This window comes from Bos grunniens, chromosome 14 (assembly GCF_055505025.1).
Source record: "Bos grunniens cultivar Pamir isolate PY7600 chromosome 14, Bosgru_T2T1.0, whole genome shotgun sequence".
In the NCBI taxonomy this organism is placed as follows: domain Eukaryota; kingdom Metazoa; phylum Chordata; class Mammalia; order Artiodactyla; family Bovidae; genus Bos; species Bos grunniens.
The window spans coordinates 71860819-71932907 of record NC_141178.1 but is presented as its reverse complement, the minus strand read 5'-3'; the positions used below and the strand labels follow the sequence as shown (position 1 = coordinate 71932907).

The window sequence follows — 72089 nt, the reverse complement described above, 5'->3', positions numbered from 1 at the left end:
TACTCAAAAAAAAAAAAAGCCCATGAGTAAAATTTGCAGTAGCAGATGGCATTTTGACCAACTCACAGAGCCAGTTTTTTACTGAGGTAAGGATCCACCCTCTGTTGAGTAATGGCAGGAAATGCCCATCATTCCCAGAATATTTCATTCCTTCGAATGACCTTCATTAATCGCTCAAGCATCCCCAATAACTCCAGGAAACCATCCAAATTCATCTATGTCTGGCTGCTCCTTGTGTTGCCAGCTCCATCTCACACTGTTGCTCTGCCCTACAAACCTGAAACCCCAGTCATCTACAGTTTTCATGTTCGCAGCTCCTACAGGTGACAAGTAATCCCAAGCAGCTGATGACATGTAATAATAGGTAAATTTATCAGTGCACTAATTTTTGTGGCACATGCTTCAAGTGGGTGACCAGAAGGGAGTCATTGGCTGCTGAGTGAAACTAGCTGGTTGCCCAACATATGCCTTTCAACAGCACTTTGCCATTTTTTTCTGTTTATTCCTCTGTATACTCTGTATGGGGTATATCACTTACATAGTACCACAAAAGTGCTGTTCTACAAACAACCACAAACCTCAGTGGCCTACGACAATAAACATTTGTTTTGCTCCTGTGTCTGTGGGGTTCAGAGGGTGGGGTATGAGCATTGGTTGATTTCACCTGGGCTTGCGCATAAGCTTGTGTTCAAACATGGGTTTCCTGTTAGCACAGTCGCTGTTGTCAAGGCTCACATATAAATCTGGGATCAAAACGGGCTCTTGGTTGGTCTAGTTTGGCCTCAGCCAGATCAACCAAAGCAACTTGGTTATGCTCTACTTGCCCATCCTCCTCCTGCGGGCTAATCCACATATGTTCTCATAACAATGCAGAATTACAACAGTTATGCAAGAACAACCACACTAACAATTTCAAGCCTGTACTTGCATCATGAATGCTAGCACTCCATTGGCCAAAACAAGTCACATGGCCATGCCCAACATGAGAGGCACCAGTAAGTGCCTTGACAGTCAAGTGGTAAGGATATAGGAAAAGTGAAGCACAGAAGGCATTTTTGCAATCAATCTACCCCATGGGAGCAATGGGTTCCAGAGTGGTGTTTGAGAGGACCACCCTTCTTTTCCACTTGAATTCCTGGATAAAGTTATACAGTTTTTCACTTCCATGCTTATGCACTGATAGCCCTTTCCCCAAATCTTCACATTACTACTCAGCATCATGCCTGTCTGTAGGTACAGAGACAGGACAAATAAAACAGCCTCTGATTTTAGGAAGAATATAGCTTATTAGGGCAACTGACACTTACATACTACTAAGTTGAGTAATAATAATATAAATACAGCAACATAATGCTTAGTCCACAGTGAGAAGGTGTAGATTATGCATCCTATCCCTCTAACGTACCTTTGAGTTTACCTGCAGCTAGAGTGGACAGTTCTTGGGGTCTCACAAGTTCTGTCTCAGGTACCTATAGCTCTCTGCTTCTCTATCTGAGGGCTTTCTTCCACATCAGTGGAAGTCTGCACCAATGCACGTGGATTAAAACCCAGAAGCACTGCAAATTTAATGTTCCAAGATAAAATCTTCACCAATGAGGAGAGATCAATGGACAAACACCCCAGCTTCCCACCCCTCACTGGGATAATTCTGAGTCATGTTCTTCAGAGTTCCTCAGTGAAAGCCTGGCAGTGGACCCCAGAAATAGTCACTCATAAATGCACTCTTTGTTTTTCTACCCTTCCCATCTTGCTTTCTCCAGTCACTTATTGGGCATCTTGTGATCATCTCCCATATAAACTACTTGCCCCAAAGTCCTCATCACAGGCTCTACTTTTCAGTAGAACCCTAACTAAGACAGGAGGCAATAATGTTAGTTAGCTATAACTACTATGCAAAAGTAGAGAAATTCTCAAGGAGCACAGAAGAATGGAGGGTGCTGAACCCTTGCCATTTCTTTGTTTAGATTCTACATACTGTGCTACTCACCTGTGAGCTTCACATGCCCAAACAGGTAAAGCTATTTCCTGAGTGGTTCCTATGTGTGCTCAGTCATGTCTAATTCTTTTGTGACCCCATGGACTGTAGCCTTCGGGGTTCCTCTGTCCATGGGATTTCCCAGGCAAGAAACCTGGAGTGGGTTGCCATTTCCTTCTCCACTGTATCTTCCTGACCCAGGGATTGAACCTGTGTCTCCTGCATTGACAGGTGGTTTCTTTACCAGCAGTGCCACCTGGTAAGGCTGAGTGGTCCCTATAGTTATATCATTTGACAGGATTGGGCAAAGGAAGGAGGTACCAAAAAAAAAAACAAAAAAAAAACACAACCCCTTTGTGTAAGTAATAGTTTGAGTAATAGTGTTTGCAGTAAAATATGAGGTAGCTATAGATCAATGTCCAAAATTCTTTCAACAGGGATTAATTTCTTTAGATAAGCATTGCCCCATCTCCATGAGAGCTTTTTGCAAAATTCAGCTAGGGACAAAACAAGCAGTGGTACAGGAGGTGAAACCTGTAGCTCTGAAGACAGAAGGCCCTGCTCTTCATTAGCTCTGTGGCTTTTAACAAGCCAGTGTCTCAATCTCTTTATCTCCAAAATGGGATTAGTAACCTCTAGTCTACATGTTTATTATCAGTATTAAATAAAATGGCAACCATAAACCTCCAGGCACTATCCCTGACATATAATAGATACTCAGTGAGTTTTGTCCCTTATTAATTTGGAGTCAGACAAACATGAGCTTGAATTTCAATCCTACAACTAAATGGTTAGATGACTATAGGGCAATATAGCATAGTGATTAACAGCTCAAGCACAATATTGAAGCCAAGTGGATTTAGGTTTAACACTACCATGTGCAAATTCTGTGACCTCAAGCAAGTTCCTAAACCTTTCTGGACCTAGCTGTCCCATTTTTAAATGAGAATAATGACCTGCTGCAATTCAGCTATTCTAAAATATACTTTTAAAATAATACCTCTGATATCAAAACACATCTTACAATTAATGGCATATCATAGTATATTGGCAGCGTTTTACTGTATTAGTGATACATGAATACATGAAGAATGCCAACAGTGTGCAATTAATATTGTCTTAGATACACTGAATTATAGCTTTACCTAACATGAAAGGTTATGTACTTTAAATGAGATGGTAATTTAAAGGGTTAGTTTCTAATACATACTCAGTAAAATAAACTATTACATAGCTTAACTTAATACTCTTCATCAGTTTTAAGCTTCTCATTTATATGAATTCAAACAGTAACACCAATATTGTAAGGTCCAGGGGGAAGCTAATCTAGGAGGAATTAAATCATCTAACACAGGACCTGCAAGGACCTCACCTCATTTGGGTGAGGCCACCACCTCTACCATCAATATCACCCCCATCTTCATGGCCCAGTGCCCATGTTACTGTTACTACCGCTGGACTGACACTACTGGCAATGCTTCTATAATGATCTGATCTTGACGGACTCATGCCTTTGACAGCAAGACTCTCATTGGCTGACTTGGGTCATAGCTTGCTTCCTGATTGTGCTGAAGGATTGCTCATGTGAGCCAGCTGAGGGAAACAGATCATGAGAACCACTTCTGTGCCAGACCATATACATGATGATATAGGATCAATCTCCACCAGGGATATTTTTTGGAAAGGAGTTGGATAATGAACAATTAAAACACTAAAAGCAGCAACAGTCATATAAATTTCCACTAGATCCCTTCTTCTAAAATATGCCCTAAAATTAGGCCATTGATTTCATTTTCTCCTGAATGCTGGAAAGCTTTTTAAAAAGTAAGGAAAGATGTGTAAAGCATAGTGAAGCACCAATATGTCTTCTACAAACACAAAAGCCTGTCTCTGAAAAATGTACAGAAGGCCTGTATTTTAGGAGTTTAGGGTGCTGGGAGCTACAAAGTTGAGATTAGGAGGAAAATAGGAGGTATCAATTTTTATTTCCCAAACTTCCATAAGTCTTTCAATAGAAGACAGTACTTGGGAAAGGACTTGTTTGAGACTTTAAAATCATGGTTTTCTGTCTACTGAAGCCTTTCCATGCATAGAGAAGAGGAAATAGCATTCTGTAGTGATAAGAATATCGACTAGAAAACAAACACTTGACTTTAAATCCTAACTCAGCTTTATGGAGTATTACTCAGCCATTAAAAAGAATACATTTGAATCAGTTCTAATGAGATGGATGAAACTGGAACCTGTTATACAGAGTGAAGTAAGCCAGAAAGAAAAACACCAATACAGTATACTAACGCATATGTATGGAATTTAGAAAGATGGTAACAATAACCCTGTGTACAAGACAGCAAAAGAGACACTGATGTATAGATCAGTTTTATGGACTCTGTGGGAGGGGGAGAGGGTGGGGAGATTTGGGAGAATGGCATTGAAACATGTATAATATCATGTATGAAATGAGTCGCCAGTCCAGGTTCGATGCACGATACTGGATGCTTGGGGCTGGTGCACTGGGACGACCCAAAGGGAGGGTATGGGGAGGGAGGAGGGAGGGGGGTTCAGGATGGGGAACACAGGTATACCTGTGGTGGATTCATTTCGATATTTGGCAAAACTAATACAATATTGTAAAGTTTAAAAATAAAATAAAATTAAAAAAAAAAAGGCAGAGGAACCAGAGATCAAATTGCCAACAGCTGTTGGATCATAGAAAAAGCAAGAGAATTACAGAAAAACACCCACTTCTTCTTCATTAACTATGCTAAACCTTTGACTGTATGGATCACAACAAACTACGGAAATTTCTTCAAGGGATGGAAATACCAGACCACCTTACTTGTCTCCTGAGAAACTTGTGTGGAGGTCAAAAGAACTGAACATGGAACAATGGACTGGTTCCAAATTGGGAAAAGAGTACGTCAAGGCTGCATATAATAACCCTGCTTATTTAAGTTCTATTCAGAGTACATCATGAGAAATGCCTGGCTGGATGGACCACAAGCTAGAATTAAGATTTCCAGGAGAAATAAGAAATATTAACAACCTCAGATATACAAATGATACCATTTGGCATCTAATGACAGAAAGTGAAAAGAAGCTAAAGAGCTTCTTGATGAAAGTGAAAGAAGAGAGTGAAAAAGTTGGCTTAAAACTCATTCAAAAACCCAAGATTATGGCATCTGGTCCCATCACTGCATGGTAATAGATAGGGAAAAAGTAAAAATAGTGACAGACTTTACTTTCTTGGGCTCCAAAATCACTGCAGATGGTGACTGTAGCCATGAAATTAAAAGATGCTTGCTCCTTGGAAGAAAAGCTATGACCAACCTAGACAGCATATTAAAAAGCAGAGACATTATTTTGCCAACAAAGGTCCATCTAGTCAAAGCTATGATTTTTCCAATAGTCAGGTATGGATGTGAGAGTTGGACCATAAAGAAAGCTGAGCACCAAACAATTGATTCTTTTGAATTGTGGTGCTAGAGAATACTCTTGAGAGTCCCTTGGACAGCAAAGAAATCAAATAAGTCAGTCTTAAAAGAAATCAACCCTGACTATTCATTGGAAGGGCTGATGCTGAAGCTCCAATACTTTGGCCACCTGATGCGAAGAACGGACTCATTGAAAAAGGCCCTAATGCTGGGAAAGATTGAGGGCAAGAAGAGAAATGGGCAACAGAGGGTGAGATGGGTTAGATAGCATCACCACTCAATGGACATGAATTTGAGCAAACTCTGGGAGATGGTGAAGAACTGGGAAGCCTGGTGTGCTATAGTCCGTGAGGTTGCAAACAGTTGGATATGACTCAGTGACTGAAAAACAACAGCTATAGGAACATGGGCTAGACTTCTGTTCCTCTGATTCCTGATATGGTTAAGAGATGATACTAGTCACTTTGCAAGGATTTGACAGGATTGGTAAGAAAGCATTTTAAGTACCTAATGCATATAGTATGCCAACATTTCTTCCATGGACTGTAAATTGTGTAATTATATTTTCATTTTACACGTTTTGTATTTTTTAGTGACTGCTGGGATGCTAGAAAATTAGGCACTTTCCTAACAAATCTGAAGGACATTTTGAATCTCTTTCCCCCCTTTTTTTTGACTTTAACTCTTCTTTCTTACTTTTTCACTTACTTCTTACTTTTGATAAACTTGTGGTACCTTACTATATTTTAAGGATGATGTCTTAAAACATCTCTACAATAGTCAATGCCTTATCATCACTATGACAGATCCAGAAATTTTCATATACATAATTAACCACTTAGAAAGGGGAAGTTGGATTGAGTGCTCTTGGTAGAACTATCTTTCTGTTGGGCACTGATTTAATCCACTGTTTTGAAGTTTTTGGAAACTGTACTGATATGATAATGTGGATTACCACACAATTACACTCAGAGACTGCAGCCAGTAATCTTGGTTGGGGATCCTTACTCTTTCTTCATGAATATCTAAGAGGACAAACTTTAGGAAACCCAAGAGAGATGTTCTTTCCTCCATCAGTGGAGCTTCACAGAGCGTTCCTCTCTTCTCTGATAAACTCCCATTCTGGGGTCTAATCTCCCGTCCTCAGAGGGCTTTGCAGGCTAGGCAACTGACTAGAGACTCTCAGCTTCCCTAGCAAGGGACTCTGTTTCAAATCTATCTTACTTCTGTTCTCTCTGTGCTCCTGTTTATTCATCCCACTGAATATGTAATTTTATTGTAAGCCAAATGTAAAATGTTTATAAATGAAATGTAAATAACCAGAATCTAAAAGACTTCATAGTTATTATTCCTGGTGTCATAAACTGTCCAGTCACTTCACAGGGTGCTGTTTTTCCCTGAGGAAAAAGGAACAATCACAGATATGAATATAAAGTTGAGGAAAAAAATAACTTTAAATAACTTTTAGGTAAAGTTACAAATCAACTTTAAATATTAAATATATTTAATATGTGGGAATAATCATATATTCTCTGGCCCTTGATTAATCTTACATCTGAGAAAACAACAAGTTTTCTAAATAATTCTCACTCATTTAAAAAAAAAAAAGGCAAAAAGAGTAGTAAAATAGAAAGGGAGTCAGTGCCCTAGTTTCCAGGCACTTCACACATGTTGTCTCATTTAAACTCTAAAGCAAGGTCCCCAAAGATGACATTTTTACAGATTGAGTAAATAGAGGCTCAGAGAGGTTAAGTGACATGTCCATGGTCACACAGTTGGTGAGTGGAAAGCTGAGCATTAAGCTCAGTTTGGAGAAGGCAATGGCAATCCACTCTAGTACTCTTGCCTGCAAAATCCCATGGACGGAGGAGCCTGGTGGGCTACAGTCCATGGGGTCGCGAGGAGTCGGACGCGACTGAATGACTTCACTTTCACTTTTCACTTTCATGCACTGGAGAGGGAAATGGCAACCCACTCCAGTACTCTTGCCTGGAGAATCCCAGGGATGGAGCCTGGTGGGCCACTATCTATGGGGTCGTGCAGAGTCAGATATGACTGAAGCGACTTGGCAGCAGCAGTAGCAGCAGCAAGCTCAGTTTAGTCTCGCCTCAAAGTCCAAACTCCTCCCCTAGGACAGATTACTAAATAGTTTAATAAGCACCACATGAAATGCTGAGAGAGGCTCTAGATTTTCCCAAATCCCACGGCAAAGAAGAAAATAAATGAAAAGAAAAAAATGCAGACTTCCAGGCATCCCCTGCAAGCAGGAAATCATACTTTCCCATGAGCTGGGCTTGCCAAACAGCATTTGCAGGGGGCCTGCCTGCCAGGGCCTATTTGGGTTGTGTGTCCTCCAGGGCCCTCCCATCCCTCGTAAAGGCGTGATTCACTAAGGGTCCAGTCTTCAGCCCCTTTATGTACCATAGTTGGAATTCAGAATCACGGGAGGCATTTCTCAAACAAGAGGCTGCCAGAAGCTTCCAGCCCATGCATCTCTGATTTTGTCTCTGTGACTTTTTGCTGAGGTATTTCAATGGAACATAACCCTGGCCAGGCACATTGGTGAGTTATGTGCAGAACATCCTGCCCAGCACCACGGGTGAGTGCTTATGTGTATGCACAGCATTCACATTTCCAGCAACGCTCAGGAGCAGTTCAGTACCCATAAGGGTTCCTTGTAATGCTGAGGCTGTTGCAGGGGAGAGGCAAGAGGTGTGTCTCTCTCCAGCCCAGGCACTTTATATATGTTCCTTTGAAGCCTTGGAAACTGGAAAATGAATCACCTTTATGACTTGGGTTACTTGTGCCAGAGTGAGAGCCTTCCTGAAAGAGGCTTTTCTCACCCAGAGACGGCACCTATGCCCCCACCCCTCCACACATATATCCGCAGTCCCCCTGCAGATGGAGAAGCAAGGAAACAGGTCCCTAGCTTTGGAAACCTACCTTCTGAGTCAACTCCTCTTGATTCAGTTTATCTTTAGCAGCTTCTGAAGAGGGTGTTTTGACTAAGGGTCTCCAACAGCTCTGCTGGATTTTGAACCCCTGATAATGTAACAACCTCCACCAATGATCCCTCTTACAGTGGGAAAGGACCACTTGAATCAAGCATCCACCATACATACACCAGGCACTTGATTTAATTCCCACGACCCTTTGAGATAATAGCATAAGTATCTTTAGGCATAAGAAATCACAGTGGCTGAGGGGGTCAAAACTGAAGTTAAGAATGGTCCCAAGGCATTTTCATTCACAATCCAGTATTCTTCCTGCTACAGCACACTAAGTTGACTCATTCACTTCCACACACTCAATCACTGTTTTATAAACTCATTCAATAAACATCATTTGAGTGTCCATTATACGCTACATATGGTGTGAAGCACCAAGATGCGGCAGTGAGCAAGACAGAGCAAGTTCTCACTGAGGATATGAAGTACTTGGGAGAGAAATATGGGGAACAAAGAAATAGAATTGTGTTGTGCAGAAACAGTGCAATTAAATGTGTGTAAACATACAGCAAGGACACACACTAGTCTTGGGGAGATGAGTGGAGTCAAAGAACAATTCTCTGAATAAATGATGCCTGAAAGATACCAAGCAAAGATGAGCAGTGTGGGCAAAGAATGAAAGAGAAAAAAGCTTCTACAGAGTTCCCCAGGCCTAAAGGGGTTTGTACTGTTCAAGAAATTAGAAGAAATTAACTTGGTGGGAGTGTCTCCTGATTGCTACAAGTCACAACTTTCCTGATAAATGTTAGCCAATAGTCTCCTCATCTAATGAGAAAAATGAAGATAGGGGTTCAGCCCAGAAGTCACTTCCCTCAAGAAGAATGTCCCTTTGTCAAGAGAGGCTTCTGTATAAATAGCACCCAAGACCAGGGAAAAGAGTAACTTCAGGCTCAATAAGCATATGACAATTCTCATTAAGTTACTAGGAAGGAAATGAGTATAAAGGTAAGCTCCTGACCCCCCACACCCATCCCATTTATCAGTGGTGCCCAACCTTGCTGGCACCAGGGACCTGTGTCATGGCATGAATGGGATGGGGTGGCCTGGTTGCCTACAGGGCACGGACAGGTACTGATCTGAAGCTCAGGGGTTGGGGACCCCTGGAATCTGTCACCAGCGTCTTCAGCCACTACATAGTTTTTGTCCTTAACTCCAGAATGGATGGCATTTAAAAGTCATTCTTCTATGTGCTGAGTATCAGGCATCCTAATGGATATGCCCTCCTTACCCCAAAACCTGAAGTTAACTGTTTTCAGTGAATCCTTCTCTAGTCCTCTACTATGAAGTTATCTTCATCCTGTCTTTCCTGGATCCCAGGAAAAGATAATGCATCTGCCTTCACTTCTATTAATCCAAAACTCTATGCTAGAGGAGAACTGGTAGGAAGAAAATGAACATTTATTGGGCACCTACTATGTGACAACCACCTTTTAATTTCACCCCATATGGCAGGTGTAATAATCCCATTTTCAGATGAGAAAAATAAGGGCTTGAAAAGTACATGATTTGCTTATAATTACACAATAAAAGCAAGAGCAAAGACTTGAACCCATTTTGTTCTGAAGCTCACATGTGGCTTTAGGGCTCAGGATGTTTAAAGGCAATGACTATGAGTAACTGCCCAGCCTTGAAGTCTAGCTGCACGCGGAACTCACTATCCTTCCTAGAAATCTATCTTTAGGTAAATTATTAGCACCAGATCTGAAACCCAAGTATGTAAACGGGATCCAGTAATATTTTAGTGAACGATCCAGATAGAATGAACATATATAATGAAAATGTGGTTGGAAAATTTGACTTTCAAGGCAATGAGAAATCTTAGGAGAAAGCATTTTATTTTCAACTATACAATACTCCAATAGATAACTCCATTTATAATTACTTTTAAAAGAGACCCACATGAGCATCACATGACAAAATTCCCTGGGGAGAGATTAATATATCTCCTTTGTATGCATACACTGTCATGGTGAATTAAAAGACAGTAGGTCTCAGATTTGATCAAGCTTGGCTTCTAATTCTGCCTATGCTATTTCCCAGATGAGTCATATGAACACATTGCTGAACTTTCCTGAGCTTCTGTTTGCTCTTTTATACATTGGTGATAAAAATAGCAAAATGAGGAGTTACTTTTTAAAAAAGTAGCACATAGTAGGCTAGTAGGTATTCAACAAATGCTCATCTTGTCTTTCCCCTTCCAATAAACTCATCATGTATTTAATAGTCTATATTGACTTATGGTTTTACTGTGATAATACCCATAATTATAATAATACCTCCCATACCATGGTAGCATTTGTAAAGTGTTTTCAAGTTTGCTATCTTATTCAATCATGACCTAGATATTGATAGCATTGCTTTAACCAAATTTTACAAATGAGGGAATCAAGTCTGGAATGGCAACATGACTTGAGTAGGGTCAAGAACAAGAGCTCTGGGACCCCACTGCTCATGGGAATACTAGGCCTTGCTCTATAACCTCAGGCAAATTACGTAATCACTCTGTGACTCAGTTTACTCATCTTTAAAACTGAGAATAATAATGGTACTTATTTAACAATGTTGGGAGAATAAGTTAATATAGTTATGTACATGCTTAGAACAATAAGTATTCAATTAATGTTATATATTATTTTTTGTTGCAAAAGAAGTTACCCCTTGAGTGTTTGAGAGAATGAAATAAGGCAATAAATAAATCCATACATATAAAGTATTTGCACTCATTTCTGACATACAGTAAGGGTTCAGCAAGTATTACCTGCTATTATCGTCCCATGTGACTCAAAAGGTAAGTGGAAAAAAATGGTTTTTGAATGAGTGTCCTTGGAAGTCAAAGCTACGATGGGTCAGGAGGGAAAGGCTTGAGGAAACAGCAGTGGGAGCCCTGTTATGTGCCAAGCAAAGTACAAACATCTTTTTAGCCTTGCTTACCCACTCCAGTGTTCTTGCCTGGAGAATCCCGGGGACGGAGGAGCCTGGTGGGTTTCCATCTATGGGGTCGCACAGAGTCGGACACGACTGAAGTGACTTAGCAGCAGCAGCGCTCTATTGTCCCAACAATCTTATAAGACATAGAGTCATAACAGAGATTTTGGAAGTTCTGATACATTTTCCCTACAGTTTCTAATCCTCACACAGGAAAAAGATAGGTTGTTTTATTAACTTCCTGTAATAAAGATGTGTCCAGGGAGGCTGATGAATTACTGCCCCACCTGCCTCTCTTACTCAATGCTCTGCATTAACAGTCTGGTTCCCACCATCTGCCAGGTCTCCATCCCCACTCGCTACAACCACGACAGAAAAACGCAAGCTTCTTTTCTATGTAAATCAAGCTTTGACTCCCTGACTCCAGTGCATCTGGGAGACAAACCTCCTGCTCTTTCTAGGAGCCCTCACTCAGGGTGAACTCCAATCAGAAGCTGGAAACTGGGCCAGGTGGGAGCCTTGGAGTAAAAGGTGTTTTTGTCAGAGGGAATCCATTGAAGCCAGGATTTTGTTGCTTTTGACAGGGAGACTAATTAGCCTTTAACTCTTTAACCACAACGTCCTCTTGAAGTATGGAGAGGAAATTAACCACCGGCGCTCAGAGCCACATGGAAGAAATTAAAGCAATGTCCGCCTTCACTAATCTTCTTTCAAGGCAAAATAGTAAATATGCATTATATTTAACAATTGTGTTTCCCTGGAGCTAAGCATGGGTTTCAGTGAAAATAAATGCTCTGTAATGTGTCTCGGAATGCTACCCTGGAATTGCAAATAGAGTCTTTTGCCCTCAACCCCAGCAGAATGAACTGTATAATGACAAGGACCAGGATCAATAAATAGGGCCTGATTTGTTATCCAGGATTTATAATTCATCATTGCTTGCAAAACGGAAGCTTGATTAGGTGTGAAGATCACTTTCCTAGTTTGGCTCTTTTCCAGTCTTCAGTGCTGGCTTAGACAGAGGCCAGGGTTGTATAAGGCTCAGAAGAAATGGCATTGTCCTGGTGGTATCAGGGACCTATTGCACATTCCATGTTTGTATCATGGCAACCTTCATTTAGTTCATCATGTGTGTTTGTAATATATGTTCATCATAGTTTATTCATATACATCCACGGTACATAATTTATTCTTTTATATATAGTTTATTCATATTGGTAAATATATATTTGTCTAGGTAAACATGTATGTTTATATGAACATATGTTTATATCTGGTGTGTGTATGTGTATATATGTATATATATTCCTGGATGTGGGAAAGAGTTGTAGAAGTTAGTTTATTTATAGCCTCATGAAGTCACTGGTGAAGTCATTGTTTGCTAGAGCAAAAATGGGGACTCAGAGATACTCAGAGCTGAGGGGTTTTTCAAATGCAGTCCCCAAAGGCCTGGAGTTCTGTAAAGGAGCTACAGAAAGATATGCATTTAGATGCATTTGTATCTAAATTTGAAGCCTAGTCGTGGCACTCACTAACTTCATAACCCAGAGCAAGCTTTCTGCCTCTGTATAATGGGCATGATAACAATTTTGTTATAGGGATGTCATGAGTCTTCCATGAGTTGATGCATGTAAAGTATGTACCACAGAGTTGGAATATGATAAGTGATCAATGAATATTAGTTCTTACTATGTACCTACAACTCTGTTTCTCTATGACCATGATTAAATATCAGTATTCCTGGAAGATTATGCTTGAAATAAACTTCTCATTTTCTAAGAGATTTTTAAAAACTTACTAATCCTGTTTAATATACTGTAGTATATATGTAAGGAAGATTAAGCTCAGAAAGTGGAGGTGACACTGTCAAGGTCATTGAAAGACTGTGGTCTGTTGTTAAGAGGAAGATTCCAGGAAAGATTTGGGCTTGTTGGTTTAACCAAAGCTCACTGGGACTGGTTAAGAGGTTATCGAATAAAGGAGACTCGAATTTAGTCTGTATACTGACACTAGCCTCCCCAGTCTCCACTCAGGTATGAAAGCGTGCAAGCACACACACACACACACACACACTCCCCAAAAAATAACATGCATACACATGAACAAACATGTACACATATACTCACTGATTCACATGCAGACACACATGTGATCTGGGTGCAGACCCTTGTGTTGGTTGGTCAGTTGTGTCCGACTCTTTGCAACCCCATGGACTATATAGCTGCCAGGCTCCTCTGTCCTTGGAATTTTCCAGGCAAGAATACTGGAGTGCGTTAAAATTTTCTTCTCCAGGGAAATTTCCCAACTGGGGATGGAACACGGGTGTCCTGCTTCATAGGCAGAGTCTTTACCATCGGAGCCATCAGGGAAGCCCTTGGTAAGCTGTTTATTTTCCCCTTCTGCCTTGTATTCTGTAAACTTTCAGGCATATCACTCATCAGATTGATCTTGTCATGCATGGTGGGACAACTCTACCAAACCAATCAGTGTGCCTAGCATGCCCACCTCCCTGATTCTCCCTACTACAATAAGCTGTTTACAAGTATTATTTCCTTTAATTCTGGTCAGGTAGAGAGTGGCCACATATGATTTTTCTATAGGCACGGAATCTCAAATTCATAAAAGTTAAACAAACTGCCCAAATCCATGGGGTCGCAGAGTCGGATATGACTGAGTGACTAAGCACAACACAGCACATGCTAAGATTTAAAAACAGTTTTGTGTCACTTCAAAGACCATGCTTTATTCCAGAATTTTGTAAGTTGAGATCCCAATTCATTAATTGATCAAGGTTGCTCAGTTAAATGGGTTTCAACCAGCATCTACAATAATAAAAACAGAATGAAAGGAAAAAAAACAAAACACAAGGGTGCCTCACAGAGTATTATTTTGTAACACTTAAGTACATGTGCATGGGTTTGTGTGTTTAGAATAGGCATATAAAATAATTTTGAACTGTAAGTCTCAATTAGAAAAGGTTGAAAGTTAGCGCCTTATTAATCCATATTGCCAGGGACAGTCCGGTCATTCGGCGCCAAGCTTCCCAGGCACCCTCCAGGCAGAATAAAATGCTTCTGTATGTGTTCCCACAGCACACTGTACGTTCCTATCTTATAGCCCTAACCAACGTGCACTTGGGTTTTCTCCCCAAAGCATGGCCACATGTATATGGAGGCTTTCCTACTGTGTTTTTTCCTCTCCGCCTCTCCATGCCTCCTGGAGCACCTTGGGGAGATGGACACCGGATGAGTGTTTATTGCTTTGAATTTGATACAATTGAAAAGCTGAGCCATGTGTCAATAAAAGCTAAATGCTCCAGGTTCTCCATCTCCTAGATTTCTCTCTTTTATGACCTAGCTTGAGATCATTTCGTTCTTCTTTAGTACCTACAGCAATAACAGGCTGAGGAAAAAAATAAAGACAAAAGAGAAAAAGAGGAAGGTTTAGAATTAATCATTTGGGTAAGATGACAAAAAACAGAGAAACAAAACTATTTACTAAGTATATGTTTTGATATAAAGGGGATACAAATGACTTTTATCCAAATGATCACAGGCCCACCAACTGTCTAAAGTTAATAATTAATAACTGAGTGTAATTGGTTATATTCAGAGGTTATATCCAAGGGATACACTTGAGATAATGTTAACAAGGAGAAAAAGAAAAAAAAACGAGAACTTTCCACTCCCATTTCCTGTGCTATCCTTTGGCCAAACACAGAAAGCCAGCCTAAACGCTGCCTCCTGAGGCGAGAGAGAGTTTGACTGCAACTTTCTGGTTGTTTATTGTTGTTTTATTAGTCTCCATTTTCACACGCTTCGGCAGAAGGGAAACGGAAATGCTGAGTACCCTGTGCACATTCTCATGAGAAGAAGCCACAACAAACGCTGATACAGCAGAAGTCCCTGGGGCCATATCTTCCCTCGCTCCATGTAGGAGGAACATGCTTGATGACATCTTCTCAGATGAACAAGGAGTTTTTAATTTGGAATCAGCGTTGACCAACCAGGCTTTGGAAAATAAAGCATTTTATCACTTGGTTGAGGACATAATCCACAGGGCTGACATGGATTCATTGTACAGACTTTTCAGAGAGCATCACTTTATACAGTCTATTGTCTATTATTATTAATCACTGTATTGTCTCATTATCTACTGTTATTATTTACATGGCTCTGATTCTGTGAAAGGGTGTGAAAATGGTGAATAATAAACAGTAACAAGGTTAGGTCTTCGAGCCTTGTCAGAACTTAGAGGGTAACCCCTCAGGGCAGATGGATGGGGCTGGGGTAGACCTGTGACTCTGTAGAATATTTCACACTTTGTGAAATACAGCACTGCAAGTTTACAGAATTTAATCAAATAAAATTTGTGATTATACAGAAAGTATTTTCATTCAAATCTCAAATCCTTCATTATTTTAATCTATGGACTTGGCTTCTTTTTATAAGAGAAAAGTACTAGTTTGAATTAAATTTGTGATGACCTTGGGAATATAATGATGTCAGAGCACATCCTTCCTTCCATCTCCCCATGCAATGAGTCACTACCTCCCAACCCAGGTTGACTCTTCCCCTTCTATCCTGATCACTAGGTTCTTAGTCCAGCCTCTATACTCTTTCAGATACTTTTCTCAGTTTCTCCAGACAAAGGATCATGAGGAGGAAATGGAAAAGTGTGTTTCTGGCCATTGAAAGCGGGATGGTTAACACTTAAATAAAATGCTAATTAATTTTATGCAGTATATGAGGCTATTAAAAATATTAGAACCAGGAAAGTGGCCCATGATAAATCCAGACAGAAAAGATTCAGAATAGTTGTTTAGTATGGTCCTATTACTATAAAAATAAATAGCCACCCACATACTTTATGTGTGTGTATATATGTGCTATTATGGAAGCTATGTATCTTTGTGTGTATGTAAGATTAAAGGGGGTATAAAGTTAGACCCCTAATTTCAACTAAACATACATATGTTTAGGAAAAAGTTTAGAAGTAATCCATATACATAATAATATCTATGTTAGAGTGGCAGAGTCTGGACATTATTCTCTTTTTGTTTCAAATACAATCTTACTACTTTTATGATATACAGATGAATTATAGATAAAATATTGATATATAGATGAGAGAGATTTAAGTAAGGATTAACTGTACAACTATAGACATACTCTTAATGTGTCTAGGACTCAAATTTACCTTTTTGCCACATGAGGTTGTAGGCTAAAAGATCTCCATATTTTCATTCTCCTGGGATGATTCCTGATTCTGTGGATAATAGGAGTGTATTATAACTAATTCTCTGATTCTAGATTAATTTTATTTTTACTAAAAGACATTCCCTGTGTATCATGGGAGAAAAAAGTCATGGACATTCTTACTCACTGAATGCTGCATGGAATAGTTAAGGTATTTCAGAGAAACACTCAAGTTATAGTTAGCACACACACTAATAGTCTTTTTAAGAACTTGTGAGCTGATTGGGTTATACATGCCATATCTACAGAGAGACCCTAATTATAATTGGATTGCCTTTGTCATGGACTGGTAACAGCTCTAATAGACAGATTAGCATCAACATGTTAATAACTCTTGGGAGTTGATAGTAAAGCAATTAAGCCTTTGGAATAATCTTAGGAAGGATGGATCTCTCTATGTATTTCTCCTGTTTGAATGCTCTGAGACATATACAGCAAAATTTATCATGAAATGCAATGTCCTGTTTACACTTATGACTTCAGGCCCTAGTATTCAATGACATGAAAGTTATAATGAAATTTCTCAGTCCCTCGAACTTGTCAAACCTCTATGCTTCTGCATGCAGGAGCATACTCACTCAGCCCAGACTGCTTCCACATTCATTTTGCTGCTGATAAACTTTCACCCTTTAATAGAAACACTTTCTGAGCTCCTCCTCCTCTCCATCCCTTCAAGTCCCTGCATTTTGTTAGTGAACCATCCTACTTTATCCTAGCATTTTGTTAGTGAACCACCATCATTATCCATTTCCTTCACTCTATTGGGAGCTTCATAAGGAAAGAGACCACATTTCCTTGTTTTCTCCATTCTATGTCAGTTCCCAACATATGCCAGGTACTCAAGAACACACTTTCAAAAAATATGCATTTTCATATAAAATGAGATTAAATGTCCTATATATTTACATGATATGCATTTAATTTATATATACATACAACCTCATAGAAAAAAGACAAGCAAAATAAAGCAACCACATATCACTGAAATATAGTAAATACATTAAGTATTTATTAGCTCAGTTCAATGCACAGTCCAAAGCTCACACTAGCTGACTTTTGCCCAACAGAAACAGAGGAGTTGAAATAAATGCCATATTTGGAATAATGTTCTGCTTATTTGGCTTTTGCAAGAATCCTCAAAACTGGCTAGATAATCATGGCATCTTAGAAATGTGTAATGATTTTCCCTACTCTCAAACTTCATCAATACACTGTGAAACAATTCTTAGGCACCATGATTTCCTCACAGTTTAATGGGCTTTGGGGGAGAAGGCTTTCATTATTAAGTCCTATTTTAACCTTCCCATCCAAGATTTAGACAAGGTGTACTGGTGCTCTTGCCTGGAGAATCCCAGGGACGGGGGAGCCTGGTGGGCTGCCGTCTGTGGGGTCGCACAGAGTCGGACATGACTGAAGTGACTTAGCAGCAGCAGCAACTGGTGTCCACAACCTCCGCCATGTCCTGTGATGGAAGTCACCCCTCCCCACCAAGACCACATTGTTAGAGCTTTTCTCCCTGTTGTAGACCAAATCATTCCCTCACCAGATAAAGGAGAGAGAAGCACTGCTGGATGTTAGATTCAGTCTCCAAATCATTAGCAAGACCAAAAAAACCAAACAAACAAACCTCGTGGAATTTTTGCCTTTACAGTTAACTCCTCCAAGTAATCATTCTAGGGTATTGGCGATTCAATTTGGGAGTAGAATTCTGTCTCTCAAGTGGAAGATAAAGTAAGATCCATTTCCAGACAGCAGACCTGAAATGAATACCCTGTAGATGGGAATGCTCTGTCCTCAACCAGGAGAGCAATGCAGAAGCTAAAATAAGATTTCCAACTTTCACACGCTTTGAGAGGGGGAAAAATTAACATTAAATGTGATTTAACTTTTTAAAAATATATGCAACATTGGAAGCATGAATGTGCATATATTCTTAACTCTTTTTTGTCTGTGAACATTTTTATCATGATGCATATATTAAACTTTATCTTATTTCAACAGGGGCAACATTTACAGTGTCATGATATTAAAAACAGTGACAAGCAAAGGGTAAATGGGAAATGAAGATAGGAAAAAATGAGAAAGCGTCCTAGAACCAGACATGTGACTCACATACAAACTATATACCATAGAGTTTCCCTGGTGGTTCAGATGGTAAAGAATTAACCTGCAATGCAGGAGACCCAGATTCAGTCCCTGGGTTGGAAAGATCTCCTGGAGAAGAGACATTACCCACTCCAGCATTCTTACTTGGAGAATCCCGTGGACAGAGGAGACTGGAGGGGTACAGTCTAGAGGGTTGCAAAGAGTGGGACATGACTGAGTGGCTAACACTATATGCCACAGAATTTCAAATGTTTCAGGAGAACTAGTGTTTCTGGGTCTGAGTTTCCTAGCATGTAATATAAAGAGGCAAATGTGGTAAGTGTGAAAATGTTGATTCTTAGCAGATAAAAGTAAATCAATAGCCAGAAGAATCCAGCTATTCTAGATATAGAGATGAGAGAGAACTTTCTCTCACCTCCTAGAGGTGACTATGTACCTGACCAGGTTTATAATAACACCTTCATATTGTACACAGAAAAAGTCTGCCACTTCTTCCCCATCAGGACATGGAGAAAAGCAAAATACCAAAAGGCCATTTCTTCTAAGTACTTTGTTATGACACTGGACAGTACCCGGTGCTTGAAAAAAAATCTATACACTGCTAGAAGCACTGTTCTGTCTCATTTGGCAAATAAATAAATAAAACAAAAAGAAAAAAATTTAAAAATATCATGGGAAAAATATGCATTCTTTTACTCACCCATTAAATACTTATGAGCTACTTCTCTGTGGTTCAAATAATACACAAATAATTTTTAACTGATCTCACTTTTTCTCAAATTCAAATGTAAAGACTCAAGCAAATTTGGAAACCTCTCACAATATCTGAGGCATATAAGGTAGAACAGACAACCCTCAAAACCTCTTCCACTTCAAACATTCTATGATGCTGGGTGATAAAATTACTGGCAAAAAACTGAGTACATAGAATGAAGGAGTATACTTTGAGGGTGGGATTGAACAGGATTTCCTTGGACAGAATCATAGTTTTCACAGTATAGAAAGAAAAATGGCACAGTTCACCTTATTGCCTAGTATGTTGTACTGTTTTTAATCAATCTACTTTGCCAATTTATAGATTATTTTGCCTCAGAAACTAAAATTATGTCTAACATGATAGCCAGAGAAGAAGTCTAGGCCTTTTGGAGTCTGAAAGACCTGGATAGAGTTCTAGCCTTTTCATGTAATAACTATGTGATCTTGGCAATTTATTTAATCTCTGCACAATAGCAAGGTACCTCAATTGTTATGAAAGAAGCAACAATGAAAAGCACCTACAAAAGTTTAATAGGAGGGGGATTCTCATCAAATGTTTCTTTCCTTCCTTTAAAGGAGTTTTATTCTTATAAGTAGCTGATGTACATTTAAGCCTTCATTGTCTAAATATATTCTCTAAAGCTCCTTATAAGAATCTAGAATTAATTTTAAAATTAAGAATACATATAAATGGAGGAAAATCTTATGCTTTTTCACAGCAAAGGCATTTGATTTTAGCTTCTGAAGCTGTAGTCCTTGTTAGTTCCTTGAACAGTTTCCTGAGTGAAAATATGCCACAGAGACATTTTGACCTGAGTGATATCACTTTCAACAGAACAAAGATGTTTATGTGCTGTATAGTATTTTAGCATTTGATGCTGGGAGCAAAGTTTAAGAGTTCTGAATATACATGAATATCCTAACTTCATTTACCAACATTTCCTTTGAAAAGGTGAACTTGATATGTTTTTAAATTTCATGCCCTTGGGTTTTATTAAGATGGCTTACCTGAATGGAACACATTTAAATCTACTTTATGGAGTGCAACAGTTGGGCTTGTATTCTCCCTTTTCCCTTTCTTCATCCCCTCCTCTCTTTCCTCCTCCTCTTTTTCCTATTCCTCCTTCATGCACACACAAAATTTGCTGATGGAAAGCACTTTAAGGAAATTCTTGTTTAAAAAGAGATGACTTTTAGAAAGAAAAATGAGCCAAGAAAAAATTAAAATTTTAAGGAAAAAACCCTCATTAGAAATCAAAGACTTCTAAATAGGGCATCTTTTTACTAACAGTGATGAGACTAGTGAAATCATAAAAATTTAATAGTCATGACTGTCTTACTGTGATGAAACTTGTATATTGCTTATGTCAAGGAAAGCTATATAACTCTTTAGGTAAATAGCAGGGAAATGAATATGAAGAACTAAGAAGCCATTCATAATCTTTGACCTAATAATTATAAATCTAGGGATTGCTTTTTTTTTTTTTTTTTGGAGAATGCCAACTGTGTACCTAAACTTACGTTAGGTGCTACAAAGATGACTCAGGCAACATCTCTGTTTCAAAACACTCATATCAAAATGACTTTAAAGGCTGTTACAAGAGACAAAGAAGAATACTACATAATGATCAAGGGATCATCCAAGAAGAAGACATAACAATTGTAAATATAAATGCACTAAACTTAGGAGCACCTCAATATATAAAGCAAATGATAACAGTTATAAAGGGAGAAATCAACAGTAACAATAATAGTGAGGGACTTTAACACCCCGCTTACATCAATAGATAGATCCAGACGGAAAAAACCACTAAGCAAACGCGGGCCTTAAGCGACACAGACAGACTTAACTGTCCCAAGGATACAAGGATTCTTCAGTACGCATAAATGAATGTGATACGTCACAGTAACAAACTGAAGAATAAAAACCATATGATCATTTCAAGAAATGCAGAAAAAGCTTTCATCAAAATTCAACACCCATTTAATATAAAAACTCTCCAGAAAGTTGGCATAGGGGGAACATATCTCAACATAATAAAGATCAGATATGACAAACCATAACAAACATCATTCTCAATGGTGAAAAACTGAAACCATTTCCTCTAAGATTAGGAGCAAGACAAGATGTCCACTCTCACCACTTATATTTAATATAGTTTTGGAAGTCCTAGTCAACAGCAATTAGAGATGAAAAATAAATAAAATAAATCTAAATCGGAAAAGAAGTAAAACTGTCACTGTTCACAGATGACATGATACTTAGAAAATCCTAAAGATTCTACCAGGAAACTATTAGAGCTCATCAATGAATTTGGTCAAATTACAGAGTATAGAATTAATACACAGAAGTCTCTTGCATACCTATATACTAACAAGGTATCAGAAAGAAATTAAGGAAAGAATCTCATTTCATTTTTGCACATATTTTTGTCGTAACTAAAAAATACTGTACGTTCTTCAAGAATTTAGTTTTCTAAAAATCACCTTCAAAATCCAGTTTTGAAATATAAGCCAAAGACAGCTTAGGAGCTTGTAGAGGGATAGACAGAAATACAAAACCCTGGGAAAATAATTTCTCTAGGTTTCTGATGGAGAAAATGGGAGTTTTTACATCTGCCCGAGTTTGAATGTATTTTTTTTTTTTTTACTTATTCATTTTGGCTGCACTGGGTCTTTGATGCTATGTGCAGGCTTTTTCCTAGTTGTGGTGCATGGGCTTCTCATTGCAGTGGCTTCTCTTGTTGTAGAGCATAGTCTCTAGGGTGTATAGGCTTCAGTAGGGTGCATGGGCTTAGTTGCTCCATGGCACGTGGAATCTTCCCAGATGAGGGATTGAACCCATGTCCTCTGCATTGGAAAGCAGATTCTTAACCACTGTACCCTCAGGGAAGTCCCTTAAATGTGTTTTATGGATACTAATCAAATTAAAAAAAAAAAAAAAAAAGACTAGTGTTTTCAAGTCATTGGACACTAGAACAGGAAATCTAAAATTTTGCAAACATACTATAATCAGAGACAATATGCTGTCCTGATTATAGCTGTGTGTGTGTGTTAGTTGCTCAGCTGTGTCTGACAGTTTGCAACCCCATGGACTGTAGCCCTCCAGCCTCCTTTGTCCATGGAATTCTCCAGGCAAGAATACTGAAGTGGGTTGCCAGTCCCTTTTCCAGGGTATCCTCCCAACCCAGGGATTGAACATGGATCCTGCACTGCAGACAGATTCTTTACCATCTGAGCCAACTGGGAAGCCCCATCCCTTAGCTAAAGAGTCACAAATGTGACAAGCAGGAGGACGTGGAATGAATATGATTTCAATGGAGACACTGAAAAAGAATTAGCAGTATGCTTAATGAGGTATGTAATAACATGATAGAGAATTCTGGCAACATAAAATCTATAGATCCTCATAGGGGAAATGTCAAAGAAAGGGGAAAAAACCCATAAATTGCTACTTCCATGTATTGTAGTTTTATTGAAAATTATAAACTCGTTTTTCTTTCCTGCCATACAATGATTGCTTTAGGGAAAGAACTACATCTTTAAGTATCAGTTAATCTGCATCATTTAATGATGTTTTTGCACATAAAATTCTTCCATTAAATGTTTCTTAAAGAAAAAATAAGGAAGGAAGGAGGGAGGGAGGGGTGGAGAAAGGGAGGGAGAACATAAAAGGAGAAATATGAATGAAAAGAAAGGAGAGCGGAGTCAATGCTAATAGAAGTTGGGGGTCCTCAGGACCTGACAGGGTTTCAGCTTTGGGACCTTGTGTCCATTTCACGCCAAATGCAGCTGGTCTCCTCAGGACCTGCTTGGAGGTAGTGCTGCTGAAGGAGAAAGTCATCCAGAGTACCCAAGACTACTGACAGTGGTGGCTACTGATAGACTCTTCCCACAGCGCTTCTTCATACCATGTGAACTCCTACAAGGACAATGAGCATCACTACTTCCCTTGAACTTGATCTGGAAAGAGAAGGTAAAGAAAAGGAAGTAGAGGAGCAAAAGATCAAAATTGGAGTCTTGTCTTTATCATTATTAGTAGTTAATTTAAGATCAGGAGATTGAGGCATAAAGTGATTACATGACTTGATCATCACCTTAAAGAGATCAGGATCTGAATATTTGGAGTGGTAGCACTGAATCCAAGATCCTAGACTACCAATGAACTAACCCCAGGGAGTATCAAATAGTAAGAACTCACACAAAGGACACCACTTGAATACAAGATGTGGCATTGCCCAACCACCAGTAGCACCCTGTGCAGGACACTTCATCTAAACAACAAACAAAACAAAAATACAAACCCAATCATCAGCAGACAAGATTACCACCTCACTCAGCCTTGCCATCAGAGGAAAAACAAACAAACTAAAGGCTCACACAAATCTCACCCTATACAAAGCTTACACAAACCAGTGACCCAAACTTAGGAGGGCAGAAACCAAAAGGAACAAGGAATTCAACCTTGAAGGCTGGGAAAAGGAGACTTCAAACACAGTAAGTTAAAACATAAAAAATAATGAAAAACAGAGAAGTACTACACAAATGAAGGAACACATTAGAAACACAGAAGTCCAAATAAATGAAGAGGAAATGGGCAAACAACTTGAAAAAGAATTCAGAATAATGATAGTAAAGATGATCAAAAACCTTGAAAACAAGATGCAGAAAATGCAAGAATCAATTAATAAAGACCTAGAAGAATTAAAGAACAAACATACAGAGACAAACAATACAATAACTGAAATTAAAATACTATGAAGTGAAGTTGCTCAGTCATGTCCAACTCTCTGCAACCCCATGGGCTGAAGCCTACCAGGCTCCTCCGTTCATGGTATTTTCCAGGCAAGAGTACTGGAGTGGGTTGCCGTTTCCTTCTCCAGGAGATCTTCCCAATCCAGGGATTGAACCCAGGTCTCCTGCATTATAGGCAGATGCTTTACCATCTGAGCCACCAGGGAAGCCCTTCTTCACTCTACAGAAGGAATCAATAGCAGAGTAGCTGCAGCAGAAGAACAAATCAGCGAACTGGAAGATAAATGATGGAAATAACTTCTGAAAAGTAGAAAAAAGTAAAAAGAATGAAAAGAACTGAGGATAGACTCAAGACGTCTGGGACAATATCAAACACACTAACATTTGAGTTACTGGGGTCCCAGAAGAAGAAGAGAAAAAGAAAGGGTATGAGAAAAATTTTGAAGAGATTATAGTTGAAAATTTCCCCAAGATAGAAAAAGGAAATAGTCAATCAAGGCCAAGAGATGCAGACAGTCCCATACAGGATAAAGTGAAAGTGAAAGTTGCTCAATCCTGTCCAACTTTTTGCGACCCCATGGACTATACAGTCCATGGACTTCTCCAGGCCAGAATACTGGAGTGGGTAGCTTTTCCCTTCTCCAGGGGATCTTCCTGACCCAGGAATCATATGAGGGTCTCTCACATTGCAGGTGGATTCTTTACCAGCTGAGCCACAAGGGAAACCCAAGGAGAAACATGCCAAGACACATACTAATCAAACTAATAAGAACTAGACACAAAGAAAGAATATTAAAAGCAGCAAGTGAGAAGCAACAAGTAACATACAAGGGAAACCCCATATGTTTAATACCTGATCTTTCAGCAAAACTCTGCAGGCCAGAAGGGAATGGCAGGATATATTTAAAGTACTAAAAGGGAAAAATCTACAACCAAAATTATTGTACCCAGCAAGGATATCATTAAAAATTGATGGAGAAATCAAAAGCTTTTCAGACAAGCAAAAGTTAAGAGAATTCAGTACCACCAAACTAGCTATACAACAAATGTTAAAGGAACTTAGTCAAGAAATACAAGAGAAGAAAAAGATCTACAAAATCAACCCCAGACAATTAAAACAATGGCAATAGGAACATATATATCAATAATTACTTTAAATGTAAGTGGATTAAATGCTCCAACCAAAAGACACAGACTGGCTGAATGGATACAAAAACAAGACCCATATATATGCTGTCTACAAGAAACCCATTTCAGACCTAAAGACGTATATAGACTGAAACTGAGGATGAAAAAACATATTCCATGCAAATGGAAAGGAAAAGAAAGCTGAAGTAGCAATCCTCATATCTGACCAAAAATACCTTAATATAAAGAAGATTACAAGAGATAAGGAAGGACACTACATAATGATCAAGGGATCAGTCCACAAGAAAGACATAACAGTTGTAAATATCTATGCACCAACATAGGGGCACCTTGATACATAAGACAAACACTAACAGATATACAAGGAGAAATTGACAGTAACACAATAAGTGTAAGAGACTTTAACATGCCACTCACACCAACGGACAGATCATCAAAACAGAAAATTAATAAGGAAACACAAGTCTTACATGATACATTAGATGAGATGGATCTCATTGATATCTTCAGGAAATTCCATCCAAATGCAGAAGAATACACCTTCTTCTCAAGTGCACCTAGAACATTCTCCAGGATAGACCACATCTTGGGTCACAAACCAAACCTCAGTAAATTTAAGATAATTGAAATTGTATCAAGCATCTTCTCTGACCACAACGCTGTAAGACTAGATATCAATTACAAGAAAAAAAGTGTAAAAAACACAAACACATGGAAATTAAAAAATATGTTTCTAAATAACATATTACTGAAGAAATCAAAAGGGAAATCAAAGAATATCTAGAAACAAATGACAATGAAAATACAACAACTTGAAATGTATGGGATGTAGCAAAAGCAGTTCTAACAGGGAAGTTTATAGCAATACAATCCTACCTTAAAAAAAAAAAAAACAAGAAAAATATAAAATAGAATACCTAACTTTACATCTAAAATGACTAGAAAAATAAGAACAAAAACCCCAAAATTAGTAGAAGAAATGAAATCATAAAGATCTGAGCAGAAGTGAAAAAGAAATGAAAAAAAAAAAAAAACAATAGTAAAGATTAATAAAACTAAAAGCTGGTTCTTTGAGAAGATAAACAAAATTTATAAAACTTTAGCCAGACTCATCAAGAAAAAAAGAGAGAGGAATCAAATCAACAAACTTAGAAATGAAAAAGGAGAGGTTACAAAAGACAATGTAGAAATACAAAGGATTATAAGACTATTATAAACAACTGCATGTCCTGGAAGAAATGGACAGATTCTTAGAAAAGTTCAATTCTTCCAAGACTGAACCAGGAAGAAATAGAAATTACTAACAACCCAATTGCAAGCACTGAAATTGAAGCTGTGATTTAAAAATCTCCCCAAAAACAAAAGCCCAGGACCAGATGGTTTCACCAGAGAATTCTATCAAACATTTAGAGAAGAGCTAATGCCTATCCTTCTAAAACTCTTTCCAAAAATTGCAGAGGAAGGAACACTTCCAAACTCATTCTATGAGGTCACCATCACCCTGATACCAAAACCAGATAAAGATAACACACAAAAAAGAAAACTATAGGCCAATATCACTGATGAACATTGATGCAAAAATCCTCAACAAAATTTTAGCAACTAGAATTCAGCAACACATCAAAAAGCTCATACACCATGATCAAGTTGGATTTATTCCAGGGATGCAAGGATTCTTCAGTATATGCAAATCAATCAATGTGATACACAATATTAATAAATTGAAACATAAAAGCCATATGATAATCTGAACAGATGCAGAAAAAGCCTTTGATAAAATTCAGCACCCATTTATGATTAAAACTCTTCAAAAAATGGGCATAGAAGGAACCTACCTCAACATCGTAAAGGCCACATATGATAAGCCTATAGCAAACATTATTCTCAATGGTGAAAAAACATTTCCCCTAAGATCAGGAATAAGACAAGGGTGTTCTTGCCTGGAGAATCCCAGGGACGGGGGAGCCTGGTGGGCTGCCGTCTATGGGGTCGCACAAAGTCGGACACAACTGAAGCGACTTAGGAGCAGCAGCAGTCCACTTTCACCACTATTATTCAACATAGTTCTGGAAGTCCTAGCTACAGCAATCAGGGAAGAAAAAGAAAGAAAAGGCATCTAGATCAGAAAAGAAGAAGATTTCACTTGTTTGCAGATGACATGATACTGTACATATAAAACTCTAAATGTAGTATCAGAAAATTACTAGAGATAATCAGTGAATTTAGCAAAGTTGCAGGATACAAAATCAACACACAGAAATCACTTGCATTTGTATATACTAACAATGAAAAATCAGAAAGACTAATTAAGGAATCAATCCCATTCACCATTGCAACAAAAAAAATTAAATATCTAGGAATAAACTTAACTAAGGAGACAAAAGAACTGTACACAGAAAATTATAAGACACTGATTAAAGAAATCAAAGACTACATAAACAGATGGAGAGATATTCCACATTCCTGGGTAGGAAGAATCAATATTGTGAAAATAACTATACTACCAAATGCAATCTATAGATTCAGTGCAATCCCTATCAAATTACCAATGACATTTTGCACAAGACTAGAATAAAAAATTTCACCATTCATATGGAGACACAAAAGACCCTGAATAGCCAAAGCAGTCTTGAGTAAGAAGAATGGAGCTGGAAGAATCAACCTTCCTGACTTCAGATTATACTACAAAGCTGCAGTCATCAAGACAGTTTGGTACTGGCACAAAAACAGAAATACAAACCAATGGAACAAGATAGAAAGCCCAGAAACAAACCCATGCACCTATGGGTGCCTTATTTTTGACAAAGGAGGCAAGAATATACAATGGGGCAAAGACAGCCTCTTCAATAAATGGTGCTGGGGAAACTGGACAGCTGCATGTAAAAGAATGAAATTAGAACACTTCCTAACACCATACACAAAGATAAACTCAAAATGGATTAAAGACCTAAATGTAAATGTAAGACCAGAGACTATAAAACTCTTAGAGAAAAACATGAAACACTAGATGACATAAATCAAAGCAAGATCCTCTGTGACTCACCTCCTAGAGTAACAGAAATAAAAACAAAAGGAAACAAGTGGGACCTGATTAAACTTAAAAGGTTTTGCACAGCAAAGGAAACACTAAGCAAGGTGAAAAGACAAACCTCAGAATGGGAGAAATTAATAGCAAATGGAAACAACTGACAAAGATTAATTTCCAGAATATACAAGCAGCTCATACAACTCAATACCAGAGAAACAAACAACCCAATCAAAAGGTGGGAAAAAGACCTAAACAGACATTTCTCCAAAGAGGATTTATAGATGTCCAACAAACACATGAAAAGATGCTCAACATCACTCATTATTAGAGAAATGCAAATCAAAACTACAGTGAGATATCACCTCACACCTATCAGAATGGCCATCATCAAAAAGTCTACAAACAATAAATGCTGGAGAGGGTGTGGAGAAAAGGGAATGCTCTTGCACTGTTGATTGGAATGTAAACTGATAGAGTCACTATGGAAGATGGTATGAAGTTTCCTTAAAAACCTAGGAATGAAACCACCATATTTCCCAATAATGCCCACTCCCAGGCATATACCCTGAAGACACCAAAATTGAAAAAGACATATGTATCCCATTGTTCATTGCAGCACTATTTCCAATAGCTAGAACATGGAAGCAACCTAGATGTCCATTGACAGATGAATGGATAAAGAAATTGTGGTACATACACAGAATGGGATATTCAGTTCAGTTCAGTTCAGTCGCCCAGTCTTGTCAGACTCTTTGTGACCCCATGAAGCACAGCACGCCAGGCCTCCCTGTCCATCACCAACTCCCGGAGTTCACCCAAACTCATGTCCATCGAGTCGGTGATGCCATCCAGCCATCTCATCCTCTGTCGTCCCCTTCTCCTCCTGCCCCCAATCCCTCCCAGCATCAGGGTCTTTTCCAATGAGTCAACTCTTCACATCAGGTGGCCAAAGTACTGGAGTTTCAGCTTTAGCATCATTCCTTCCAAAGAACTCAGCCATAAAAAGGAATGCCTTTGAGTCAGTTCTAATGAGGTGGATGAACCTAGACCCTATTATACATAGTAAAGTAAGTCAGAAAGAGAAAGATAAATATTGTATTCTAATGCATATATATGGAATCCAGAAAAATGTTACTGAAGAATTTACTTACAGGGCAGCAATGGAGAAACAGAAGTGGAGAATAGACTTGTAGACATGGGGAGAGAGAAGAGGGTGAGACGTATGGAGAGAGTAACATGGAAACTTACATTACCATATGTAAAATAGACAGCCAACTGGGGAATTTGCTGTATGACTCAGGAAACTCAAGCAGGGGCTCTGTATCAACCTAGAGGGGTGGGATGGGGAGGGAAATGGGAGAGAAGTTCAAAAGGGAGGGGATATATGTATACCTATAGCTATTCATGTTGAGGTTTGACAGAAAACAAAATTCTGTAAAGCAATTATCCTTCAATTAAAAAATAAATTTTTAAGAAAAGGAGAGAGAGGAGAGGAGGGGGAAAGAAGGAGGATGAATGGAAGGATTAAGAAATATAGCCAAAAGAGCTATTTTTATTTTGGATTTGATGTACACACATAAAAAAAAAAAGCGGCATCAGGTTGTGGTGCAGCAGGAGAAGGAAAATGAAATAGTATTTCTGGCCACAGACACAGCAGATGGCTCCAGGATGGGTGGTCAATATTATACTATAGGGAAAACTTCGAAGATCATTGACCTAAATCCCCCTCATTCCTGAACTACAGATCAGGGATGTTCACGAAATTGTTTCTTTTCAAAGTGTAAGAAGATATAGAAGTAAGAGGGCTTATGATTGAAACAAATTTTCAGAGTATAAAATGGCTGTTTCCTTATAACCAGGAAACTAGTCTGAACACCTCTTCTCTGCACCCCGTGGAAAGATTACACCTTTCCTTTCCAAACGTCTTACTTTATAACGTATTGTAAATTATCCACTCAACTCAAATCCTTTTGTATGTGGCTCAAAAATTACTTCTGTCGTCTAGCGATGACCTCCTCCAATTCCTAAACAGCAAAAAACCCTCCTGGCTTCTCCTGCAGCCTGCAACCACTTCCTGAACTCATTATCTCAAAAAGACCTTCTGCTGCTGCTCCTTGTAGAGGAAGGCTCTGCCTGAGACGCCTGACCTCTGACTCCCTTTTCCCTTACATAACCCACAAACTTTTCATTCATCAGCACTGTATTCAATCTGCAATTTTTCTGAAAAGACTTCCTTAATTCTCTAGCAAAGTACGCCTTCCTCTTCAGAGTATCATCAGAGCTTTGCTTAATTGACGTGCTTTTGAATAAACAAGTGGAAAATGAGTGCATCAAAAAATAAAAGGAAGGAAGACTATCTTTTGTGAAATCAGACTGTGGCCATTTTTTTTAACAGTGAAAAACATCTTCATTAGAAGTTTGAATAAGAATATAAACATAGCAAACCCAAGTTACAATATTACATATTTTTGATTTGGGATGTATAAGAACTGAAATGTGAAAGAAACTTCGGATGTAGCTCACTCTCAGCAATACATGAACCTGAAAACATCCACCTTATAAATTCTGATCCGACGTAGACCTCTCGAAGTCCTCGCTTGCCATTATGCTAGTTCTCTTTCTGCACTTGCTCACCAAAACGTAGTACTTTAAAAAATTTTGACAACTCATAATTTTGTAGAAGGAAGGAGGGACATCTTTGCTCCATGGCTGTACAACTTTCTCGTTTTTAGATGTTCAGATACTCATTAGACCTGGACTTTGGATCTCATGACCTGGGTTTGAGTCATGGCTTCATTGTTACTTGGGTGTCCTTGGGTAGATAATCTTACCCCTCTACAACCTTAGTGTCCTCTCCTTTAAAATAGGGAAAATAATAGTGTCTGAAAAACAGTTTATTTCTCTCCTCCTTTCTATCTTTTTTAATTTCCAAGAGCTGTAGGCCAGGCATTGTGCTCAGCGCTTTCCATGTAGAAACTCGTTGATCCTGGCCGATAGTGCTGTAAGTTTAGGGTCAGAAAATGCATGGGAAGTGCTTTGCATGATCCCTAACACACAAAGAACACTCTTTGTATGCTGGTCATTGTAAATTTTCACTGATTCTTTTTAATTTAGACTAGAAGACAGTGCGGAGAAGGCAATGGCACCCCACTCCAGTACTCTTGCCTGGAAAATCCCATGGACGGAGGAGTCTGGTAGGCTGCAGTCCATGGCGTCGCGAAGAGTCGGACATGACTGAGCAACTTCACTTTCACTTTTCACTTTCATGCATTGGAGAAGGAAATGGCAACCCACTCCAGTGTTCTTGCCTGGAGAATCCTAGGGACGGTGGAGCCTGGTGGTCTGCCGTCTATGGGGTCGCACAGAGTCGGACACGACTGAAGCGACTTAGCAGCAGCAGAAGACAGTGATAAGACAAAGTTTCTCTAGTCGAATCCTCATTTCAAGGATGGAAATGGGGCAGAAGGACAAACGATGACAAAAGATAGATAATAGGCTGAGTTCTTTAACCTCTGACTTTAGTCGAGCTCCCTTTACCAATATATACTTTTTTGTCCTGAAGCTGTAAGGATATGGGACTGCCTGGGAAAACTTTTCCCCAGTAAATGTGTATGTGGCCAGAATAAAGAGCACTCAGAATGAGGGGACCTTTTACTATTGCTTTTTGGAAGTATGAACTTGGGTAATTCACTACTTTAGGTAAATCTTGTCTCCTCTTTGGCCTACCATAATGTACATTCTGAACTACTCAGAACTATTAATAATGTATATACATTTCAAAACTCAAATTCAGTCTTTAAGGATAGGGGAATGGCACATCAAAAAAACTTGTTATGGATTTTTAGGAAATTCCTGTTTTGTTATTTGTAAACCTCAAATATTCTCTTGTTATTTTTTACTTCTTGTTTCCAATTCCACATAATTTTTCAGAGGATACGGAAATCAAGAGCTTCCAGTCTTAAGACTTTGTTTTTATCGACTGTTTCTCATTCCTACTCCTGGGTTATTTTACATCGGGATAAATTTTATATTACAAATAGGTATTATGACAATCTCTCAATAAAACCAACAACCTGTATCAGAGTCAGGTTTATCACCTACTACAACAGAAGCACCTCGAACTAGTAGGTGAATCTTGCCACTTGCTATGTTCTGGGACAATGACTTTCACCAAGTAGAAATGTCATACCTGCTTGTATAAACTGCACAGTCCCCATAATCCATGAATCATGCTATTGCTGCACTACTTCTAGGGCAAATAACTTGGGAAAGAGCATGTGTTTTGAAAATTGTTAAAAAGGAAACTGTTGACATAAATATGTATAGGAGAAGATCAACATATGGAAATTGTCATGGTGAGTTTTCCTCCAGAGTAAATGAAAAGGAATGTCAAACCACAAAGAATCCTTTCCCAGAGCTTCTGAGAGTGAGAGCAGAAATTTTTAAAAGGTATGGAATCATACCCAGAAATAGTTAGATCATAAAAAGGTACAGCATCCAATTCTTTTCAAAATGTTTTTGGAAATGCTTTGGGAACTTCAGCTTTTTCTCTGAGAAATAAAATATGACTTCAGCCTCCCTCAAGGTGAGGTTATTCTCTGGGCCATTCCCATTTAATTACTGTTTAAAAATAAACAGTATCCACACCTATCTAGACCCCTCTCGCCTTTCAGGGTCCAGGCACTGGCCTTTCTCCCCTAAAGCTTGCTCTGCCAATCCCTGCTTCATTTGACCTCATGCTTTTTTAAAGCCTAAAGTACTAGATGTGTGTAACACAAAAATTTACATTTACTTCCAACAAGGTCTTGAATTATGCTTGAATCATATTCTTCCATCAGATCCATAAAGGCAGAGTTAAAATCCTGCTTTCTAACTGTTCAGCTCACTCTTGGGCTCTCTGTAGAGGCTTAAGAAACATGGATATCTTCCACTTCTCAAAAGTTTACTTTTATCAAGACATATATTAATACCTATTTTGGCTAATCAAAATGCATTTGAAGAAGATTTTGCTTCTAAGAAAAAACGGTGAAAAGTAAAAATGGTGGTCAGCATTTGTTGTGCAGCAGTTGTCATAGAGGTATGTACCCCAATCAGGGAGAGTGGCACCGCCAAGCTCTTTTCCTCAGGACTGACACCAGCATCTTAGCACCAAGTCGCCGTAACTCTGAATAGTGTTTGTGAGCATCTGTGCTTTAGCTCGATTTATTTTGTGCATCTGTTAGCAAGATGTGTCCTAAGGTAATTGCTCCTGTGCTTTAAGCATTTCAGCTTACAAAAGGTTTCACAGGAATGGACTACTTTCAGACTGGGGAGGGAGGGGCCCCTGTATTGGCAATAATGGGCTTAACAATTTGGATGATTTAACCATAAACCTGCCATAAACCTACCAAGGATGATCTGACAACTGGATTACCCAATGTGCATACATGGAAATTTCACCCAGTAGAAGTTATTTCCATTGTATCAGAGATAATGCCCTCATGAACCAATGGAAATAACCACCAGGAAAGTCTTTCATGCTCCTCCTCGTAGGAGGACAAATTCTGCCCTTTTCTGGATGATAAGAATCCCTCCGCTTGCCTCCCTGATGCCCCAGCAAATACAGGTTACTCAAGGTGGAGAGGAATGAGTAGTAACAGCTATTCTACTCTGCCTTGTGAGTCCTGATCTAGACTGGTTCTTCCTTCCAGCTCCTAGGGGACTTCAATCTATGAAAACAAAAATTCTCCTTTTTTAAAAAAAAGTTAATTCATCTATTTTAATTGGAGGGTAATTACTTTACAATATTGTAGTGGTTTTTGCCATACATTGACATGAATCAGCCATGGGAGAAGGCGATGGCACCCTATTCCTGTACTCTTGCCTGGAAAATCCCATGGACGGAGGAGCCTGGTGGGCTGCAGTCCACGGGGTCGTGAAGAGTCGGACATGACTGAGCGACTTCACTTTCACTTTTCACTTTCATACATTGGAGAAGGAAATGGCAACCCACTCCAGTGTTCTTGCCTGGAGAATCCCAGGGACGGGGGAGCCTGGTGGGCTGCCGTCTATGGGGTCGCACAGAGTCGGACACGACTGAAGCGACTTAGCAGCAGCAGCAGCAGTACCTTTTCAACAGTAGATGGGAAATTGGTTCATAGTACAAATTTTGGAAATGCTAAAGCATATGATAGTTTGTTTCTTGAATCAATGTCTAGTCTTCTTTGCCTTTCTCTTCATTGTTCTAAACCAATGGTATTAGACTTTACATTCCTGATTTATCCAGAGCCCAGTGCCTGGCATGATACTAAGCAAAAGAGGAAACAGATAAAATCAGAGACACCTATGAACTCAGGAACGTATTGAAGGTGACTAGTGTTGGGGATTCAAGTCGGAAAAACCAGAAGTAGTGCATAAGTTTAGATTCTATTTACTGCCCTCGTTATTAGTGCTTTGGGGGAGTCAGAGAGAAACATCCAATGAATGGCTTGAAAGAGGAGGTGAAATCTGAGCTAGATTTGGGAAAATGAGAAGAACTTTGATAAATGAGGATAGGGTGGAAGGAGGTTCCCAGGCAGAGAGGAAACCTGAGCAAAGGTGAAGAGGCAGAAAGTCAGTAGGATTTTCAGGGAAATTCAAGCAATCAAGTGTGGCTAGATCATAGATCTTGGTAATTGGTTGGGGTGTATTTCAGACTGGGGAAGGAGAAATAGAGCATCCTAAAATGGTTATATGCCATCTCATAGGATATAAAAATTATCTTTTTTAAAAGTAGAAACTTGATTTGGTGAGAGTTGAGCCTTTGGGATAGCAGAAATACTGAACCTTTAGAGTGAGATTTCTCAACAGCAGCATTACTAATATTTGGGGCCAGATAGTTACTTTTCTGTAAGGTTCTTCCTATGCCTTGTATAATATCTTGCAGCACCTCTAGCTGATATCTGCTAGATTCCAGCAACACCTCCTTCCCTACTTGTGACAACCAAATATATTAATATCTCTAGATATAATGGATTGTCCCCTAGAGGGCAAAATTACCCGTAGTTGGGAGTGCTTGCCTTAGAGTCTATTTTTACTCTTCATCATCATATCTCACCTCAAATCTAGCATTGGTAAGCCATCTATTTGTCCAGCAAAATAAGGGAGTTGGATGAAAAATCACTAGGTAGTCACAACCTCCAAAGTATTATTCTTCTGTCATGTCACTGAGACAAAAATGAGCTACTGTATTCAGTCAGGGCCTGCCTGGATCAAGTTCTGGTCCTGCTAGGCAGTGTTGAACAGTGGACAGAGAAAGGGTTTTGGAGCTAGTCACCACTGTTGATCACAGGCCCCCTCATTTACTGGCTGTGTTGTGATGCAGAGAAAGGCTTTTTCAGCTGTAAGATAAACAATGAGTAATATCATCACTTCCTAGGAGAAGCGAAGCAAAGATGAAGTATATAAAGCGCCAGCTCAGGCCCTGGCACTTGCAAGTGGCACCAAAAAGACATACACCTTTCCTTCCAAAGTACCTGGAAGTTGACTGGATCCTGAAAGGTGAGGTCTCCACTGCAGCCCTGGGTAGTCTCTCCCTGTAAGGACAAATCCTCTGCAGGTTTTCCATGCCCTATGCTAGGGGTGGACAGACTATAGCTCATGGGTGAAACTTGGCTTGCTGTGTGTTTTCCTACGGCCCATGTTACAAACGGTTATTATATTTTGATCCCTTTCTTTTTTGGCTTGTGATCTAGATTTTTTGATGTGGACTATTCTTAAAGTCTTTATTGAATTTGGTACAGTATTGCTTCTATTTTATGTTCGGGTTTTTTTGTCTGTGAGACATGTCACATCTCAGCTCTCAGACTAGGGATTGAACCTGCACACCCTGCATTTGAAGGCCAAGTCTTAATCACTAGACTATCAGGGAAGTCCCCTACATTTTGAGTAGTTCGGAAAAAAAAAAAGGAATGCACTTCATGATATATGAAAAGTATTCATATTACAATCTCCATAAATAAAAATTTTACAGAAACACAACCATGATCATTCTCTCACTTGCTGTCTCTATGGGGAATTCTGTGCTACAACGGCAAAGCTGAGTAGTTGCAACAGAGACCATAGGCCTATAGGATGGAAACTTTTTACTATCTGTCTCTTTACAGAATAAACTTGCAAACTACTGCCCTTTACCAATCCTTGAACCCTCTTTCCTCTCTTCTCAGAGCCTTCATACTACATTTTGGTAGCTACACAACTCCACTTCTCTCAACCTCTATTATTACCCCAAGCACCAGAGTTAATGTTACCCAGGCCTAACTCACATCCAAGCTTTTTCCCTAGCTTTCTTATGGTTAAATTGACAAAAATTGTATTTATTTAAGGTATATAATGTGATGTTTTCATATATCTATATATCATGAAATGATTATCACAATAAAGCTAATAAACATAAGCATCTCATAGTTATTACTTTTTGTATGTGTGGTGAGATCACATAAGATTCACTCTTTTGTCACATTTGAAGTATAAAATACAGTATCATTTTTTAGTCACCATGCCATACCTTAGATTTCCAGAACTTACCAACTTTTCTGGATCTTGTGACCAAAATCTCATTTCCTCCGTCTATTAGCCTCATCTAACTACCCTTTCACTCTGATTCTATGAGTCTGGCTATCTTAGATTCCACGTATGAAATATGCAAAATTTGTCTTTCTGTGTCTGGTTTATTTCACTTAGCATAATATCTGCCAGGTTCATCCATGTGGTTGTAAGTGACAGAGCTTCTTATTTAAGGCTGAGTAATATTCCATTATATTACAGGATATAGATTATATATATATGTGTATGTATATCTTCCAGACATGGCAGCAGTCTTTGCTCCCAGGACTAGGGAGGAGGAGGTTACCTGTTATGGGGGAATTGACATCAGTGTGGCTCATCAGTTACCAGGGAAACCAGCAGAAGGGCTCACCCCTCACCACCTCTGTGATCAGCTAGCAGGTGGAGATGTTCTAATATAAATGTTAGAACAGTCACTAGCTGGGGTGGGGGCACATATATAGGAAGGTCAGTCATGAGAGTAGGGTGTAGGTAAAGCAGGACTGGTCTGACAGGGGATGTCCAGAGAGCAAAAGAACAGCCATCTTGGGTGGCCTGATCATATACTTCACCTCTACATACCCCACATGACCTTTACAATCTTGGTCTGCCCCTCTCCCATGATATCCCTGGGGTCAGGTACACGGAGGCAACCAGATACCACAAACAATACAGACACCAGCAGCTGAAAAGTATCAAGAGTGAGTAAGATACTTATTATGCTAAGTACAGTCATTCACCAGGATGTGGACAAATTTTGAAGCTTTCTGAGAATTCATATGTGTGTGTGATTTCTTTTAAGCCAATTACACAGAGCTCATCCACAAACCAATCTTGGCAATGCCATTTGCAGGCAGAAACACTTCATATTTATAAGATACACATCAGTTCACTTGCTCAGTCGTGTCCGGCTCTTTGCAACCCCATGGACGGCAGCACGCCAGGCCTCCCTGTCCATCACCAGCTCCCGGAGTTTACCCAAACTCATGTCCATTAAGTTGGTGATACCATCCAACCATCTCATCTTCTGTCATCCCCTCCTCCTTCCACCTTCAATCTTTCCCAGCATCAGGATCTTTTCCAATGAGTCAGTTCTTCACATAAGGTGGCCAAAGTACTGGAATTTCAGCTTCAACATCAGTCCTTCTAATGAACACCCAGGACTGATATCCTTTAGGATGGACTGGTCGGATCTCCTTGCAGTCCAAGGGACTCTCAAGAGTCTTCTCCAACACCACAGTTCAAAAGCATCAATTCTTTAGTACTCAGCTTTCTTTACAGTCCAACTTTCACATCCATACATGACCACTGGAAAAGCCATAGCTTTGACTAGACAGACCTTTGTTGGCAAACACATACATATAGCTATACAGGCACAAGGATCTCCATTTTCTTGCTAGAATTTAAGGCTTTTTTTCCTTTGCTCTCAAGCATTAAAGTTCTTGAGATCCCAGGTATATTATTTCTCTCTCAAAAACACAGGAAGAGAAATACACATTCCTTCTAGAAAGTTAACTTCCTCTAAGCTTGTAGGCAGAAACCTGTCTTATAAAGTCAAAAGGTTCCCATTTAGGACATTTTCAGGGATTTTTTTTTTTTTTTTGACAGTTTCTAAATAGCCAATTCAGTGTAAACAAGTAAGAGTAACCATAATACATATCACTCAGTCAGATGCACCTGCCTCACTTCCAGAGGAACGTGAATCAGCATTTAAGCTAACCTTCACTTCAGCTGTTAACTTGGCCTCTGTGCCCTTTCTTAATATGAAAAGCAACCGCCAGCCCACAGCTGTGGCCAGTGCCATATTATCTAACACTTTTTCCCTTTGCAATGGCAGTCACTATCTCCACAACAAAATTAGGGTGCCTATGAGTTCTCCATCTGTCCTGGTGGCCCCCAAGAGAGGTCAGCCACCACAGAAGTCCTCCATAACCTTCAGAATTACACCCAGTGACTCCTGGGCCCCACGTGTAAGTGGACAGCCCCTGTGAACTTTCCATTCCTTGTCCTTATTTCTAGACATCTCAGGGTTCTGGGGAGTTTCCTTGGTCTCCTGACTGCTCCAGCAATTTTGGGGCTGCACCCAGCAGGCCTATAGGCCCTGTACTTGCCCATCCTCAAGACCAAAGAAAGAGCCCAGAGTTAGCAACAGACCTCAGTGGTTTCATGGATGGGGGATCTTACACCTCGAAGCAAGGCCCTGGAACTGAGACAGGAGGGGAAGGAGCAGGACACAAGGCTAGGTCATTGAAGAGGGCACAGCTGTAGGGAGGTGAGAAAGGCCAGCCTGAACCAGCCAAAACCAAGATGGCTTTGGGAAGAGCAGCACAGTCATTGACCTTGAGCTCAGGATCTCTTCATGTGAATGCAAAAGTCACCCCCACCCCACACCCACACCTGGTTCTTATGCCACAGCAGTTCCAAGAGGGACCATAAAAAGCCAAGAAGTTGGCAGTGGCCCTGTTTTTTTTTTGTTTCAGACACCCTCACTGTTCCACAAAATAGCAAGAATATTCCTCCCACTCATTAGTGTGTATAATTACTTAGCCTGCAAAAACTGCTATCAATCAGGGCCTGCTCTCAGTTTCAGAGACAGTCCGCCTTCCACCTATGGAAGGTGTATCCCTCTAAATAAACTTACCTTTGCTTTTCCTTGGCTGGCTCTTGAATTCTTTCCCCCTGTCGAGAAGCCAAGAACCCTCACTTGGCGGTGAGTCCATGTTAAGGACGCCTGCAGGCCCCGGGACATGACAGCTCCTGCTCCAGCCACAAAGCAACAACAGTCTATGGTACCAGGCAGGCAGCAGGCAGGACAGGGCAGCTTCTGGAGGGAGGGGGAGGTTACCAGTTAGAGGGGGAATCGACATCGGTTGGCTCATTTGTTACCAGGGAAACTGGCCGAGGGGCACGCTCTCACTACCCATTTGATCAGCAATCAGGTGGAGATGTTCTGATCTAAGGGTTAGAACAATCACTAACTGGGGTGGGGGCAAGTATATAGGAAGGTCAGTGGTGTGAGTAAGGTGTAGGTGAAGCAAGCACTGATCCAGCAGGGGATGTACAGAGAGTGAGAGAGAGAAGAGCCACCTCCGGGCAGGGGGTCTGATCACACCAGTACATAGAACACTCTTAATGTTTGCTTTTATTCTTACATGGAACACCCTTAATCAATGTTTGCTTTTATTCTTACAATTTTAGTTTTATCAAAAATGTCATTTTGGGCAGAGAAGAATGGCAATATGGGGTCACACCTGGAAAACAGTCTTCTTCCATGTCCTTTAAGTTACTTCTCACAGAAACGTATTCATGAAATCAACTCTGACAACATTTGATGTGCTTAATGCCGTGAGTGCCGCCTCCTGACACAGAAGGTAGAAGGAATCATCCTGTTCTGCTTTTTGGTCTGTCTGTGCTTCTCAGTGTAATCCACTCTATTCTGAGGTTTTGGATTTATATACACATCACAGCCACAGGCATGCAGGAGTGTATTTTTAGATCACTCTCTGAAAATGGAGCATCCACATTTTTAAAAATAAACTTGCACAGAGCTAAAGCTGGAATCAATGAGGGTGTGTGGGATGGGGGTGGACAACCCTGCCTTCTTGTCTTCACTGACAACCACATCTTACTCTCCCAATGTGGATTTCAGGAGATTCTTTCATTTTCCAACCTAGAATGAGGGGTGCGGATCTGAGCAACTGACAGGGTTGGAGTTTGCTGTTGAAGAATTGATTTCCAGCTCCCCATGGAAATTTGGCTCCTGATAAACATCCTTGAAAACTTTAGGGTGTGCATGCGTATTTCAAGGGCCTCTTAAGTGAAATCAATCTCATCACAGCAGACGCTTTTCATGCTGTGAGATCCACAAGTACTCCTCATGTTGAACACAGTGAACTGCTGTGCAGGGACTTCTCAAAACATGGGGAGAACAAACCTTTGCTCCCCATCCTGCTTTTTCCTTTCCGTGCATCCAAACAGCCCAGGAGGATGTTCTCAATGCTGATTACTGTTGCCAGGGCAACTCGAGATTGATCCTTCACTCTAGTAAGCTCAACGGATCCCCCTGAGGATTGGAGAGTGTGATTGGTGACAGCTGTTTGGGTGGGCGGGGAGGCTGTTTTGTTTTGTTTTTATCATTCTCACTATCTGTTCCCAGCTCCAGAGAGTCAAACTTTAAGCTCTGGAGAAATTCTCAATTTGTTAATGACTGTAGATGGACTGAAAAGAAGAGGCCTCTGGGATTATAGGGGAAGACCTCAGTGGAAGAAACTTAACTTCCCAGGATGGGGAAAGGGGAGGAGTTGGGAAGAAAAGAAGAGATGGGAAACAATTGTTATTCCGCTGCTAAAGGGCCAAGAAGTCAATCCTTTCATCCATTTGCCACCTAGGAAGATGTAGAAAGGTAGGGGAGGAGAGATGGGTGCTGCTGAGATCAATTGGAGTTCCCCAAAAATATGAAAGAGAAGAGGTTCTTTTCACCGAGTATCTTGGACAAAGCCTTAAGGCAGACAGAACAAGGAAATGTATTAGTACCCCTGTCCCAGAATTAACGGCATTGCCAGTGTCACAAATCTCTTATCTCCCAGCTTAGACTCAGAGATGATCAAACCCTGCTAGAGATTTAGTTTGTACTTTCCAGATAGCAGTCACTGTCACATCTTTATATACTATTGTGCTTCAAAGCCCTCCAAGAGCCTGTTTCTATTACTCCAGCCTGCCTTTAAGAAGGAAAAAAAAAAAAAAATCGAGGGAACAGATTGTGAAGCGTTCCAGAGAGAAGAGATTTGGCAAGTCATCCTATTTAAAAAAATGTGTTATCAAAAATACTCATTTGCCTTTCACCTATTAATTGTTTTCTGATGAGCAGGGGTGGAATGAACTCCAGGTTCACGATTAGATTTCCAGAGATGAAAGCCCAGACTCCAGTATTAATACTCTAAACAGTTTATTGAACCTTTCTGAGCCTCCGTTTTAATTTTTATCACTCCTAAAATGGGAAGCATGTCATTGTTAGAAAAGGCTTATGATGAGAATTAAATGTTAAGTGCCTAGCCGGTTACAAGCAATTAGAAAAGTCCCTATTATTTTCTGTTACATCTAGCAACTCCCAAACATGAAACTATTATGTTCAGAGGACATAACAACAGATTCCTGAACTATTTGAAAGGGTTGATTCCATGCAGGCTTGGGAATTGTTTTTAAATTCGGAAGATAAAATGTTATTTTATTGGTACCACTTAAATAGCGTTGCTGTTTCCTTTAAGAGACGAAATTGGCCTGGGCCCACATCGCATGCATATTTCATCTGCAGTCCCCACATATGTGTGTTTTGCTCAGCAAGCAGCACATATGGAACAACTCTTTATGGAAAAGAAGAGTGATGTCATCTGCCTAGCAATAGCAGGATATGAACCCACACTCCCACAGTGTGGCTGGAGATCCACAGCTACCAGCATACTCTGAGGAAAGGACGCTATTTGGATGTTTCCGGAGTTGAAAGCTTTGATTTTCTTCTAAGTCCCTGGGAGGGTGGAATCTGATTTCCACAAAAAGAAATGGGTTTGTGGGGCCAGAAATAGTTTATTCTTCAGGACGCCTAAGGAACACACTCGAAGTGTCTCTCATATTTCAGAACGGAAAAGTGGAAAATAGAGCAAATGTATTCCATTCCCTTTTATGTTGAAGAAAATAGTCCCTCTGTCCCTTCAAGAGCTCTGGTCCCAGGGAATTTGCTTCGACTTGCTGCTTGCTCAGTCTGCATTCTTCTGGCATTGCTGAACAGATTAGCTCTAAAAAGGACTTTAACACTCCTCTGGTGATTTAAGTTGTTTTAAACAAGAATTTCAGGATGCCAAGGATGAAAGGAACTTAGATATTTGGGCAGAAATCTGTTTGTTTGTTTTCTTTTCTTAAAGCAAATAATGAAAAAAATTAAACTTTATTCATGAAACTGTACTGGGGTGGCTTAAATTCCATTCTTTGTACTAAGGTTCAAAGGTACAATACTCTTCATGAGCACTGATCTCCCTGTAGAAAGAACCTGCCTGCTTGCTTGGAATTCAGGCTTCAGTGTGTTAAGAACTAATCCTTATAAGCTTGTAGGAAGTGCTACCCTAGGCCACACTGAGAGGTCTACTTGGTGGAGCTGGAGGGTCAACTGGTGATCCTAGGATTGATTTCATCCAGAAGATGGGTTTCGTTGGGTGGAGATTTTACAAACCATTTGAACTGGAATACTTTCAGCCAAGCGTATATAATTCCTTTTCTCTTTGGGCACCAGCTGTCCCTAACAAAATGACCACTGGCTTTGGGATAATGTGAAATCACCTGTCTAGTTTCTAAAGCCATTTGAGTCTGAGACTCTGGGATTGGATAGGACATCCAACAAAATGTAAGTGGGATATGAATTTCCGTTCCAAGTCCACCGAGCCCTCACTACGATCATATACCCCAAACCCTCAGTTTCTGTTTCTCTATTATTGGTTGTCTGCTACGCTGCTTCCTGTCCCCACTCTGGGGTCCAGGCACAACAGCTACTATTTGGACATAGGTTCATTGAAGAATAGAAAAAGAACAAGGCAGAATGACCAGCTTCTCTTAAAGCTGATAAATTAAGAGATTGGAATTGAGAGCTATACGCTACTATAAGAGGAGAGTGAAAAATCTGGCTTAAAACTCAACAGTCAAAAAACTAAGATCATGGCATCCTGTCCCATCATTTTATGGCAAATAGACAGGGAAAAAGTGGAAACTGACAGATTTTATTTTCTTGGACTCCATAATTACTGCAGATGCTGACTACAGCCATGAAATTTAAAGACACTTGCTCCTTGGAAGAAAAGCTATGACAAACCTAGGCAGCATATGAAAAAGTAGAGACATTACTTTGCCAACAAAGGTCCATCTTGTCAAATCTATGGTTTTTCCAGTAGTCATGTATGGATGTGCTCATTGAACCATTAGGAAGGGTGAGCACTGAAGAACTGATGTTTTCAAACTGTGGTGCTAGAGAAGACTCTTGAGAGTCCCTTGGACAGTAAGGAGATCAAACCAGTCAATCCTAAAAGAAATCAGTCCTGAATATTCATTGGAAGGATTGATGCTGTAGCTGAAACTCCAATACTTTGGCCATCTGATGTGAAGAGCTGACTCCTTGGAAAAGACCCTGATGCTGGGAAAGGTTGAGGGCAAGAGGAGAAGCGGGTGACAGTGGATAAGATGATTAGATAACATCACTGACTCAATAGACATGAATTTGAGCTAGCTCCAGGAGATAATGAAGGACAGAGAAGTCTGGCATGCTGTAGTCCATGGGGTTGCAAAGAGTCAGACACGACTTAGCTACTGAACAACAATAACACTACTATATATATATATATAAAATAGATACACAAGGACTTATTATATATCACAGGGAACTATTTTCAATATATTGTAATAACCTATAATGGAAAAAAATCTGAAATATATAAATATATATACACACACATATATTCTTATATTTATATATACATATAGCTGAACCACTTTGCTGTACACCTGAAACATTGTCAACCAATTATACATGCCACATCCTGTTATATCTAAATGGCCAAAGTCATGTGCTTAAGCCTGACTTTCTAGGAGGGAGCAGATATCATCTCTCTTAATAAAAATACTTGTGAGCTTAGCAAAATCTAAGTAGATTGAAAAGGGAGGAATCCACCTTCCATCAATTAGAAAGTGGAAGTGATATGAGAAAACGATAAAGAATAAAAATTCTGTTGTTTCTGCATGTCCAATATCCTTTCCACCTTCTATCTGATAACAGAATCTCATTTCCCTTTTGGAAACTATTATATTTCCTCTTTTGCAGTTCTGGTGAAAATAGTATTTCATATACCCTTCCTCTGCTAGCCGTATACATCTAGGCATACGAATCATAGTAACCAAACTCAATCATCTCGGATATTTGTGGTAGACACAGGGATGCTCCACCCAGATTTCCCTTAAGGAAGGACTTGCTTCCCAGCTATGGAGAGTGACGTAACCAGACAGCCTCAGTTATCAGAAACTTCAAGGCCTACCTTTACTGTAGAGGGTCCCCATGCCGAAGGTCCTGCCTTTCCCTGGGCAGCTCTGACATGGAGCAAGTTGGGATTACAAAGACCTGGCCATTTCTGCTCAACTCAGATTGTAATGGGAACTATATACTTATTCCAAATCTTCCCCTGGGTTGGCTTAGGCTTTTTTGGATCTGCATTGCAGACAAGTTCTTTCTCTGTCCAAATTGACTTGCGCCCTCTTCCCTTAGCAGGTATTAGCCTAATAAATTAGGTTATTAGCCTAATTTATTAATAAAAAACTGTGAAGGGCTTCCTAGGTGGCAAAGTGGTAAAGAATCCACCTGCCAATGCAGGAGACACAGGAGACTAGACGTGGATTCAATTCCTGGGTTGGGAAGATCCCCTGGAGGAGGAAATGGTAACCCACTGAAGTACTCTTTGCCTGGACAATTCCATGATCAGAGGAGCCTGGCATGTGACAGTCCATGGTGTCACAAAGAGTTGGACATGACTGAGCATGCACGCATCTATGTGTGCATGTTAAAAATACTCATGACTCAACTCTATCTCAGTATTTCTTCCTGGAGAACTCAACCTATGACAGTTAATGTAGCAGAGTAATAGAGAACCTTGCATCAGCAATTCTATGCCCTCACTATAAATAAGATTTATTTATAATACCAACAGACTTTTAGTCAGAGCCAGCCCAAGAGCACCACCTAATAGGAAGATGGGTAAGAAATGCCATATTGAAGATGAAATGTTTGGACAGTCAGAAAGCCAGAAAGTCCTTCCAAAGGTACAGCTTCTGTCCTGTTAGGTATCATACATCTTCCCAATATATTCTTATTTTATTAAGTTAGTCAGTGTTAAGCTCTTTTGGTTGCAAGCAAACAACTGTTTCATATAGGAAGACTTAGTATAAACTCCCTTTTCAATAAAGCTGAATAAGTGGCTCAGAGGTTAAAGCATCTGCCTGCAATGCGGGAGACCTGGGTTCGATCCCTGGGTTGGGAAGATCCCCTGGAGAAGGAAATAGCAACCCACTCCAGTATTCTTGCCTGGAGAATCCCATGGACGGAGAGCCTGGTGGGCTACAGTCCACGGGGTTGCAAAGAGTCAGACACAACTGAGCGACTTCACTTTCATTTTCAAGATATTAAAAATTAATAGGATTGGAGAAGGTGTTATTTTTATCTTTATAGGATTAGGGAAATATTAGTTTTATTGGCTGAGATGCTGTACCTTGTTACAGCAAAACTTGAAAACTAAAGCAAACAAAAAACTGGCATGGGTTGAATATATAGGGGAGTGGCAAAGATGATTGATGGAATGAGGTCTTGGAACAGGTGAAAAAGGTTAGCAGTTACATAATAAACAACAAAGAAAAGAAGAATATATTTTCCTCTGAGAATCTGCTGAAGAAGAAAGACCATAAAGAACATAAACATTGGTGAATAATGAGGCATTGAGGAGACTTTTTAAGAACATGAGTAAACCATTTTAGGTCAATGATTTCAACTCATGTATGTCTTTAAAAGTTTGAGGAACTCCGAAAGCAGCTAGTTTCTATAAGTAATCTGTCATGGTAATTTTATAAACTGACCGATATAAACACTTTAAAAAAATATTACTGTTATAGTACTCCTTTTAAATTGGACATGGTTTAGTGTTAGTGATTAAAAGCAGTGGTTCTGGACCCAGAATATCTGAGTTGAATTTGGCATCATAGTTTCCTAGTGTGACATTGACTGAGTTAATTTTTAGGTTAATTGAAGAATTTTAGTAAATTCTTCACCCATAAAATGGAAACAGTAATAGTATTCAACCTCAGTATAATTGATGAGGATGAAAGGAATTACTGAAGAGGATTAAAAGAGGAAAAACTGCCTTTTTCCTCATCAGCAAAATGAGAATGGTGGTAGTACAGTATCTAACTTATGAGTTCAGGATTAAATCACAAGAGCTGAAACACATAAATCACATATAAAGAGCAGGGACCGGCACTTAATAGTGCTTAACAAATGTAAGTTATTATTATCATCATTATATCCTTTAATATAACAATTTCCAACTAATAGAAACTTTTCTGTAAAAATAAACACTTTTATTTTTTACCAATGTCTTCCTATCAAGGAAGCTAGAGAGTAACACAAGGGATTTTTCAAGGAAGATATTTTTATACTCTTGGAATTCTGATTTTAGGGTCTTCAGTGTTCATTTTTTTCAGGATTTATCTTTTTATATTTTAAATCCCAAAGAATCAATATACATAAAGAGTCTCACCACATCTAGGTGGTAGTTTTACTTTCTCTGCCCTGAAATTTTTCTAGCTTCTGTTTTGCTGTTTGATTATTTGCATATTATATATTTTATGTTACTACTCTGCTTCTACAAGTCAGTTATGAAACTTGCTAACATGCTGCACAATCAATTTTCTCAATAATTGGCCTTTACAATAGTTTTGCATTTTATAGTTTTATGCCACGTTAACTTTATAAGATGTCATTTTACATTTATTAAAAAGAGATATTTCTCTTTGTCAACAGTCTTAAAAACACCTCTTTGGGACATAGGTTTTCTCTTGAGGGCTGCTGACACACCCAGGTGGCTCACTGTCATAAGACAATGACATTAATAAATTGTATTTCTTTGCACTGTCAATCCCTTCAGCAAGACATAACCTCTGCATAAGTGACATTCATGAGACTATCAACCTCCTTCTGAACCTGGAATTTATTATTCTTATATTCAGTACAATCCACAGCACTGATGTGGTACATAGTACGTAATAGCTGTTTAATAAAAAAATTATTAGAAGAATCATGAAGAGATAGATCCTATTACTATTACTCAACGGGCAGTTTTGCAAGACAAACTTTATTTACCAAAATGCTCTGAAATTGCTTTCTCTTATTTATTTCATAGTCAAGTTATAAATTTTACAAATAAGGACATTGATAGGATTTAAATAGTGTACAACATTGCTTTATAATTTTACTATTTAAATTTATTTTTAAAATTTAATGTAGTTGAATTTTCTACTTACAAAATCAATATATGGACTTCTATTCCCTGTTAAAATTTAAAATCTATTGGTAAACTATTTTCCCCATAATAGCAATTAGAAAAATGGATAAATTATAAATGTTATACTTTTTTAATCACTGAAGAGCTTTGTACATGTAAAAGGTCTAGAAGAATTAATCTAAACAGGGAAAAAATCCATTTCACTTGGTGGAATTTAAGGAGTATTTTACTCACTGGGAATATTTGCAGAATCTGAGCATAGTTTAAAGATCCGTTCTTTCATATGAGAATACTGGTGAGGAAGCTAATATTTGATAATCATTCAGACTCATGTGGAAAATTAGAATCTAGAGAAGCTACCAATGATAAGTTTGATTTCCCAAAGAGAGAAAGAGGATTTTTGCAGAATGCCAAGGAAGCATGCGAATCAACAGCACTCTAAGCCAAAATTCTGCTAGAAGTTTGGGTCTTTAATAAAACACAGGAAAGTTCTCGCCTTTGAGAGATTTGTAACCAGAGGTAAACTGAGTCTGACTAGGGTTGCAAACCAATCTTGACCTAGCTTGCTTGCTGAATAAATCAAGTTGGCTCATGATTCTGCCTACTAGAGGAGAGAAAATACCATCTGGGGAAAGCAAACCATCTTTAGTCCTTGTGGTCCTTTACAGAAGGGTTATACTTCAATAAAAATGGTTTGAAATATAAAGGAGAAAAATAGAACTCATAATCAATAGAGAAAATAGCCAATAAAAATAGATTAGTGTATTACTCATTAGAAATGCTTTAAAGTAAATACACATATTTTTTAAACGAGGAAAATATGAATCGATAGGTAACTCTAACAAAGAGATGCAATGTTTAAAACAAACCAAATGGATATTCTAAAACAAAAATATATAATATCATAAATTAAGAACTCATTATTTGTAACAGCAGAAAAGACAATTAGTGAATATGTAGAAAGATCAATAGGAGTTATTTAAACTAAAGTAGAGTTCGAAAAATGAAGAAATCTGAACAGATTACAATAGAATCATGGGAAACTGTAAAATCTGCTAACAAACATATATCTGGAATCTCTGAAGGAAAGAAGAAGGAGAAGCAATATTGAAAAGCTACTGATAAGTTTACAAAACTAATGAAAGATAAAACTTAGAGATTCAAGAAGACATATTGACACAATAATTGAATTTCTGAAGACTGAAGACAAATATTTTTGAAGGTATGATAGAAAAAGACACATTGTTTTCAACTGTCAGAAAACTTTCAAATAATAACTATGAAAAACAGAAGATACTGGAAAAGCATCTTTAAAGTGCTAAAAGAAAAACAAAAATGAAAATTCTATATTCAACAAAAATATGATTAAAAATGAAGGTGAAATGGCAGCTTTGGAAGTATACTGGTGAGTATAGCTGTCTTCCAAAAAGTGAAGATGAAATTAAAATATTTTCAGATGAGTTTCAGAGAGTGTATTGATATTGGGCTCACACTGTAAGACATTCTAAAGCAAGTTTTGAACATTGAAGGAAAATCATATAAAAACATGAAATTTCAGAAAAAAATGAAAACATGAGAAGGGATGCATACTGGATAACTGTAAAATATTACAGTTGTTAAACAATAAAAACAATGTACTTTGGGTGTTAACTATGTATAAATAAAATGAAATAAGAGAATGGACTAAATGGATTAAATTGTTGTAAGGGTCTTACAAGAATTGGTAGAGAGCTAATTTAAGGTAGGCTGCAATAAGTTACAGAGAAGGCAATGGCACCCCATTCCAGTACTCTTGCCTGGGAAATCCCATGGACGGAGGAGCCTGGTGGGCTGCAGTCCATGGGGTCATGAAGAGTCGAACATGACTGAAGCGACTTAGCAGCAGCAGCAGTAGCAGCAATAAGTTAAGAACATATAATCAACATATCACTACAAATAATACAAATGTAAGTAAAATTGAATACAGGAGAAAAAAACAAAAACAGAATACTAATGTTTCTTGACTAATCCTAAAAATCGAAAAGGAAGAACAGGAAACAAGCCACAGTTTGAATAGTTAGAAAGCAAATATTAAAATAGCAGACTTAAGTTGATCTCAGTAATTACACTAAATGTAAGCTATATAATGACCCAAAGGAAATGCAAAGTTATGACACTAAGAAAAATAAATATACATATTCAAGAGTCAAGTGTGTGTTTAGGAGAGATATACTTGACCTTTAACAACATAGATTAAATGTAAGACAATAACAATGAGACTAATATATAGCATGCAAACACTAACCAAACAAAAGCTGATATGACTGTATTAGTATAAGAGAAAACAGACACTGATGAATGTATTAAACAAAGAAATAAGAATCTTTTATAAAGAAAAAGGAAACAGTCAACAGGAAGTCGTAACAAGCCCAAATGTATACGTGCCTAAATAGTTCAAGATACATATAAAAAACAGAATTAATTGGAAAGGCAGACAAAATATCAATTATTGCTGTAGAGTCTAAAATATACTTTTTAAAGAGCAAAGCAAAAGTCATATGGGAGAGAGAATATTTAAGTTAAAACCCTCTTAACTAATTTGAACTAATTGACCTTATGCACCAAAACTACAACCAAAAAACTGTAGAATACATAGTGTTTTCAAACGTTTTTGGAATATTTACCAAAACAGGCATTACATTAAGCAAAAAAGCAAATCCACATAAATTTCAAAAGATTGAATTCATACAGTGACCACAATGGAATTAATCAATCAATAAATAACAATATGACTAGATCCCCAAATCTCAGAAATTGAAACTGCAATTAAAAATCTTCCCTCAGGTTCCATGCACGATACTGGATGCTTGGGGCTAGTGCACTGGGACGACCCAGAGGGATAGTATGGGGAGGGAGGAGGGAGGAGGGTTCAGGATGGGGAACACATGTATACCTGTGGCGGATTCATTTTGATATTTGGCAAAACTAATACAATTATGTAAAGTTTAAAAATAAAATAAAATTAGGAAAAAAAAAAAACAAAAAACTTTACAAAAAAAAAAAAAATCTTCCCTCAAACAAGCAAAGTAACATACCAAAGTAGGAAAGGGAAATTTCTGGCCTAAATTATTTCATTAGTGTGTTCCTACAAGCATTTTCAAGAAAAATAATGTCTTACACAAATCTTTCAGATAGTGGTGAACAGGAACACTCTAACATATTATGAAAACAGTCTGACCCTATACCAAAAGCAGAAAAGGATAAGTAAAAAAAATAAAATAAAAATACAAGCCTATGTTACTCATAAATTATAAGTAAAATCCTAAGCAAACAAAAATCACGGCCAAGTGGAATTTATTTTGGGATCATAATGTGTATTTGTCTTTCAAAAAGTTAATCAGGATAGTTAATACATTATCAGAACAGGGGAGAAAAAGCACATGATATCATTATACACAATAAAGTGATAAAATTTGAGACTCTTTCAAGATAAAATTCTCAGAAATGAGGACTGCAAAAGAGTTTCTTCTCAAAGTCCTGGATTATTCTAATGGTTAAGTGCATTGGCCCAAGCCAGGCTGAGTTTAAATTATGGCTTATCCATTTACTAAGTGTCCCTTGTGCCAATTACCTAATCTTTTTCTCAGTTCCCTCATTCAAACAATGACAACAGTATTATTTTTGTCATCAGAATTAAATTAACGTAAGCAAAATATTTATAAGAATACTTGCACATGTGTGCTTAGTCACTCAGTCAGGTCTGACTCTTTGCAACCCCATGGACTATAGTCTGCCAGGCTCCTCTGTCCATGGGATTCTTCAGGCAAGAATACTGGAGTGGGTAGCCATTCCCTTCTCCAGGGGATCTTCCTGACTCAGGGATTGAACTTGGGTCTCTTGCCTTGCACATAGATTCTTTACCATCTGAGCCACCAGGGAAGCCCTCAAGAATGCTTGGTCCATGATAAGTGCACTGAAGACAGTAGCTATTACAATTAGTGATGCTATTTCTACACTGTCAGCACTTAGAATGTTACCTACAACATAGTAGATGTTAAATGAGCGTTTTCTAAATGAATGAATAAATAAGTGAGCCTATATACTAAGAGTCCAGCATATTGGTAGGTGCAGAGAAGAATATAAGCCTCTAGCTCTACCCATTTTTATCACTCCTTATGACTGCTGTAGACAATATGATTTGAGGGCATCTGAAGAAACAAAGCATCTGAATGCAGAGTTCCAAAGAATAGCAAGAAGAGATAAGAAAGCCTTCCTCAGCGATCAATGCAAAGAAATAGAGGGAAACAACAGAATGAGAAAGACTAGAGATCTCTTCAAAAAAATTAGAGATATCAAGGGAACATTTCATGCAAAGACAGGCTTGATAAAGGACAGAAATGGTATGGACCTAACAGGAGCAGAAGATATTAAGAAGAGGTGGCAAGAATACACAGAAGAACTGTACGAAAAAGATCTTCACGATCCAGATAATCACAATGGTGTAATCACTGACCTAGAGCCAGACATCCTGGCATGCGAAGTCAAGTGGGCCTTAGAAAGCATCACTACGAACAAAGCTAGTGGAGGTGATGGAATTCCAGTGGAGCTATTTCAAATCCTGAAAGATGATGCTGTGAAAGTGCTGCACTCAGTATGTCAGCACATTTGGAAAACTCAGCAGTGGCCACAGGACTGGAAAAGGTCAGTTTTCATTCCAATCCCAAAGAAAGGCAATGCCAAAGAATGCTCAAACTACCGCACAATTGCACTCATCTCACAGGCTATAAAGTAAAGCTCAAAATTCTCCAAGCCAGGCTTCAGCAATACGTGAACTGTGAACTTCCAGATGTTCAAGCTGGTTTTAGAAAAGGCAGAGGAACCAGAGATCAAATTGCCAACATCCTCTGGATCATGGAAAAAGCAAGAGAGTTCCAGAAAAACATCTATTTCTGCTTTATTGACTATGCCAAAGCCTTTGACTGTGTGGATCACAATAAACTGGAAAATTCTGAAAGAGATGGGAAAACCAGACCACCTGATCTGCCTCTTGAGAAATTTGTATGCAGGTCAGGAAGCAACAGTTAGAACTGGACATGGAACAACAGACTGGTTCCAAATAGGAAAAAGAGTACATCAAGGCTGTATATTGTCACCCTGCTTATTTAACTTATATGCAGAGTACATCATGAGAAATGCTGGACTGGAAGAAACACAAGCTGGAATCAAGATTGCTGGGAGAAATATCAATAACCTCAGATATGCAGATGATACCACCCTTATGGCAGAAAGTGAAGAGGAACTCAAAAGCCTCTTGATGAAAGTGAAAGAGGAGAGTGAAAAAGTTGGCTTAAAGCTCAACATTCAGAAAATGAAGATCATGGCATCCGGTCCCATCACTTCATGGGAAATAGATGGGGAAACAGTGTCAGACTTTATTTTTGGGGGCTCCAAAATCACTGCAGATGGTGACTGCAGCCATGAAATTAAAAGACGCTTACTCCTTGGAAGGAAAGTTATGACCAACCTAGATAGCATATTCAAAAGCAGAGACATTACTTTGCCAACTAAGGTCCGTCTAGTCAAGGCTATGGTTTTTCCTGTGGTCATGTATGGATGTGAGAGTTGGACTGTGAAGAAGGCGGAGCACCGAAGAATTGATGCTTTTGAACTGTGGTGTTGGAGAAGACTCTTGCGAGTTCCTCGGACTGCAAGGAGATCCAACCAGTCCATTCTGAAGGAGATCAGCCCTGGGATTTCTTTGGAAGGAATGATGCTAAAGCTGAAACTCCAGTACTTTGGCCACCTCATGCGAAGAGTTGACTCATTGGAAAAGAGTCTGATGCTGGGAGGGATTGGGGGCAGGAGGAGAAGGGGATGACAGAGGATGAGATGGCTGGATGGCATCACTGACTCGATGGACGTGAGTCTGGGTGAACTCTGGGAGTTGGTGATGGACAGGGAGGCCTGGCGTGCTGCAATTTACGGGGTCACAAAGAGTCGGACACGACTGAGTGACTGAACTGAACTGAAGAAACAAATCATCTCTGCCCATGTGGATTTCAATCTGGAGAGTTGTGAGAAGACAGAGAGATGCTTGGCACCTTCTGGCACAGGAGTGAGATGATCAGAAGGACTGAAAAAAAAAAAGGCTTGAAGAATGTGTTTGAAAAGGGGAAAAGAAAGAGAGGAAGAGAGATTAGAAGCCAGGAAATTGGGGTTAATTTTTTCTGTGTGGATTTTTGGATGATACCACTCTATTGGCTAAAGCAAAGAGAAACTAAAGAGCCTCTTGATGAGGGTAAAGGAGAAGAGTGAAGGAGCCGGCTTAAGTGTAAATATTAAACAAACAAACAAACAAACAACTAAGATCATGGCATCCAGCCCCATTACTGCATGGCAAATAGAAGGGGAAAAGGTAGAAGTAGTGACAGATGTCCTCTTCTTGGGCTCCAAAATCAGTGTAAACGCTGGCTGTAGCCATGAAATCAGAAGAAGATGGCTTCTTGGCAGGAAAGCGATGACAAACCTAGACAGCATGTTGAATAGCAGAGACATTACTCTGCCGACAAATAGTCGAGGCTCCAGATAGTCGAGGCTGTGGTCTTCCCAGGGATGACATATGGTTCTGAGAGCTGACCGTCAAGAAGGCAGAACGTCAAAAAATTTATCCTTTCAAACTGTGATGCTGGAGAAGACTCCTGAAAGTCTCTCGGACAGCAAGGAGATCAAGCCAGTCAATATTAAGGGAGATCAACCTCGAATATTCACTGGAAGGAATGATGATGAAGCTGAGGCTCCAGTATTTTGGTCATCTGATGTGAACAGATGACTCATTGGAAAAGTCCCTGCTGCTGGGAAAGATTGAGGGCAGAAGAGGAGGATGTTAGAGGATGAGATGGCTGGATGGCATCACTGATGCAATGAACATGAACTTTGGCAAACTCCAGGAGGTGGTGAGGGACAGGGAGGCCTGGCCTGCTGCAGTCCATGAGGCCACAAAGAGTTGGACACCACTGGGTGACTGAACAACTCTCTGTGTGGCACTGTGCAGTCATTTAATACTATCATTCATTCCATCATATTGAAATTATTTATACTCTATTTGTTCCCAGTAAATGGTGAGCTCTTTATGGAAAAATTCACGTCTAATCCATCTTTTGTGTTCTGTGTCTCACATGGTAATGCCACATAGCTGGCTTTGGTAAATGTTTTTTGAAAGAATCTAAACTTTGAGCCTCTATTCTTCATTCCTGAGGAATGCCTTCTTGCTCACCTTTAGAAATTATATTAAATGAGAGAGTATATTTTGAAGAGCCTTAAACATTCCATGGGCTACAGAAATGTGTGTTGTTACTAGTAGGTTTATAAGAAATAGCAAACAATGAATACATACACAAAACACTTCAGAGTTTACAAAGTGTTTTTCATATTCATTGCCAAATCTAATCTGGCTGACACACAGACTTATAGGAAGGTATTATTATGCTAATTTCTCAGAAGATACAGTTTGAATCTACATTTTAGCCATAAAAATATGCTTTATATTCATTTAGGGATAAATGTTCTCAAATGAATTTTACAGTAATTCTTATGTAATAAAGTAATGTTTTTCTTTTATAAAGTTTGAATGCTTGAATACTGAAAACTTTCATTTACCTTGGTCTGAATGTAATATATGTATATATGTGTGTGTGTGTATGTGTGTGTGTGTGTGTGTGTGTGTGTATGTGTGGGTCTCAGCTTGAGAGGCCCTTCAGATGTAGTACATTTCTGGTTTAATAATTTTGAAATAGATACATTTGTTTTTAAGAGCTTAAAATAAAAGTTGAGAGTGAGTGTGAACTTAGGAGTTCAGACACACTTGTATCCCATTTCTCATTTCTTTTATGATCCTGTGAAGATCAGTATCCTTACCTATGAAAGCAAGAGAAAAATTGCATACACCTCCTAGAGTTATTTTGAAAATTAATTAAATAATGTTTAAAAGGTATTTGGCTTTGAACAGCAAATAATAGCTTTTTTCTATTTTGCATCATTAATGTGAAAATATTATATAAATTAGTAGCTATTATTAATATATTTTTGACTTAATAAGAGTAAAGGTAGGGAGCACTTTTGTTGTCTGGGTCTTTTGTTAGAGAAATTACTGACAAAGATTTGGTATGATTTTCTGGCCAGTGAACAATTCACAAATGAGTCCTGCTTAGGTTCCAGTTCCAAATTGCCGGTGGCTCAGAGGTTAAAGCATCTGCCTGGAATGCAGGAGACCCAGGTTCGATCCCTGGGTTGGGAAGATCCCCTGGAGAAGGAAATGGCAACCCACTCCAGTATTCTTGCCTGGAGAATCCCGTGGAGGGAGGAGCCTGGTAGGCTACAGTCCATGGGGTCGCAAAGAGTCAGACACGACAGAATGACTTCATTTCACTAGGTTCCAGTAAATTTCAGGATCTTGATCCAGTCCGTGGTCCCAACTTGTATTTATTTCCCACATCTGCTATAACAAATCACCACAAAAATTTAGTGGCATAAAACAACAAAATGTTTAATTGTATAGTTCTGGAAGTCAGAAGTCTGAAATGGGTCTCCCTGAACTAAAATTGAGGTTTCCCACAACTGTGTTCCTTTCTGGAGGCCTTGGGGGAAATTCATTCTCTTGCCTTTTCAGCTCCTAGAGAGTGCTCACGTTCCTTGACTTGTGGCCCCTTCTATCTCAAGACAACAATGTTGCATTTCTGTTATCTCTCCCACTTACTTTCCTTTCATAGTTACCTCTCCCACTTACTTTCTTTTCAGTCTCCCTTTTCCACTTTCAGTTCAGTTCAGTCGCTCAATCTGTCCAAATCTTTGTGACCCCATGAATCGCAGCATGTCAGGCCTCCCTGTCCATCACCAACTCCTGGAGTTCACCCAGACTCATGTCAGAGTCAGTGATGCCATCCAGCCATCTCATCCTCTGTCGTCCCCTTCTCCTCCTGCTCCCAATCCCTCCCAGCATCAGCGTCTTTTCCAATGAGTCAACTCTTCGCATGAGCTGGCCAAAGCACTGGAGTTTCAGCTTTAGCATCATTCCTTCCAAAGAAATCCCAGGGCTGATCTCCTTCACAATGGACTGGTTGGATCTCCTTGCAGTCCAAGGAACTCGCAAGAGTCTTCTCCAACACCACAGTTCAAGAGCATCAATTCTTCGGTGCTCCGCCTTCTTCACAGTCCAACTCTCACATCCATACATGACCACAGGAAAAACCATAGCCTTGACTAGATGGACCTTAGTTGGCAAAGTAATGTCTCTGCTTTTGAATATGCTATTTAGGTTGGTCATAACTTTCCTTCCAAGGAGTAAGCATCTTTTAATTTCATGGCTGCAGGCACCATCTGCAGTGATTTTGGAGCCCCCCAAAATAAAGTCTGACACTGTTTCCACTGTTTCCCCATCTATTTCCCATGAAGTGATGGGACCGGATGCCATGATCTTTGTTTTCTGAATGTTGAGCTTTAAGCCAACTTTTTCACTCTCCACTTTCACTTTCATCAAGAGGCTTTTGAGTTCCTCTTCACTTTCTGCCATAAGGGTGGTGTCATCTGCATATCTGAGGTTATTGATGTTTCTCCCAGCAATCTTGATTCCAGCTTGTGTTTCTTCCAGTCCAGCATTTCTCATGATGTACTCTGCATATAAGTTAAATAAGCAGGGTGACAATATACAGCCTTGATGTACTCCTTTTCCTATTTGGAACCAGTCTGTTGTTCCATGTCCAGTTCTAACTGTTGCTTCCTGACCTGCATACAAATTTCTCAAGAGTCAGGTCAGGTATTCTGGTATTCCCATCTCTTTCAGAATTCTCCACAGTTTATTGTGACCCACACAGTCAAAGGCTTTGGCATAGTCGATAAAGCAGAAATAGATGTTTTTCTGGAACTCTCTTGCTTTTTCCATGATCCAGAGGATGTTGCCAATTTGATCTCTGGCTCCTCTGCCTTTTCTAAAACCAGCTTGAACATCAGGAAGTTCACGGTTCACATATTGCTGAAGCCTGGCTTGGAGAATTTTGAGCATTACTTGACTAGCATGTGAGATGAGTGCAATTGTGCGGTAGTTTGAGCATTCTTTGGCATTGCCTTTCTTTGGGACTGGAACGAAAACTGACCTTTTCCAGTCCTGTGGCCACTGCTGAGTTTTCCAAATTTGCTGGCATATTGAGTGCAGCACTTTCACAGCATCATCTTTCAGGATTTGAAATAGCTTCACTGGAATTCCATCATCTCCACTAGCTTTGTTCGTAGTGATGCTTTCTAAGGCCCACTTGACTTCACATGCCAGGATGTCTGGCTCTAGGTGAGTGATCACACCATCGTGATTATCTGGGTCTTGAAGATCTTTTTTGTACAGTTCTTCTGTGTATTCTTGCCACCTCTTCTTAATATCTTCTGCTTCTGTTAGGTCCATACCATTTCTGTCCTTTGTCAAGCCCATCTTTGCACTTTTAAGCACCCTTGTAATTACATTGGCCACGTCTAGGTAATTGATGATATTCTTCCTATTTAGTGTCAGTTTATTAGCAACCTAATTTCACCTGCATTTAATTTCCTTTCACTAAGTAATCTAATACATTCACAGTTTCCAAGGTTTAGGAAATGGACGTCTCTGGAGGGTGTGGGGAGGGTATTATCCTCCCTATGACATAGCTCCAAATAAGAGTAGGTTCAGTTCAGTTCATAGAGGATAAGAATCTGCTCCAAATCTGAATTTAGGAAAGAGGCAGGATTTGTTTCTGATTTTGAGGTCTGAACTGAGTTTTGAAACTTTAATGGTTCCTATTTTTACATGGCCCTATGTACCTATCAGCTTAGAGTTTCAGACACACCTAGCCCACAAAATTATCTTTGTTTCTTGTGCTGTCATGTGAGACCAGGAAAACCAGCCCAGCTTGAGATGACAGCAGGGATTGATGACAGTTTAAAGTCTATGTCTCTTTTTTTTTTCTTCTTGTCTCCTGTGTTTTTCTTCTTTTCTGAAAACCACCTAAGAACATCCAGTGTTTACAGCATCCTTCAAATTTCCACATCAAATTTCCTAGAAAGTGAGGAGAGCTCAGTAGTGAAATAAAAACATCAGAGGATTTAGTGGCTGTGAAGTGACCCTGGGGCTCCTCAGGTGGCACTAGTGGTAATGAAACTGTCTGCCCATGCAGGAGACACAAGAGACATGGGTTTGATCCCTGGGTCAGGAAGATCCCCTGAAGAAGGGCATGGCAACTCACTCCAGTATTCTTGCCTGGAGAATCCCATGGACAGAGGAGCCTGGCATGTTGCAGAGTCAGACATGACTGAAGCAACTTATCACGCATGCACATACGTACTACCCTGACAGTGGTAGAGGCCGTGGTCTGGGCTTGTGCAAGACACAACCATCCCTGGGTTATCCCGCCTAGACATGCGAGTATGTATAATCATATATCAGGAGTCTCCTCTGTGCCAAGTGCCTTATAGATAGCATATCTAAGTGTCATCACCATCATTTTGAAGCAAATAAAACTGAATTTTAAAGAGAATTAATAACTTGTCAAAGAATATTCACCTTAAAGTCAGGAGGGTCTGGAGTCAAATCACAGTCTCTGATTCAAAAAGCAGAGATTTTCCAGCTCCTCCAAGCCTCTTTCCTGCACATGCCTATGCTCATCACACCAGCCTGCCTTTCTAACTAGAGTGTGAACCCTTGCTGGTCTGAAGCACATCTTTTTCATGTTTCCAGCACCCAGCTTTGTGTCTGATGTGTAGTCAAGGTTCAGCAATATTTGCTTATTTTATGAAGGTATGATTTAGTTAAGACACTGTATGGGTGTCTTAACTACAGCAGGCTACAGAAAACCCCATAACCAGATGAGGCCATAGAAAGGCAAAATCAACTTAGGAACTTGTGGAAATTTGGCCAGGGACTTCTTCTTTCCCTCCAGGAGTCATTTACATGGTATTTGACTTGGCTTTCTGAGATATATTAATCAATCCTCTAAACTCCATTCAAGGCTCCGTGTCACTCAGTTGTAATCAACTAGTGTTTATCTACTGAGACACTTAGGAGGCAACATGGAAAATGCAGCCTTTCAATGGAGTGCTTTAATTTAACCCCTCCCATTCAGTTTCATCTAAAGCCATCTCAAGTTGTAGACATGTACCATCTGTCCTAAAGGAGATACACTTAAAGCGAACTAACACAACACACATTTGTGGAGCTACTTATACCTAAGTGCCAAATGCTATGCTTGCACTAGGAATGGTTGAATATTAAAGACCCAACAGGACTTCCCTCGTGGTCCAGTGGTTAAAGATCCACCTGCCAATGAAGGGGATATAGGTTTGATTCCTGGTCTGGGAAGATTCCACACGCCACAGGGCAACTAAGCCCGTGCCACACAATAGTTGAGACGGCTCTCTAGAGCCCATAAGCTGCAACTACTGAAGCCCTCACGCGTGGAGCCCATGCTCTGCAACAAGAGAAGCTGCTGCAATGAAAAGCCCACACACACCACCACGAGTAACCCCCGCCTGCCACAATAGAGAAAGCTCGTGGGCAGCACCAAAGACCCAGCCCAGTGCTCCACACACAGAGGCTACAGCCTCTAGAATTGTTCAGTTTGCTAAGACTTCTCCTTTTTTGGATGACTTTTGAATATCCTGAAATATTTTTAATCATTTGAGGCTAAAAGAGTGTGTTGACAAATTATCTCCAACATAGCCAGACCAGGAAAACAAATGAATCATATAAACACTCGAAAAAGTCAGAATCCACCATCATGCCTAAGAAATGTGACAAATATGCTAGCTATTCAAAATAATTTGTTTTTCTTTTTTTAAAGCAGTTATGGATTCACAGCAAAGTTGAGGGAGTGGTACAGAGATTTCCCATACAACCCCTTCCATCATACATGTGGTCTCTCATTGTCAACATCCCCCACTATGGTGGTGCATTTGTTACAACTGATTAGCCTACTCTGACACATCATAGTCACCTAAAGTCCATAGATCACATGAGGATTTGTTCTCGGTGTTACATATTCTATGGGTTTAGACAAAAGTATAATAGCATATATCCATCATTATATTATCATGTACAGTATTTTCACTGCCCTGAAAATCCTCTCTGCTACATCTGTTCATCATCCCTTTGTCAACCACTGATTTTTTTTAAAGATCTTCACAGTTTTGCCTTTTCATTTAGTTAGAACCATACCATATGTTACCTTTTCAGACTGACTTCTTTCCGTTAATAAAATGCATTTAAGGGTTTTCCATGTTTTTTCTGGAGAAGGAAATGGCAACCCACTCCAGTGTTCTTGCCTGGAGAATCCCAGGGATGGCGGAGCCTGATGGGCTGCCGTCTATGGGGTCGCACAGAGTCGGACGTGACTGAAGCGACTTAGCAGCATGCTTTTTCGTGGGCTAATTGGTCATTTCTTCCTAGTACTGAGTAATATTTCATTGCTATATATTCATTCATCTATAACATCTTGGTTGCTTCCAAGATTTGGCAATTGTGAATAAACTGCTATAAACATGGGAGTGCCGGTTTCCCTGTGGACACGAGTTTCCAGCTCATTTAGTTAAATATCAAGAAGTGCCATTGCTTGATCATATGGTAACTGTATGTTTAGTTTTGTAAGAAACTGACAAACTCTATTCCAAAGTGGCTGTGCCATTTTGCACCCCACCAGTACTGAATGAAATTTCTTGTTACTCCATATGCTTGTCGGCATTTGGTGTTGTCAATGTTCTGGATTTTGGCAATTCTGATAGGTATATGGGGCTTAACTTGTGGCTCAGTGATAAAGAACCTGCCTGCCAATGCAGAAGACTCGACTTTGATCCCTGGGTCAAGAAGATCCCCTTTACCTTCTGGGTAGGAAATGGCAACCGACTCCAGTATTCTTGTCTGGGAAGTCCCAAGGACAGAGGAGCCTAGTGGTCTACAGAACATGGGGTCACAAAAGAATCGGATGTAACTGAGAATGTCCAGATGTTCAAGCTGGTTATAGAAAAGGCAGAGGAACAAAAGATCACATTGCCAACATCCGTTGGATCATAGAAAAAGCAAGAGAATTAAAAAAAAAAATGTACTTCTGCTTCACTGACAACACTAAAGCCTTTGACTGCGTGGATCACAACAAACTGTGAAAAATTCTTAAAGAGATGGGAATACCAGACCATCTTACCTGCCTCCTGAGAAATCTGTATGCAGGTCAAGAAGCAATAGTTAGAACTGGACATGAAACAACAGACTGGTTCCAAATTGGGAAAGGAGTACATCGAGGCTGTAGATTGTCACCATGCTTATTTAACTTATATGTAGAGCAGAGTACATCATGTGAAATGCTAGAATGGACGAAGCACAAGCTGGAACCAAGATTGCCAGGAGAAATATCAATAACCTCAAATACGCAGATGACACCACCCTTATGGCAGAAAGTGAAGAAGAACTAAAGAGCCTCTTGATGAAAGTGAAAGAGAGTGAAAAAGCTGGCTTAAAACTCAACATTCAAAAAATGAAGATCACAGCATCTGATCCCATCACTTCATGGCAAATAGATAGGGAAACAATGGAAACTGAGAGACTTCATTTTCTTGGGCTCCAAAATCATGGCAGCCATGGTGACTGCAGCCATGAAATTAAAAGACACTTGCTCCTTGGAAGAAAAGCTATAACCAACCTAAACAGCATATCAAAAAGCTGAGACATTACTTTGCCAAGAAAGGTCTAGTCAAAGCCATGGTTTTTCCAGTGGTCATGTATGGATGTGAGAGTTGGACCATAACAAAATCTGAGCACCAAAAAATTGACGCTTTGAACTGTGGTGTTGGAGGAGACTCTTGAGAGTCCCTTGGACTGCAAGGAGATCCAACCAGTCAATCCTAAAGGAAATCAGTCCTGAATATTCATTGGAAGAACTGATGCTGAAGCTGAAGCTCCAGTACTTTGGCCATGGATGCAAAGAACTGACTCATTGGAAAAGACCCTGATGCTGGGAAAGATTGAAGGCGGGAGAAGGGGATGACAGAGGATGAGATGGCTGGATGGCATCACCAGCTCTATGGATATGAGTTTGAGCAAGCTCCAGGATTTGGGGATGGACAGGGAAGCCTGGCCTGCTGCAGTCCATGGGATCGCAAAGAGTCAGACACGACTGAGTGACTGAACTTATAGTGACTAAACAACAATAGCTGTATAGTTTTTTTATAGCCCACTGTTGTTTTACATTTCACTGATGACATATGATGTGGAGAATTTTTACATGTGCTTATTTGCTATCTATATCAAATTTGTGGGTGGAGAGTTCTTCATATCTCTATACCCTTTATTATCCTTTTAGTGTCTCTATGACCTATAGTAATGTTTCCTCTTTCATTTTTAAAATTAGCAATTTATGTTCTCTATTTTTAGTAAACCTTATTAGAGGCTTATTGATCAGAGATATAGCTTTTGGATTGGTGCTTTTCTCTACTGATTTTCTGTTTTCCATTTCATTGATATCTGCTCTCAGATCAGATCAGTTGCTCAGTCGTGTCCGACTCTTTGCGACCCCATGAATCGCAGCACAAAAGGCCTCCCTGTCCATCACCAACTCCCAGAGTTCACCCAGACTCACACGTCCATCGAGTCAGTGATGCCATCCAGCCATCTCATCTTCTGTCATCCCCTTCTCCTCCTGCCCCCAATCCCTCCCAGCATCAGACTCTTTTCCAATGAGTCAACTCTTCGCATGAGGTGGCCAAAGTACTGGAGTTTCAGCTTTAGCATCATTCCTTCCAAAGAAATCCCAGGGCTGATCTCCTTCACAATGGACTGGTTGGATCTCCTTGCAGTCCAAGGGACTTTCAAGAGTCTTCTCCAACACCACAGTTCAAAAGCATCAGTTCTTCAGTGCTCAGCCTTCTTCACAGTCCAACTCTCACATCCATACATGACCACTGGAAAAACCATAGCCTTGACTAGACGAACCTTAGTTGGCAAAGTAATGTCTCTGCTTTTGAATATGCTATCTAGGTTGGTCATAACTTTCCTTCCAAGGAGTAAGCGTCTTTTAATTTCATGGCTACCGTCACCATCTGCAGTGATTTTGGAGCCCCCCAAAATAAAGTCTGACACTGTTTCCCCATCTATTTCCCATGAAATGATGGGACTGGATGCCATGATCTTTGTTTTCTGAATGTTGAGCTTTAAGCCAACTTTTTCACTCTCCTCTTTCACTTTCATCAAGAAGCTTTTTAGTTCCTCTTCACTTTCTGCCACAAGGGTGGTGTCATCTGCATATCTGAGGTTATTGATATTTCTCCCAGCAATCTTGATTCCAGCTTGTGTTTTTCCAGTCCAGTGTTTCTCATGATGTACTCTGCATATAAGTTAAATAAGCAGGGTGACAATATACAGCTTTGACGTACTCCTTTTCCTATTTGGAACCAGTCTGTTGTTCCATGTCCAGTTCTAACTGTTGCTTCCTGACCTGCATACAGATTTATTAAGAGGCAGGTCAGGTGGTCTGGTATTGCCATCTCTTTCAGAATTTTCCACATTTTATTGTGATCCACACAGTCAAAGGCTTTGGCATAGTCCAGAAAGCAGAAATAGATGTTTTTCTGGAACTCTCTTGCTTTTTCCATGATCCAGAGGATGTTGGCAGTTTGATCTCTGGTTCCTCTGCGTTTTCTAAAACCAGCTTGAACATCAGGAAGTTCACGGTTGCTGAAGCCTGGCTTGGAGAATTTTGAGCATGACTTTACTAGCGTGTGAGATGAGTGCAATTGTGTGGTAGTTTGAGTGTTCTTTGGCATTGCCTTTCTTTGGGATTGGAATGAAAACTGACCTTTTCCAGTCCTGTGGACACTGCTGAGTTTTTGAAATTTGCTGGCATATTGAGTGCAGCACTTTCACAGCATCATCTTTCAGGATTTGGAATAGCTCAACTGGAATTCCATCACCTCCACTAGCTTTGTTCTAAATATCTGCTCTAAATCTTCCTATTTTTCTTCTGCTTACTTTGGATTTAATTTGTTGTAATTTTTCTAGTTTCCTGAGATGGAAACTTTATTAATTTAGATCTTTCTTCTTTTCTAATATATGCATGCAATGCTATAAATTTCCCTTTAAGCGCTGTTTTTGCTGCATCTCACAAATTTTGATGAGTTGTGTTTCATTTGATTAAAAAATATTTTTAAATTTCTCTTGAGATTTTTTCAATTCATGTAATTAGTCAGAAATCTATTATTTAAAATCCATGTATTGGGGGATTTTACATTTATTTTTCTGTTATTTATTTGCAGTTGATTTCATTATGGTCTAAGTGCAGTTACTGTATTATTTATATTATTTTAGATTTACTAAGAAGTGTTTTATGGTTCAGAATGTGGTTTGTCTTGGTAAATGATTCTATGAACTGAGAACAATGTGGTCTTGTATGAAATAGCTTATGGGTGTCAATTATATCTAGTAGATTGATAGTGTTTTGAGGTCAACTGTGCCTTTCCTGATTTTCTGCCTACTGGATATGTCCCTTTTTGATAGAAGGATGCTGAACTCTACAACTATGATAGTGGCTTCATCTATCTGTCCATGCAGTTTTATCAGCTCTTGGGTAACATTGTTTGACTTTCTCTTGCTCCTCATACACATGTTAAGAATTGTTATATTTTGTCAGAGAATTGACACTCAAAATCCACGTACAGGAACATTAGTAAAGATAATAACTGTTGGAATTTGAAAAACTGTATAGCTAGATTTCTCTGCATTTTATAACTTTGGATAAACTGTGTTTTAATTTTCATTTAGTTGAGACTATTTTTTAAATATTTGTATCCTGCATCATATCAAGCTTTGTAACCTTAAACATGGGGCTTAAGATTTCTACTTAGAGAGGTAAGTCCTTGAAAAGCATTTGCTTCTAACATAGAATGCAATCAGTTCAGTTCAATAATCACAATTAAAAGTCTGATCCAAGATGTAGCTTCCTTCATTGATACATTGTTTCAATTTAGGAGGACGTGTCTTTGCAATTATTCATTTGCATACATGTTCTTCACTGTTAGGTTAACATTATGGAAAGCATGCAGTTCTGGAAGCCATTAAACTAGCTCTTTCTTGCACTAAAGAAAGTCTCTTCAATAGATTTTCAATTTTTAATCCAGTACTTACTCTTTAATTATGAGATAAGTTGCCCTTGATTGCTTCAAAGCATCCACATATTGAAAAAATTGTGTACCTACTGGCATAACTTTTATACTTTACTGATGTTATTTCTCAATTTGCCAATGGGCTATAAGATAATTCTTGTGAAAGGAATATTTGTTATAGCTGAACAAGGTGTGGTAAAACTCCAAGACTTCCTCACGAAAGATGCTCTTTGCCAGTGTCTCCTAAGTCTTGGTCACCAGAACAGACCACAACAAAAAGTTAATTTTTCTGTTCCTGACAGGCAATTAAGAAATGTATCAATTCCTAGACACAGGATCGGAGACAAGAAATTTTAAGGCAAAGTCAGGAGACAGTGCCCAAGATCCAGCAAGGATCCATGGGCTATTTTATTCACTTATTCATGTATTCAGTGAACATGTTTTGAGCATGAACAATTTATCAGGTGTTCAGCAAAAGACAGATTCACAGTGTGCCTTCAGCACTGCCACTTACATTATCTCCCTCAATTTTCACAGCAACCCAGTGAGGCAGAGATTTCCCTTCGTTCTATTTTGCAGGTGAAGAAGCTGAGCTACCCTGTAACTGGGAATGCAAATGTGATGCACCTATAGTATAAAAGAGAAGGAAATGGCAACCATGCTTCGTTCTTTGTACAACAAGGAATAAAAAGATGTACAGGATATAGTTCCTATCTCTAAGAGTTCCTATCTAAATTATCCAGTTAATTATCTAAATTAACTAATTTAGATAGTTCCTATCTCTAAGAGTAGGAGAACTTATTTGATGAGGGAGGTGGGGAGAGTGGCATATGCTTGCCAAAAAATTAATGCATTAATTGATGCTTTCAACTGTGGTTCTGCAGAAGACTCTTGAGAGTCCTTTGGTCAGCAAGGAGATCAAACTAGTCAATCCTAAAGGAAATCAACCCTGAATATTCAATGGAAGGACTGATGCTGAAGCTGAAGTTCCAATACTTTAGTCACCTGATGTGAAGAGCCAACTCATTGGAAAAGACCCTATGCTGGGAATGATTGAGGGCAGGAGGAGAGGGAGCCATAGAGATAGTTGGATGGCATCATCGACTCAATGGACATGAATTTGAACAAACTCCTGGAGAGAGTGAAGGACAGGGAAGCCTGGCGTGCTGCACTCCATGGGGTTGCAAAGATTCAGACGTGACTAACAACAAAATAATGCAATATACACTGAACGCTCAATTAGAATGCAGGTTCTTAGAATAATTAGAGTCAGAAGAGCCAGATGTCACAGTAAGTTGACCAGATCAGAAAAAAGCTTTCCAGAGTGGCTCAGAGATTTCAACAGGCTCCTGAAGGATAATGTCCTAGGTTGCTAATGGGAAACTGGGTAATTTAGTCAATTCTCTCTACCTCGACCTCCACAGTTTTTAGTGGGTTGGCCAAAAAGTTTGTTCAGGCTTTCCATATCACAGAAAAACCCAAATGAACTTTTTGGCCAACCTCATACATTATTTTCAAGTCCTCTTGTCCACACATATCATTTTGTCGTGTCTGAGATGTAATCTTGTTACTGAAACCCAACTTGTGTGCCAACGCACAGAAAGGCCAAACAATACCAAAACATTAGAGTCTGGAACAGAGAAAGGTGTATTGAGGACCCTGCAAGGAGATAGTGGCTCATGTCTTAAAATCCCCAAACTCCCCAAAAGCTCTCAGCAAAGCTCTTTTCTGATTGAGGTGAGAGAGGGGTGTGTGAGTTGTTGGCAAACATTTTTGGTGTCACAGTTTTTGTTTTTAAGGTCAGGTCATGGTCAGGACCTTTTCCCTGTAAATCTCCATCCAATGAAATTCTCCATTCTGAAATGAAAGGGCCATGTCCCCAGGCACAACTTTCCCCCTCTGAGGTCCAGTCCTGGCTAAGAGGAGGCAGGTCTCAGCTGGCAGTTCCCTCAGGGCCAGGCCCCCAGACCCTGAACTGCAATCCATGCTTGCAAGGAACCAGATGCCCAGGACCCAGCTGGCCCTCAGGCTCCTCAGGCTGCCCAAATAGGGGAGGGGAGGGCCCAGGTCCCACAGACTGTGACCCATGCAGATGGCCGATGCCATGAGGTTGCAGAGGCAGGGATGAGGGAGAGGTTCATTCATTACTGCCTCAAGGCCTGGGTCCAGCCAGTGGGTGGCCTTGGCGAGGACTCTGGAGCCCTGTGGGACACAGCACCCAGCCTCTTCCCTGGCCCCCCAGATCACCTGCTGGCCTGAGACCAGGTGAGTTGGAGGGCCCTGGGGAGAAGGCGGGGATCTGCCTCTTACCTCACTCCCCGCCTGACGACCACCATTCCACCAACCGTTGGCTGAATGGGCCACTAATGGCCGCTCACTGACAGTTGCTCACCTGGGGCGGAGCCCACTGTGGTGCCAACCAATGACTGAGAAGGACCACTAACAGTTATTCACTGACAGTTGCTTGCTTGGGGAAGGGGCCGGCTGTGGCACCCAATGGATTAGTGACCATTAGTGGTCTCATGGTAACCGCTGCCTGGTAATGGATTTTGGGTAACACTGCACAGCAACAGCTGCATGCCAAGAGCTGCCCATGGCAGCTACTACAATCTCACAAACCCCACCTAGTTATATCGTCTCCAGCAATCATTTCTAAATAGTATGGAAACGGTGATTATTCCTAGACCATACAAGGAGATTATAACCAAGAGAAACTTGCTGTTCTTGGCTTTTCCTCGCCAATTCTGAATACATCATATATGACTATGCCCTTAAAGCTTTCATTGCACTCAATCATCCATAGCTTTGAATTGCTGCAAACGCATCTCTGTCAGAGTCAACCCTGTGGTCTTGGGGTCGATGTTACCACACACTAATCCCTGTGGGTATTTTCTGACGTCCCTTTTGGGTCGTACAAGTAATGAATCATCTTCGAAACTACCGGGTTCTGCTTTCTTCTCCTCTGAGGCTTCTTGCAGACTTTACTTTCCATTTGCCAAGAACTCCAGTAATTTAGGAAATTCAGCAATATGCCCGTTCACTCCAAGGAAAAGATTTTCCTATTTCCCCATGAAGGTCGTGTGTCTCTTCCTTCTCCCTTCTTGTGGCATATACTTCTGAAATCTAGGAAGTACCCCACAATGGCATTATTTGGAGCTATAAAGTGCCTCAGGTGAGTTGCAACATATTTTCAGCCCTTTATTTCTTCTGTAAAGTTATAGAGAGTTCGACTGAATGAGTGGTTTTGCACAATAGTTAAAAGTCCAAAGCAGAGTTAGCCTTGATTTAAATCCTGTCTGACATATGAGCCTGAGTAAGCTTCTGACCTTTCTAAACTTTTATCTCTTGACTTGTAAAATGGAAAAAAAAAAAAAAACAATTATAAGGATTAAATGAGAAACTTTATGCCAAACGCTTAGCACAGTGCTTTACATTTTCAGTTCAGTTCAGTAGCTCAAACGTGTCCGACTCTTTATGACCCCATGGACTTCACCATGCCAGGCTTCCCTGTACATCACCAACTCCCGGAGTTTACACAAATTCATGTCCATTGAGTCAGTGATGCCTCCAACCATCTCATCCTCTGTCATCCCTTTTTCCTCCCACCTTCAATCTTTCCCAGCATCAGGGTCTTTTCCAAAGAGTCAGTTCTTCGCATCAGGTGGCCAAAGTATTAGAATTTCAGCTTCAGCATCAATCCTTCCAATGAATAGTCAGGGCTGGTTTCCTTAAGGATTGACTGGCTGGTTGGATCTCCTTGCAGTCCAAGAGACTCTCAAGAGTCTTCTCCAACACCACCATGCAAAAAGAGCATCACTTCTTTGGCGCTCAGCTTTCTTTATAGTCCAACTCTCACATTCATACATGACTACTGGAAAAACCATGGCTTTTACTAGATGGACCTTTCTTTGACTAGACAGACCTTTGTTGGTTGGCAAACTAATGTCTATGCCTTTTAATATGCTATCTAGGTTGGTCATAACTTTCCTGCCAAGGAGTAAGCATCTTTTAATTTCATGGCTGCAGTCATCATCTGCAGTGATTTTGGAGCCCAAGAAAGTAAAGTCTCTCACTGTTTTCACTGATCTTCGTTTTCTGAATGTTGAGTTTTAAGCCAGCTTTTTCACACTCCTCTTTCACTTTCATCAAGAAGCTCTTTAGTTCTTCTTCACTTTCTGCCATAAGGGTAGTGTCATCTGCATATTTGAGGTTACTGATATTTCTCCCAGCAATCTTGATTCTAGCTTGTGCTTCATCCACCCTGGCATTTTGCATGATGTACTCTGCATATAAGTTAAATAAGCAGGGTGACAATATACAGCCTTGACGAATTCCTTTCCCAATTTGGAATCAGTCTATTGTTCCATGTCCAGTTCTAACTGTTCCTTCTTGACCTGCATAGTACTTGACCTCCCTAGTTCTTCAGGCACTCTGTCTATGGGATCTAGTCCCTTTAATCTGTTTCTCACTTCCACTGTATAAACATAAGGGATTTGATTTAGGTCACACCCGAATGGTCTAGTGGTTTTCCCTACCTTCTTCAATTTAAGTCTGAATTTGGCAATAAGGAGTTCATGATCTGAGCCACAGTCAGCTCCCTGTCTTGCTTTTGCTGATGGTATAGAGCTTCCCTGTCTTTGGCTGCAGAGAATATAATCAATCTGATTTCAGTGTTGACCATCTGGTGATGTCCATGTGTAGAGTCTTCTCTTGTCTTATTGGAAGATGGCGTTTGCTATGACCAGTGTGTTCTCTTGGCAAAACTCTGTTGGCCTTTGACCTGCTTCATTTTATACTCCAAGGCCTAATTTGCCTGTTACTCCAGGTATCTCTTGACTTCCTACTTTTGCATTCCAGTCCCCTATGATGAAAAGGGCATCTTTTATGGGTGTTAGTTCTAGAAGGTCTTGTAAGTCTTCATAGAACTGTTCAACTTCAGCTTCTTCAGCATTATTGGTCGGGGCATAGACTTGGATTACTGTAATATTGAATAATTTTCCTTGGAAACAAACAGCAATCATTCTTTTTGAGATTGCATCTAAGTACTGCTTTTCGGACTTCTGTTTACTATGATGGCTACTCCATTTCTTCTAAGGGATTCTTGCCCACAATAGTAGATAAAATAGTCATCTGAGTTAAAGTCACCCATTCCAGTCCATTTTAATTCACTGATTCCTAAAATGTCAATGTTCACTTTTGCCATTTCCTGTTTGACCATTTTCAATTTGCCTTGATTCAAGGACCTAGCATTCCAGGTTCTTATGCAATATTGCTTTTTGCAGCATGTGACTTAACTTCTATCACCAGTCACATTCACAACTGGGTGTTGTTTTTGCTTTGGTTCTGTCTCTTCATTCTTTCTGGAGTTATTTCTCCACTGGTCTCCCATAGCATATTGGGCACCTACTGACCTGGGGAGTTCATCTTTCAGCATCCTATCTTTTTGCCTTTTCATGCTGTTCATGGGGTCCTCAAGGCAAGAATACTGAAGTGGTTTGCCATTCCATTCTCCAGTGGACCACGTTTTGTCAGAACTCTCCACCATGACCCATCCATCTTGGGTGGCCCTACATGGCATGGCTCATAGTTTCATTGAGTTAGATAAGGCTGTGGTCCATGTGATCAGTTTGGTTAGTTTTCTGTGATTGTGGTTTTCATTCTGTCTGCCCTCTGATGGACAAGGATAAGAGGCTTATGGAAGCTTCTTGATGGGAAAAACTGACTGAGGAGGAAATTGGGTCTTGTTCTGATGGGTGGGGCCATGCTCAGATGGGTAGGGCTGTGTTCCCTCCCTGTTGTTTGACCTGAGGCTAAACTATGCTGGAGGTAATGAAGATAATGGTGACCTCCTTCAAAAGGTCTCATGCAAACACTGCTGAACTCAGTGCCCTTGACCCTTCAGCAGGCCACCACCGGAGACTCCTGG

General features: G+C 39.7%; 1 protein-coding gene across 1 annotated transcript; it reads right to left on the bottom strand.

The window, feature by feature from the left end:
- Positions 1–22910: 22910 nt before the first annotated feature.
- On the bottom strand, positions 22911–45044 carry LOC147359666 (uncharacterized). The gene is made up of 5 exons (XM_086335657.1): positions 45023–45044; positions 40891–41049; positions 39598–39780; positions 25837–25923; positions 22911–23425 (listed from the first exon to the last, which is right to left on the bottom strand). Exons 1-5 carry the CDS (start codon positions 45042–45044, stop codon positions 23406–23408), a joined length of 471 nt encoding a protein of 156 aa, XP_086191783.1. The 3' UTR covers positions 22911–23405.
- Between the last annotated feature and the right edge of the window lie 27045 nt (positions 45045–72089).

Coding starts and splice junctions, on each gene's coding strand:
- LOC147359666 (XM_086335657.1), bottom strand. CDS start 45,044: ATGGGGACCCTCTACAGTAAAG. Junction 39,781..40,890: donor AAGCAGGATGGGGAGCAAAG/GTTTGTTCTCCC, acceptor CCCTCCCTCCAG/AAGCTGCCCTGTCCTGCCTG. Junction 25,924..39,597: donor CCAGCCAAGGAAAAGCAAAG/GTAAGTTTATTT, acceptor AGAATGTTCTAG/GTGCACTTGAGAAGAAGGTG.